Source organism: Juglans microcarpa x Juglans regia, chromosome 4D (genome assembly GCF_004785595.1).
Source record: "Juglans microcarpa x Juglans regia isolate MS1-56 chromosome 4D, Jm3101_v1.0, whole genome shotgun sequence".
In the NCBI taxonomy this organism is placed as follows: domain Eukaryota; kingdom Viridiplantae; phylum Streptophyta; class Magnoliopsida; order Fagales; family Juglandaceae; genus Juglans; species Juglans microcarpa x Juglans regia.
In genome coordinates this window covers 23,616,594-23,682,647 of record NC_054600.1, presented here as the reverse complement: position 1 = coordinate 23,682,647, position 66,054 = coordinate 23,616,594, and the positions used below count along the sequence as shown (strand labels likewise).

The 66,054-nt window shown below is 35.1% G+C and overlaps 9 protein-coding genes across 14 annotated transcripts in view; 5 read left to right on the top strand and 4 right to left on the bottom strand.

Moving 5' to 3' along the window:
• The window catches only part of LOC121260428 (ATP-dependent RNA helicase DEAH13), a 7,486-nt gene extending 4,770 nt beyond the window's left edge, over nucleotides 1–2,716 (top strand). Inside the window, exons 11-12 of one of the 2 annotated variants that reach the window (XM_041162292.1) lie at nucleotides 1–400; nucleotides 791–2,716. The exon at nucleotides 1–400 is cut by the window's left edge and continues 60 nt beyond it. In XM_041162292.1, coding sequence (XP_041018226.1) covers nucleotides 1–400; nucleotides 791–2,269 — 1,879 coding nt within the window. In that variant the 3' untranslated portion in view covers nucleotides 2,270–2,716. The remainder of the gene's footprint in view (nucleotides 401–790) is intronic. The other variant, XM_041162293.1, reaches the window with a different exon arrangement.
• A 3,168-nt stretch (nucleotides 2,717–5,884) lies between these two features.
• Nucleotides 5,885–10,743, top strand: LOC121260426 (probable ethylene response sensor 1). Of its 4 annotated transcripts, none has more exons than XM_041162290.1 (7): nucleotides 5,889–6,076; nucleotides 7,181–7,311; nucleotides 7,692–8,621; nucleotides 8,768–9,136; nucleotides 9,246–9,512; nucleotides 9,838–9,965; nucleotides 10,267–10,743. In XM_041162290.1, exons 3-7 carry the CDS (start codon nucleotides 7,716–7,718, stop codon nucleotides 10,505–10,507), a joined length of 1,911 nt encoding a protein of 636 aa, XP_041018224.1. In that variant the 5' UTR covers nucleotides 5,889–6,076; nucleotides 7,181–7,311; nucleotides 7,692–7,715; the 3' UTR covers nucleotides 10,508–10,743. The 4 variants fall into 4 exon arrangements, 3 of the variants coding, with proteins under 3 accessions (XP_041018224.1, XP_041018223.1, XP_041018225.1); XM_041162289.1 differs by having other exon boundaries at nucleotides 5,889–6,104; XR_005939716.1 differs by lacking the exon at nucleotides 10,267–10,743 and having other exon boundaries at nucleotides 5,885–6,104; nucleotides 9,246–9,614.
• A 690-nt stretch (nucleotides 10,744–11,433) lies between these two features.
• On the top strand, nucleotides 11,434–14,240 carry LOC121260425 (60S ribosomal protein L19-3). Its single transcript, XM_041162288.1, has 5 exons — nucleotides 11,434–11,636; nucleotides 12,550–12,672; nucleotides 13,268–13,581; nucleotides 13,879–13,946; nucleotides 14,034–14,240. The coding sequence occupies exons 1-5, from the start codon at nucleotides 11,525–11,527 to the stop codon at nucleotides 14,056–14,058; spliced, it is 642 nt and encodes a 213-aa protein (XP_041018222.1). The 5' UTR covers nucleotides 11,434–11,524; the 3' UTR covers nucleotides 14,059–14,240.
• A 7,266-nt stretch (nucleotides 14,241–21,506) lies between these two features.
• LOC121260424 (ethylene-responsive transcription factor 1-like) lies at nucleotides 21,507–23,053 on the bottom strand. Its single transcript, XM_041162287.1, has 2 exons — nucleotides 22,637–23,053; nucleotides 21,507–22,512 (listed from the first exon to the last, which is right to left on the bottom strand). Exons 1-2 carry the CDS (start codon nucleotides 22,806–22,808, stop codon nucleotides 21,722–21,724), a joined length of 963 nt encoding a protein of 320 aa, XP_041018221.1. The 5' UTR covers nucleotides 22,809–23,053; the 3' UTR covers nucleotides 21,507–21,721.
• An 11,247-nt stretch (nucleotides 23,054–34,300) lies between these two features.
• LOC121260225 (protein SEED AND ROOT HAIR PROTECTIVE PROTEIN-like) lies at nucleotides 34,301–35,103 on the top strand. Its single transcript, XM_041162061.1, has 2 exons — nucleotides 34,301–34,523; nucleotides 34,769–35,103. Exons 1-2 carry the CDS (start codon nucleotides 34,301–34,303, stop codon nucleotides 35,101–35,103), a joined length of 558 nt encoding a protein of 185 aa, XP_041017995.1.
• A 1,732-nt stretch (nucleotides 35,104–36,835) lies between these two features.
• LOC121260421 (glutamic acid-rich protein-like) lies at nucleotides 36,836–38,758 on the top strand. Its single transcript, XM_041162284.1, has 3 exons — nucleotides 36,836–37,387; nucleotides 37,475–37,559; nucleotides 37,741–38,758. The coding sequence occupies exons 1-3, from the start codon at nucleotides 37,110–37,112 to the stop codon at nucleotides 38,590–38,592; spliced, it is 1,215 nt and encodes a 404-aa protein (XP_041018218.1). The 5' UTR covers nucleotides 36,836–37,109; the 3' UTR covers nucleotides 38,593–38,758.
• A 536-nt stretch (nucleotides 38,759–39,294) lies between these two features.
• LOC121260420 (putative GTP diphosphokinase RSH1, chloroplastic) lies at nucleotides 39,295–48,313 on the bottom strand. Of its 2 annotated transcripts, none has more exons than XM_041162283.1 (24): nucleotides 47,966–48,313; nucleotides 47,517–47,716; nucleotides 46,651–46,830; nucleotides 46,460–46,525; nucleotides 46,267–46,359; nucleotides 46,015–46,146; nucleotides 45,788–45,889; nucleotides 45,624–45,701; nucleotides 45,476–45,547; nucleotides 43,943–44,050; nucleotides 43,668–43,765; nucleotides 43,140–43,200; nucleotides 42,973–43,035; nucleotides 42,833–42,889; nucleotides 42,624–42,725; nucleotides 42,282–42,440; nucleotides 42,021–42,152; nucleotides 41,800–41,886; nucleotides 41,613–41,684; nucleotides 40,918–41,004; nucleotides 40,404–40,827; nucleotides 40,022–40,083; nucleotides 39,856–39,924; nucleotides 39,295–39,739 (listed from the first exon to the last, which is right to left on the bottom strand). In XM_041162283.1, exons 1-24 carry the CDS (start codon nucleotides 48,018–48,020, stop codon nucleotides 39,635–39,637), a joined length of 2,664 nt encoding a protein of 887 aa, XP_041018217.1. In that variant the 5' UTR covers nucleotides 48,021–48,313; the 3' UTR covers nucleotides 39,295–39,634. The 2 variants fall into 2 exon arrangements, with proteins under 2 accessions (XP_041018217.1, XP_041018216.1); XM_041162282.1 differs by having other exon boundaries at nucleotides 47,517–47,707; nucleotides 47,971–48,313.
• Nucleotides 48,314–52,046: 3,733 nt separating this feature from the next.
• LOC121260423 (probable serine/threonine-protein kinase PBL1) lies at nucleotides 52,047–52,632 on the bottom strand. The gene is made up of 3 exons (XM_041162286.1): nucleotides 52,499–52,632; nucleotides 52,236–52,382; nucleotides 52,047–52,138 (listed from the first exon to the last, which is right to left on the bottom strand). The coding sequence occupies exons 1-3, from the start codon at nucleotides 52,598–52,600 to the stop codon at nucleotides 52,088–52,090; spliced, it is 300 nt and encodes a 99-aa protein (XP_041018220.1). The 5' UTR covers nucleotides 52,601–52,632; the 3' UTR covers nucleotides 52,047–52,087.
• Nucleotides 52,633–52,642: 10 nt separating this feature from the next.
• On the bottom strand, nucleotides 52,643–54,285 carry LOC121260422 (proline-rich receptor-like protein kinase PERK4). The gene is made up of 4 exons (XM_041162285.1): nucleotides 54,179–54,285; nucleotides 53,249–53,987; nucleotides 52,893–53,062; nucleotides 52,643–52,795 (listed from the first exon to the last, which is right to left on the bottom strand). Exons 2-4 carry the CDS (start codon nucleotides 53,940–53,942, stop codon nucleotides 52,721–52,723), a joined length of 939 nt encoding a protein of 312 aa, XP_041018219.1. The 5' UTR covers nucleotides 53,943–53,987; nucleotides 54,179–54,285; the 3' UTR covers nucleotides 52,643–52,720.
• Nucleotides 54,286–66,054: the final 11,769 nt, after the last annotated feature.

The following is a 66,054-nucleotide window of genomic DNA, read 5'->3' as shown; positions in this document are numbered from 1 at the left end:
ATTGCGCGTTCTGCCTCTTTATGCCAAGCTGTCTGCTGCTGACCAGCTTTGTGTTTTTAAAGAAGTAAAGGAAGGAGAGAGACTTGTGGTTGTTGCCACTAATGTGGCTGAAACCTCTATAACTATCCCAGGCATCAAGTATATTGTTGATACCGGGAGAGAAAAGGTGAAGGCCTACAACTCCTCTAATGGCATGGAAACATACCAAGTACAGTGGATAAGTAAGGCATCGGCTGCTCAACGTGCAGGAAGAGCTGGAAGAACTGGGCCTGGCCACTGTTATCGTCTCTACTCTTCTGCAGTTTTTAGTAATATACTTCCTGACTTTTCTCTTGCTGAAATATCTAAAATGCCAGTTGATGGCGTTGTCCTCCTCATGAAATCCATGCGTATCGATAAGGTTGGTTAAATGTGTTTGTCGGTTCTTAATCTACCTTTTATTTAAAGTTTGGGTGGTGTGACTTTCTATGTTGTGAGTTTTGTGCTGGACAAAGTATTTCCCGGACTGATTTGTAGTATTCGATTATATTTTGGTCTTTGAATTTCTTGAGTTGTGAATTTAGGTTTCTGACACCCTATATTGTTTGTGGTTTCAGGCTACTGTTAATTGGTCAATAGGTAGCCCTTGCTTGTTTTATTCATAAATCAGCGTATTTAGTTGATATTGTTGCCAAATATTTAACTGGTGGAAGTTTTTGGCTGTTCAAAACCTAAGGGACTGCCTGTTCTGGCTCTTACTTTTACTCTTCTAAATTTGATGATTCTTTTGATTCTCTTTGTTCTATGCTAGGTTCAAAACTTTCCATTTCCAACTCCTCCCAAGATCACTGCATTGGTTGAAGCAGAGCAGTGCTTGAAGGCTCTAGAAGCTCTTCATAGCAATGGCAAATTGACACCCTTAGGGAAAGCCATGGCTCGTTTTCCCATGAGTCCACGCCACTCCCGGATGCTCCTTACCGTTATTCAGACTATGAGGATGGTGAATTGTTATGCCCGTGCAAATCTAGTTTTGGGATATGCGGTTGCAGCAGCTGCAGCTTTGAGTTTGTCAAATCCTGTTGTCTTGCAGTTTGAAGGAAGTGATGTGAATAAAGATGACCTAGAGCAGGATGAGAAATCTGGTGCTCAAGTTGATGGGGAAGTCATTGGCAAGCAAGAAAAATTGAGGAGAAAGAAACAGAAAGAAACTGCAAAAATGTTCCGTGCAAAGTTTTCGAACCCTAACAGCGATACTCTGACCATAGCATATGCACTGCAGTGTTTTGAACTCTCCGGCAGCCCAGTGGAATTCTGCAATGACAATGCATTGCACCTGAAAACCATGGAGGAAATGTCCAATCTACGAAGACAGCTACTTCAACTGATCTTTGAAAAAGGCCTTTGTGGCACTGAGCAGGATTTCTCTTGGATTCATGGAACTCAAGACGAAGTAGAACGTGCTTGGAGAGTTTCCTCCAATAATCCCCCTCTTTTGCTTAATGAAGAAGAGCTCTTGGGCCAAGCTATCTGTGCTGGATGGGCAGATAGGGTTGCCAAACGCATTAGAGGAGCTTCAAGACTGTCAGAAGGAGACACAAAAACACATGCAGTACGGTATCAAGCTTGTATGGTAAAAGAAACTGTGTTCCTCCATCGTTGGTCATCTGTTTCTAGTTCGGCCCCTGAGTTCTTGGTTTACAATGAATTGCTACAGACAAAACGACCATACATGTATGGTGTGACAAGTGTGAAACCAGATTGGCTTGTTAAATATGCCAGCTCTTTGTGTACCTTCTCCTCAGTCCTTACATATCCCAAACCTTATTATGAGCCTCAATCTGACCAAGTATTCTGTTATGTCATTCCTACTTTTGGGCCTCATTTATGGGAACTTCCCCTGCATAGTTTGCCAATCACAAATGATATGCAACGAGTGACAGTTTTCGCTTATGCTTTGCTTGAAGGAAAAGTGTTACCATGCTTAGGGTCTGTTCGTAAGTTTATGTCAGCCCCTCCTAGTAGCATTTTGAGGCCAGAGGCATCAAGTCAAAAAAGGGTCGGAAATCTTTTGAACAAGTTAAAGACCAAATTAATAGATAGCTGCTCTATGTTAAGAGAGGTCTGGATGGAGAACCCTAACGAGTTGCATTCAGAAATTCTGGGCTGGTTTCAGGAGAGTTTCCACAAGCACTTTCAAGTTCTTTGGTCAAAAATGCATGGTCAAATTCTTTTAGAACCTCAAGAACGCTTCCCCAAAAGAGGAAGAGTTAAAAGCAAAAGCAAGAAGTGATCTTCTTGTGTAAAAGCTGGACTGCAAGTACTATAATTATTTAATCTTGTCGCTCTTCGTATATCTGAAAGAGCTGGAGCAAGGTCTGAAATGAGAAAAGGATAGAAGATCAGTACATTAATGACCTGTTGACTGAAACTTCATTGCAGTGGGTGATTTTAGTGAACTCACACAGGTAACCACATAAACCCATTTTGTCTTCCTTTTAGTTCAAAGAATTAGGAAAAAGGTAAAAAAAGGGTTTCTACACTTGTTTAATTGTTGAACTTGTTGCAGCTTTCATTGGATTTCTTAGAATGGATGGACATTAACATAATAGACATCAACTGCTTGTGAAACCAAGATTATCTTCAAGTTTTATACTTTGTTATTTATGCTTTATTGCTGCAATGCTGAGGCTACTGTGATGAGCTCATGGATTTTCAGTTATTTAAGCTAGTTTAGTTTAATTCAAATCTTTTTTTTTTATCTTCACTTAAGCAACCCAGCACAAATGGTGGGTGGTAAAGAATGCCGTTTAGAAAAAGTTTCTTTTGATGAGTTTCATCCTTTTTGTTCTTGGTTAGACTGCTTGAATGAACCCTTTTTTATCTGGATTTTGTTTTTTGGTCTGTATATATGAGTTGAGGTAATTGCAAACTTGATCAGAATCTTGATATGCTACATGTGATATATATATATATATATATATAAATGTCCTATATATTGGTACTGAGCTCCAATTCCTTCACGGGGCCCTTTAAAAAAAAAAAAAGTTAAAGTTTTATAGGGATAACTACCTTTTACAGCTTCAAACTATTACTATTTTTTCTTTTGGTACCCAAAACTATTAAAACTGACACGTTGCACCCCTAAATTATACAAATTTGAAATTTGTACCCTCTTTTAAGACCGTTCAGATTGTATCACGTCACCATTGTTCTTTCATTTTAATGGTCAAAATTGGATGGAGGTGCAAAATGAAAAAATAGTAATAGTTTAGGGTGTGAAGTACAAAAACGTTGATAGTTTCAGGATGGAAAGTGCACTTTCTTCCTATTTTATATTGTATTGACTACTTTGTTTGCTTAAGCTCACAAATCATAGTGGGTTCATCACGGTCATACCAGTGCCTTGGTTGGTTCATTTTGTTTGTTTCTAATTTGTTTTTTACATTTACCACTTTGTTTGATGTGGGGCTCTTTATGTTATGATATCATCCTCTTCGCATTGCTTCCATTGTTTGAATTGCAATAACCATCTGATGTTTGACACATCTGTAGGGTTTGTATGGACAACTAGGCATGCCCCCCATGTATAGTTTCTCCACGTGTTTGAAACTTTTCAAGCCGCAAAGACTGAGCATCCTCGAGTGTCCTGTTTCTCTCTAGATTCACTGAAAAGTGAGAAAGTCGGCAGTAGTTATATGTTTAGTTGGGAGAGTAACGTAATTTTGTATATGCTACTTTATTCTGATTCTTTTCATGTCCTTTATGCGCTTTACAGCCGGTTGAACATTTCATGATGCTAAAGCTCGCACCAAAAATGCCAGTCTTCTCGTCCAACTGCTGGTAAAAGAGCACCCAGTGGCATCTAGCAATGTTCCAAGCCGGCTTGCTATATTACCTTCTCATAATTTTTATTTTTGTTGTGCATATGAGTAATATGATTTTTCTTTTCTAAAATTTAGTGGTTTCTATGTTATTTGTTTCTCTAAAGGTTTCGAATTTTAAAAAAATTCGTACAAAACTCCTATAGAGAACTTTCTTCTATGTACCGATAAAAAATAAAAATAAAAAGTTAAATTTGTCTCCTAATGTTTCTAAAATAGGTTTCATATATATATATATATATATATTTAAATATAGAAGTTATGAAAGATTATATATAACCGTTGAAAATAGATAATTTTAAAGAATTGATTATTTCTATATATTAATTAAAACTTAGAGAAAATAATAAAGAGTACGTGAAGGAAATATTCTCCGTGAAATGATAATTATTTTAAAATTCTAATATGATTTATAAATAAAGAAATAAAATAGTAGTCTGTATATTTATATTGAATAATGTTAGGGTGTATATTAAAGTGCAAATATGCGCACAATTACATATAGGTTTTTTCTTTTTTATTGTTTTCTTTTAAGCATGTTTTAAATATTCTTAACTATTAAAAAAATAAATCTACTAATAGTTATTTTTTTAATTATTAAAAAAATTAAAATATGTGAATGGGTTAATGCTAGTATTTTCCATTTTTATTTTTATTTGAGTCAATTTCTCTTTTGGGATTCGACGATACGTCGCATCTGAAGTTCTTTCATTACCTCTAATTTCGGTGAGGTGATTTGATGTTTCATTGTTGCAGTAGATGTCAGTCAGCAGTGCTGCCACCATACTTCTAAGTGCAATGTACATGCCCACTTTTCCCATTTTAGAGAGAAGAGATATGGATACGAATTTCGAATATCCTGTCAAATGGCTATTATTTATTTTGGACAATGGTTTATTATTTCTTACTAATTATTTATTATTTATTTATTTTTTACTTAATAATTAAGAAAATAATTATTAGTCTTGTATATATTTTTTTAATTTTTTCTTAATAATTAAGGATGTTAAAAAAAGTAATAAAAAAATAAAAATTTAATTACACTAGAATAATAAAAGGATGGTAAAAGAGAGTAATAAATCTATTATTATCCATTTAGATTTTTTACTCTTTATATATTGGCCCTGGGGATTTATTTAGTTTTTGTATTTTTATCTCTTGGATTTTTGCAACTTTCAATTAGTGTCAAATTTAAGTACTTACAATCATTAAATATCATAATCTAAAGGCATTATCTTTGATTCATATTAAAACGGGTACAAAATAAAAATAAAATAAAAAGAGAGATGGGAGAAGAGAGAAGGAGAGAGAGAATTAGAGGTTTAGATCTTTGCTATTTTTATTTGTAATTGAATACATAATATATATTCTTATTTATAAGTGAATGAAGATATACAAAGAATAAAATTACAAGAAATCAATAATATTAATTAATTTATATAATAAATTAAATATAATAAAAGATAAGTCATATTATCGTTTCTATATATATGTGTATATATATCTCGACTAAAATATTATGAATATATTTTTATTATAATATGAATATTTTATTATGAATATATTCGATAGTTTTTTTTTTAAATAATATATTTGGTAGTTGCTGCAACAACGAAGCAAGCACCCATATTTTATTTGATAGTTGATACACAATATATTTTTACAACATATTTTATAATAATATTGTAAGATAAAGATATTTTTATAGAATAATATTACTTTTATAAAATAAAAATTTATAAAATTACTTCTTATTTAACACGTTATCGTAAAATATGTCGTGAAAAATGTTATCTATAAATCATTTTCGATTTTATTTTATCATTTTCTGTGGAAGGCTGCAAGCACCCATATTTTTAAGCTTTTTATTGTTTGGCAGAACAAATATTTCAAGCATTAACTGTGGAGCTAAGATCCTCCAATTCTGTCACTACACGTGTGAGAAATAATATATTTTAAGATTATTTGGGGGATCCAAGGCACCAAAAAAACCGTCTCCGACTACAAAGCCAGTCACGCACGTGCGATACTCCCTTTGTGTCTCCTTGTCCGTGATGCTTTTAGTTTTAGCTCCCTCCGTTCTCTTTACCCTTTTTTGTTTCAATATACGTACTTCCACTACTTCTCTCCATGGAGCAGTTCTACTCGGTTAATGGATACCCTTCACATTAATGAAAGTCTCAGCTCACACGCTCAAAGCTCTGCAACTGATCTCTGTCCGTCCTCTTTTTCTTCCTGAGCTTGGTAACAGCGATATTCTCCTTGTGTTTTTTTTTTTTTTTTTTGATTTTTGATATTTTTGTTCTTCTGCAAATGATTACAGCCCATCTTTAGATATATGTTCGATTTCTATTTCATTTATATTTGAAGTTTTTGGACAACTATATTAGATGAAAAAGGAAAAGAAAAGCTGCTGAGCTTTGGTATTTTGTTTAGAACAGAAAAAACATTGTGGGTTTCTCGGGCTCATTTGGACGTTTAGAATATCTTAAAATATATATGAATAATAGTAAAATTATTTGAGTTATGATATTTTATTGGGTATTGAAAAATGAGAGGAAAAAAAATTAAATAAAAAAATTATAAATTTAAAATCTTGTTATAATTTTTTAATATTATTTTTGTTTTGAAATTGAAAAAAATTATATTGTTTTTTATGTTTTGTTTGAAAGTTTTGAGAAAAGTTGTATTGAGTTTTGTGTTTGGATAATGTTAAGATAATGATTTGAAAAAGTTGAATATTTGAAATTGAAAAGTATTTTATATTTGTGTGATGTTTAAGAAGAGAATATATGAGAATACCTTGTTATATAAACAAGGCCTAAGGCTCATTTGTTGAGCATCATTATTAAGCTACTTGTATCTTTGGTTTTGGAAATTTGGTTTAATTATATCTTTAAAGGAAAAGTGGTGAGTCGCTTTTTTGTTATTTAGGCTCTGTTTGGTTTGATGGATAATGTTACTACAAAAAAAAATCTTCATTATTATTTAAAATTTGCGTAAAATTAAATATTTAATCTGAGCGTAAACGAGGTGTCATGATAAAAATTGCCCAGAACTGTTATGATTATTTTTCGGGAATAATTTGTTCTCTGTATCACTTTCGTTAAACTGTCTCCTGTCGAAACAAATGAAGTCCTCTGAGTGGTTCAAATTATCAGATGTTTAATAGAGTGATTACGCATCATCACCTTTTGAACACTAGTGCTGTACAATATATTGGTAGATAGAACGTTTGATCATCTGCATTCGTTATTGGAGATGATATGGAGAATAAGAAAATTGTGAGCTGCTTCATTGAATCTTTCTGCTGGCAATAGGTTCTCCACAAAGAACGAAAGGATGTGTTAATTGTTTAGTAAAGGTGCCTTTGGAAATACCATGGCAATTGAATGGTCAATTCTGTGACAACACAGGATTTGAAGGCTTGAGTTTGTTGTTCAACTTGGAAGCAGTCATCACCACATATAATGTAAATGGATCACTTTGTTGAGACATTTTGTGCAGTTTTACCGGTGCAGTTTTCTACTAATAAGATGGTGGCTTTCAAGTTATTTTGCGGCCTGTTAATGATGTTGAATTTGCTCATACAATCTTGAAGAAAGAAAATCTTGTGATTGAATTTCTATCTGTTACAAAAAGCCATCAATATGTAGTACCTTGTTTGGTGGATTTTTTTTTCATACGTATAGGTGGAATTATTGTTGTTAGCTGTTATTATAAAAACATTTCATTTTATTCAAAAAAAAAAAAAAACAGCTGTCATTTATTTTATTTGAACTCATATTGTTTAATGGTTTAACATTACGATATGATTATTTTTATTCTCAGATTTGTTAAGAGAGTTATTGGGTAATGGATTCCTGTGATTGCATCGACTCACAATGGCCCCATGATGAGCTTCTAGTGAAATATCAGTATATCTCAGATGTATTAATTGCCCTTGCGTATTTCTCCATACCTTTGGAGCTTATATATTTTGTTCAAAAATCTGCGTTCTTCCCATATAGATGGGTGCTCATGCAGTTTGGTGCTTTTATTGTTCTTTGTGGAGCTACCCACTTTATAAACTTGTGGACGTTCTCTGTGCACTCTAAAGTTGTTGCTGTTGTCATGACGGTTGCAAAGGTTGCTTGTGCTATTGTATCATGTGCAACTGCATTAATGCTTGTTCACATCATACCTGATCTGTTAAGTGTCAAAACTCGGGAACTATTTCTAAAGAACAAGGCTGAAGAGCTTGACAGGGAGATGGGGCTTATTCTTACACAAGAAGAAACTGGAAGGCATGTTAGGATGTTGACTCACGAAATTAGAAACACACTTGACAGAGATACTATATTGAAAACCACACTTGTTGAGTTGGGTAGGACTTTAGGCCTTGAGGAATGTGCGCTATGGAGGCCATCACGAAGTGGTATGAATCTGCAACTTTCGGACACCCTAAATTACCAAACACAAGTTGGGTCTACTGTGCCACTAAACAATACTATAGTCAATGAAGTTTTCAATAGTCCTCGAGCAATGCGCATACCATACACATGCCCACTGGCCAGGATCAGACCTCTTGTGGGAAGACATGTTCCACCTGAGGTTGTTGCTGTGCGTGTTCCTCTTTTACATCTCTCAAATTTCCAGATTAATGATTGGCCTGATCTCTCCACAAAAAGCTACGCAATCATGGTTTTGATTCTACCTACAGATGGTGTCAGGAAATGGCGAGACCATGAATTGGAACTTGTTGATGTTGTTGCAGACCAGGTTTTTTTCATTACTATGTTCTATTTGACTTATTTGCTATCTCTCATTTCTGTGCCACACGTAATATGTATCATAATTGTTTTCTTCTATATTTCCTACCTCTTTAGTTTTTTTGATTCTGAGTTTATCCTTTGACACTCCTACAGGTAGCTGTTGCTCTTTCACATGCTGCAATTCTGGAAGAGTCTTTGCGTGCCCGTGATCAGCTCATGGAGCAGAATGTTGCTCTGGATTTAGCTCGACGTGAGGCAGAGATGGCTATCCATGCTCGCCTTGATTTCCTTGCTGTCATGAACCATGAAATGAGGACACCAATGCATGCAATGATTGCATTATCTTCACTTCTTTTAGAGACTGAGCTAACTCCAGAACGAAGGGTTATGATAGAGACAGTACTAAAGAGTAGTAACCTTTTGGCAACCCTTATTAATGATGTTCTAGATCTTTCTAGACTTGAAGATGGAAGCCTAGAATTAGAAACTGGGAAATTCAACCTTCATGGGGTTTTCAGAGAGGTGAGTATCCCAGCAGTTCAATATTTGTTAATGGAATTGAAAATAATCTTGATTTGCTACAGCTTAACATACAGGCATCTTGGTAATGTTATCTGTCCCAAATTTGCAGGTCATGAATTTGATAAAACCTATTGCATGCGTGAAGAAGTTATCCACGACTTTGCTTCTGGCACCGGATCTACCTGTATGTGCTGTTGGTGACGAGAAACGGCTTATGCAAACTATTTTAAATGTTGCGAGTAACGCTGTGAAGTTCACAAAGGAGGGATACATTTCAATTATAGCATCTGTTGCAAAACCAGAGTCTCTAAGAGATTGGCGACCCTCTGAGTTTCATCCAGCGTCAAGTGATGGTTGCTTCTACCTAGTAGTACAGGTTGATAAATAGTGGATTTTACTTTCATTCGGTTTATTTTTCTTCACAGGTCTTGCAATTTTTCTTTTGAGGCTTAAGGCAATTCTTGTTATGTTATGACATGTAAGTTTTGGTGGTGATTACTGGGTATCCTTGCATTTATTATCTCTTGTGATCTGGTGCTTTACTTTAATGATCGTCATATAAGATGTCTCATCTCAGCATCTATGGCTAGATGCCTGGATATAAGCTAAATGAATTATCTGGCCTTTATTTTTCTTGTATGGTTACTGCATGCCATCTCAATTCTCACTTGTTTTCAACTGTAACATCCCTGTTTCTGCAGGTCAAGGATTCTGGCTGTGGCATTCTTCCACAGGACATTCCACATATTTTTACCAAATTTGCTCAGTCACAAAGTGGATCCAGTCGAAAGAATGGTGTTGCAGGACTTGGACTCGCCATTTGTAAACGGTAAGAGTCCACGATCTTAGACCTTACATGTGAATACTTGCACGGATAACTGGTTTTTCCACCTGATAATATTTTTGACCGTTCATGCGAGTATGCAAAGTGTTTTAGAGATAGTTCCTTCCCAATATCATCTTGTGGAAGGTTTTGACTTTTGACTAACTAGCAATTGCCCCAGCGTGGGAACAATCAAATAGGATTGCAATCCAGTGGCTGTCTTGTCCCTAGTTTATTCATTGTTTGCTTTTAACTTTCCCTTTCCAAATTCTGATCAAATGCCTTGCTTTTCAAACAATTGAATCAGGTTCGTAAATCTCATGGGAGGACTGATTTGGTTAGAGAGCGAGGGCCTTGATAAAGGGAGCACTGCTGCATTCATTGTAAAACTTGGGATTTGTGACAACCCAAGTGATTCAACCATGCACCCGGTTGCACCCAGGGGTCGAGCTCGTAAGGGCAGTGGAGATCTTCCTGGACATAAAGCTGTGTTTAGAGATATTGATGATGTTGCTTCTTCAAGTTGCCGGTACCAAAGAAGTCTATAAATGCTAATGCATGCAGATTTTGTTGCATCAAATGACTTGCTAAATATGCCTAGCCACCCCCCCCCTCCTTCCCCGGCCCGCCCTTTCTCCCTCCTCTCAACTCCTCCCAAGTAGGCTGTGTAATGCGAGGCTAACATTGATCGAGGCCCAGAATAATGGTGCTGATGGAAACCGCATGGAATGGCGTAGATGTAAGTTTGCCAAAAGATTATTCCAATGGCGGTATATTTTTGAGCCATGATGTGCGATATATAACACCATAACCTGCTTATAATTCATGTCCAACATAAAAAACAAGACGGTACATTGATTTTGATTCATGAACCTCGACGATGGTGAAACAATGATAGGAGGTGACGAAAGCGTGATATACGCAATTGTAACTCGGAAACTTTCACTCATAATATGTACAACGCTTTTGACATGGCATGAGCAACGTTATGTCGGATGTCAATGTCTGCCATATCAGTGGTGGTGGTCTTAACTGGGTTTCATGTAGTCTATAACTCATCATAAACTAAGGAAATTAAAATATATATATATATTAACAAAAAATGTTGGAAAAATCAATACATTGGGGAACAAAGTAACGAATCTAATGAAAGGGATACAATTATTTTTGTAATTCTATAATAAATGGATGGTATTTTCAATAAAAATAGAGCTATAAAAATGTTATAAAAAAGTGTTCATCTTTATCCTTTTCCCAGTAGCAAAGTATCAGTAAGTATTTCTTTTTAATTAAAAACCCAAATGAAAACGTTTAGGGTGAAGCCCAAATATATTGCAAGAGGCCCATTAATAGAAAAAAATGACACGTGTAAGCATTTGCACCTTTTACGTCGAGCCCAAAACGGCCCAAAATGCCGAACCCCTCCCCAAACCCTAAGGGAGAAATGAATCGCATTTCTGTGGCCATATATAAACCTCAGCTTTCACGAACTCTAATCCTCTCTGCTATAGCAGCTACCATAGAAAGCGAGAAAGAGAGTGAGACAGCGAGCGAGTGATTGAGAGATGGTTTCGCTGAAGCTCCAGAAACGTCTCGCAGCGAGTGTTCTCAAGTGCGGTCGAGGCAAGGTCTGGATCGACCCAAATGAAGTCAATGAAATCTCCATGGCCAACTCTCGTACGCTCTTGTTCTCCCTCTATTTGCCCCTCTCTCTGTCTCTCTCCAGTTTTTAATTTTTTGTTTTTTATTAGGGGGTTAAGATATGTTTTTGTTGTGCGATACGTCATCGGGTTTGATGATGTTTACCTCCTCAAACTTTCTTTGGTGGGAAAAGGAAATAGATGGAAGGTTTTCTGGGCGTGTTTCCACCTATGGCTTTGCTAGTCGCTAATGTAAATTTTATCTTTTTTTTCGTTCTTTCTCAGCAGCCAAACGGGCGTTGGATCTTTGTTTGTGGGGGTCGGGGGGTTTTAATTCTACACTGTTAGGGTTTTGTATGATTTGGCCCATTTGGGATTATTTAGTCGATATTGGAGCTGGAAAATGCGTTGTCTGATTGGATTAATTGGTTTCAAGTTATATTAATTTCGCGGTCCACCGTTCTGCCACGCTTTTATGTTTTAAGTTGTCACTCGAGGTATCTTTTTGGCATCACTGTGTGCTGGTTAATCGGAACTATTCTTTCGTTTGTACAGAAAATGAGTGAAAATTTTCAAATTCTGACCGAAGCCGCTTTGTTATACTCACACAAATTGTTATGTTTGCTTGACTGTACGTTTTCTCCTTTATTGTCCTTATCAAAAAAAAAAAAAAAGGTTTTCTCCTTTATTGGGTTTAGTAGAATCTTTTTATTTACATGATATGCGTTGTTGGTAATTAGTGCCTCCTAATGTTTTAACCCAATGGAATTTGTGAATAATTTTAGTATTGTATACGGGATTATTTTTGTATGTGCTAGCTAGACTATTATTTATGAAGACCTTGAAGTGCTTGAATAATATTGTTGAACATTATCGATACATAATCTATGTAAAAAATTTTATGGGCTTTTTTTGTGTTTCATTATTTTTGTTTGTGGATTCCGGTGCAGGCCAAAATATAAGAAAGCTGGTAAAGGATGGTTTCATCATCAGAAAGCCAACCAAGATTCACTCACGTTCTCGGGCTCGCCGCATGAAGGTGGCTAAGAGGAAGGGACGCCATTCTGGATATGGTAATCTTCAACCCATGAGAAATGTAGAAATTTGGATTCAAACTAAATGAATTCTGAATTTGGGATTTATATCTCGTGTCGAGTGTTGTGAATAAGGTCTCGTTTGTTTTCGTAGATGAGATGAGTTGAGTTGAGTTGAGATTAAAGTTAAAAAGTTGAATAAAATATTGTTAGAATATATTTTTTTAATAATATTTTTGTTTTGGGATTTGAAAAAGTTGAATTGTTTATTTTATTTTGTATGGAAATTTGAAAAAGTTGTAATAATTAGATGAGTTGAGAACTTTCTTGAAAACAAACGAGGCCTAAGTATACTCTTGTTATGTGTTGAAGACATTGACACTTGTTATTTGCACGACCTCACTGAACATGCACATCTATGAACACAGTTAGCCAATAAGTCATCTATGTGCCAATCATTTGTGGAGGTCCATCAGTGAAAGATCTTCATTGCTGTATTGGCCTAACCAAAACTCTAGAAGTGATGTGGGGGGAACACCATGATCAGAAAATAGTTTGGTGTTTAGTTGCAGTTGTAAGAGCTGAAGCTAGTGGAAATTTTGTAATACTGAGTTTTAGTTTAAATTTCTTTCAGGTAAGCGTAAGGGTACGAGGGAGGCAAGGTTGCCCACCAAAGTGCTATGGATGAGGAGAATGCGTGTGCTCAGGCGCTTACTCCGAAAGTACAGGGAATCGAAGAAGATTGACAAGCACATGTACCATGACATGTACATGAAGGTGAAGGGTAATGTTTTCAAGAACAAGCGTGTCCTGATGGAGAGCATTCACAAGTCCAAGGCTGAGAAGGCGAGAGAGAAGACTTTGTCTGATCAATTTGAGGCAAAGCGGGCAAAGAACAAGGCCAGCAGGGAGAGAAAATTTGCTAGAAGGGAGGAGCGATTGGCCCAGGTTAGGCTTTCAGTATTATATTGTATATTACAGTGCAAATGCTTATTTGGATGCATGAATTTTAGATTGTGTTACATACAATTTATGCACTGGTTTGCATTAAGCCTTGTGTCATGTGCAAACTTGATCACCTGGCTCTTGTTAAAAGAATGATGGTCACTGGTGCTATTTTTTTTAACTTGAAAAAGATCTTCAGTTGTAAATTGGTGGAATTCAGTCAGTTTGTGTTTAACCGATATTTGGTAGCTATTTTACATTTGGTTTTGACCTTTTGCGTTTTATTGGCCAAATTTGTAGGGACCGGGAGAAAAACCTGCTGCGGCTCCACCAGCTTCTACGCCTGTCACTGCTTCTCAACCTACTCAGTAAGTGATAAATTTCTGTTACACGCCCATTTGAATTTAGCACGTCTGTTATTTTCAACTAAATAAGTAAATTTATTTCACACGCAGGACAACTAAGAAATCCAAGAAGTGAGACCGAAATGAAGAGCACCGAAGGATGTATGACACTCGATGGCCCATGTGTCCTCGCTTACCGGTCTAGAGTAGTTTTGACGAGTCTGTTTGCTATTTGTTTGTTTTGGAACTTAGTTTATATCCTAGATACAAGGAGACTTGATGCTTTGGTACTTAGTTTAATTAATGCTTACTTTATTATGCCGATTGGTTCTTACGGTTTGAATTTGAGTTAGTTTGAGAGGCCTCCATGTTGTTTTCTTAGTACACGGACAAATGTCCAACAAATTTGCATTTCCTTAATTAGGTGTGGGTTTCAATTTCGGGCTCCTATTGGAGTTGGTGCATTTTTAGACTCAATATTTAGTTTTCGCTAGTTCGGTTTCATTTCGGAATTGAAGTGGAATCGAACTTCATCATCTGAATCCAAGAAGATAGCACACCCATGCACCACAAAATGGTCAGATTTCATTCACATGGTTGTTGCACATATTTTGTAATTAGATCCATGTATGCATTGCTAATGATCAGAATTTTCGTTTTTAGCCTACAAATTGCAGCAATATGGAAAATGGTTTGTGCCGTGAAGAAAATGAGTAATATAAGCATGATATGCTCAAGAAGGTCGTCTTCACTAGCCTTATGGATTTCACTTGATAGATACACGTCTTTACCGTGCATATTCTGTGTACTTGGACTGCGACTTATTTTGGGGGTAGCAAATCGTATCTTCGGTGGTGTTTGTATCGTGTCAAGTCATAAATATTTATTATATGGATTAATCTGAATTTAATCTGTTAAATTAAACGTGTCAAATTTTCAGATCTTAATTCAATTCATTGAGATAATGGATCGGGTCGTGTCACTTGTTTTAATTTATATAATAATTAATTAGAAATATGTTAACGCAACACGAATTTAAATTCGTTTGTTTCATGTAAATAGGTTGAATTAAAACACATAATTTATTTTACTTTATTAACATAATTTCACATAAAAGTTAAAATCTATAATTATTAATAACCGCAATATTTTTAAAAAATATATATCAATATTTTTTAAATTTTAACATATAATAAAATTAATATTACAAACCATACAATAACAAATATGAGCATAGATTTAAAATTACAATCTCAATAATAAAAATATAAGCATACTGAAAAATATCAATATTACATTTTAACAATAATAAAATTTTAATTTTGAAATAAATTAACAGGTCAAAATGAGTTGATTTTGTGTTAAGCAGGTTGACCTGTTTATAAATCGTGTCTTAACGGATCAACCTATTTTGACATAAACATGTTAATATCAAACTCAAATTCAATAATTTCGTGTCGTGCTCGTGATAAATTCATGAGTTATATGATATATTGCCACCCCTACATTATGCTATGCACTACGAAATGAGATTCTTGTTAATTATAAGAAAGTGTTAATATTGCTTGAGTGTTCTGCGAGACGAATCTTGATCGTTGGTTTCTTCATCCTCTTCTCACTCTAACCTTAAGGGATTGAACCAAACTAAGGGAGTCAACCAATTATATTATAAGACCTGATAGAGTCTCACAGGCTCCACGCGGACACCCCTCTCTCACATGAATAATGCAACATAGTATTTTTGTTATATCATATAAATAGAATTAGGGTTAGGATACAATACTGATGTATGATAGATATATTCAGTTGGAGTTGAAAATAATGCAGTTTTTTTTTTTTTAAATGAAAAATAATAACAACTATTTTAAAATTTATTTAAAATAATGTAGTGTAAAATTGAGATTATTTTAAATGAAATGATACAATAACATTAATTGATTGTAACATCCTCTTCTTACTCTAACCTTAATTGATTGTAAAATGAGTTGTAAAAAAATGATAGGTATATCAATAGAAAATGTCAACTCCTACTTCATCAACTCCATTAGTCTTCTCATGAAAAAAGTTGACGTGTCAATTATATAATCAATATGACATAGAAAAGCGGATGGAAAAAGATGACATTTGTCATAATATGTAATTTAGCATTTAAGAGTTTTTGAAAATACACAATCAGCATGCCACATCATCATAAATAATATTAAATATTAAAAAAAAATATTAAATACAGTCCTAGTATATGTAAGTTTCATACATTCTATTTAAAAAAAATAGATCCACTATTAAAAAAATTAAAATTTTCACGTAGATTTCATATTTATCTATTTTTTCAAAATGAATGTACAAGACTTACACAACGTAAAATTGTAAATATTATTTCTCTTTAAAAAATTAAAATATGCGCTTTTATTTTTATTATGTTGGTAGTTTTATAACTTTATTTAATTTTTTATTTTTAAATTCCCCCCTTACAATGCGAGGGATTTGTTTTAAAGTTTGTAAAGCTAATTGTTCCAACTTCCAGTCCTCTCATAGGTGTATGTTATTTTTTCGAAATATTATATACGTGATATTTTCATCTCACTTTTATTCAATATTACCAATAGAAGTTGAGTTTTTCTTTAAAAGAAGTTAAAATGATTATGAAATTACCACCTATTATACAATGAGATAATAGTGTAGAATGTATTTGTAGAGGGGAAAAATATACTAGCCCATAAATTGGTCCAACCTATCAAGATCTTAATATGGATAAAAGAGGGGGATAAAAGAGATATAAAGACTGAAAATGTCAGGAGGGATCAAGGAGAACAAGTCAGACACATCAATGAGAGAAGTCATATCATGACATGGAGTTTCAGAGCATGCCAGAAAGAAAGCAGGCCAAAGAAGGAAGTTGACACACGCAACAGATGGGTACATATATAAAGCACACGGCCAGATTAAAATAAATAGACTAATGAACAACTTTTACTTCGGGGAGGGACCGAGCTCTCTTTTAATAAGATCTTCTTCTTCAAGCAACTCTTCAAGGACGACATTGCCCTCAACAAGAAGAGTTTCAACCTTCTTTATACAGTGAGATATGAGAATCTATGAGTGATTATAAACTGATATATTATATTAGAGATTTTCTTCCTTAAACTTCGTGGACGTAGGCATATTGCCGAACCACGTAAATCTTAGTGTTATCTATTTTTACTTTCATAACATTTATTTTCTATTCCATGTCATCGACATACAAAACGTCACTGTACAGCCGCATCGGAATACTGCCAGAAGCTACAAATAATTCACATCGCGACACTGAAAGTGTGGATTTATCCAGTCCCACAAAACACGACGTTAACAATATTACTATTCTATATTTTTATATCTCCTCGTATAGAGAAATTGGCTGTTTTGTACGTAAAGCTAGAATTCAAAATTTTTGAATTATTTATAAATAAATAAATAACGGCATTAGGATGAGGAAAGAATTTTTTCTCGTATAAAAGTATTGATAATGACTTATACATCTTCATATTTATCTTTATATTTGCATAATATTTTTTTAAATTGGTCTACATTAAATTATGCATCTTTAAAATTTTGCATAGTTATGAATAATATTTTTTCAAATTTGAAGAAATACTATTCACTCTCCAAATATTATTTTATTATTTTTTCTCTCTCCTATCCAATAAAATCAACTTTGTGAAATTTGTATTAAGATAATTTTGATATATGAAATTTGTATTAAGTTAATGATATAAAATGTTTTTTTAGTATATATTAATATTTATTGATAAAATTAGTCATTTTGATATATGAAATTTGTAAATATTTAGATATATATATAAAATTGGTATTTTTAGTCCATATTGCTAATTGTAAAATATAAATAAAAAATATATATTTTATTATTATTTGGTTCAAAGATGTATAATATAATGTGAGAGTTTTTTTTTATATGTAAAATTAATCTTTAAAAAATATAATTTTAAAAATGTATATAAAAAAACTAATGCCAGTGCTCAACAGACTACCATTGTTAAGCTACCTTTCTATGAAGAGAAAAAAACTCAACCCAAGGCTTCAGAATATATAAAGCAATAAATTGTATCGAGTTAAAGTTTTATGTATATATAAAAATACTGTGTTATAATATCTGAAAAGAAAAACCTTTTTTTGTCCTAATCTTTTTTTTATAGTACTATGGATAGGCCTTTTGTTATTTAGCAGAAGACTGGTGCATATTTGACCCTAAAAAGATTAAGGATGCGTTTGGTTACCAAACTCACCTCAACTTATCTCAACTCATCATTATAACTTTTTCAAATTTCAATATAAAATATAATAAATAATTCAACTTTTTTAAATTTCAAAATAATAATAATATTAAAAAATAATATTCTAACAATATTTTATCATCACAACTCAACTCAACTCAACTCACTTCAACATCCACACACACCCTAAGGCTTTGTTTCGAAGTTAAATTTTTCTCAATTCATTTCAACTCATCATTATAATTTTTTTAAATTTTAACATAAAATATAATAAATAATTTAACTTTTTCAAATCTTAAAATAATAATAATATTAAAAAATAATATTTTATCATCTAAATTCAACTCAACTCAACTCAGTTCAACATTCAAATTGAGTAGTATGAAGCGAGCCAGCCAAGCTTCCCATGTACTAGAGTGTTGGGTGGAGCATCATTCAAAGGCGAGTACTGTTATGGTCATAAAATATTATATAAAAGTAATTATACAAAATAATTTTATAATTTGACGAATCATATAAAATCACTTCAGTTTATAAAATTATTTTTATATTATATATTTGTGACTAAAAATTGCAAGAAAGAGAGAGGAAGCTCTTGCCTGCTCAAACAACTAAGAGATCTTTTATATATAGTCGTTAGATATAATCGGCGTGCAGTCGTCCATACCACGTCAGATTTAAAATGAATTGTTTACTCTTTTTCTAAACGAACACTTTCGCCCTCATCAATGCTCTCTCTCATCAACTCTCTCTATCTCTCACTTCTCGGGCCGTCTCTCTCTTCTATCAGTTCTCTCTCATCAATTCGATCTTTCACTCTTATCAGTTTCATCAAGTCAATCTCGTTTTCTTCAGTTTAATCTTTCTCTCATCAAGTATTTCACGTCAATCCCGTTTTGATGCGGTGCAATAAACGTTTTTCAACAACTAATTCAAGGCTTTGACTAATTAAAGTCTTCTTGAACTGACACGGTATCATATATTCTATATATTTTAGTTCTTCTTTCGTCGTACTGTATTATGTACCATTGTTTATCGAGAATTAGATAATTATTTAAAAAAAAGTATATATAAATTCAAGAGTTGATAAATAATACACTTCAATATAGATAATATATATATATATATATATATATATTGTATAGCGTGTGATTAATATTATTTTTTATTCTAAATTTTTCATCCTCAATCGTATAGTTGATATAATACAATCTGAATGACTTTCTTCTTATCAACTATTTAAATATAATCATCTTCTTAAAAAAAAAACTATTAAAATATAAATTATTTAAATTATGTCGGGAGTGGCTAAAGATTAAATTAAGAATGAAGAGTGGTATTTTCGGTTTTAGTTTAGATAATTGGATATGAGAAACTTTCTATTTATAAGTTAGTGTAGATAATACACTTAATAAAAATATTTACATAATATAATTTAATTTAGAAGATAAATTTTAAAATTTAAATTATATAAATTAAATTTTACCATTTAAGTGACGTAAATAATATACTTTATCAGTCAACTTAACAATATAATAAGAATAGTTATAAACTTACAACTCTTTTATAATTATTTTATAATTTATTTTCAAATAATTAATAAAATCAAGCGGATCCATTAAAAATAAATTTTAATATTAGTTGTAAGGTTTTAGAGAATAACTCGTAAAATAATTAGAATTCGAAAAGTCTCAAATTATAAAAAAAGGAAAAGAAAGAATCGGTCCACGTACATCCACTGCGAATTCAATTTTGCGGCTAAGCATCGGTGGTAGTACATCGTACAATGAATACGACAAGGCAACCCCCAAGAACAACAAAACGCTAAGAATCGTACAAGTTTATAGAGACTTTAGAATCCGCAGGCGCCCACCGAGGAAAATGAGATTCTGAAACCGGCAGCGCTTACCGCTGAAAGGAATTCAATTCTTCCAACTCCACCAACCACTTTGAGACACAACTTCCAAGTCGAACCTGGTTTTTTCTTTTTGCTTGATACCCACACCCATGTTGAATTGTAAAGCCAACTAAAACTCTGGGGCCCTCCCACTTTGGTATCCAAATCAAAGTTTCCAAAGGATTCAGATTGCTTGTGTTGTGGTTTCCTGTTTGGATGGATAGATAGAGATACGTGTGTTTCATTCTAATTAACGTTGTGATCCACACCCAGCATTTGATACCCATAAAATTCGACGTAATTATAAAATATATTTATTGTGTGAATTTGACAGAATCCATAACTCTCCCTCTCTCTCTTGTACATAGGGAGGAGCTATGAACGGGATGAGTGAGAATTTTTGTTTTACACCCACTAATAGACACATGACGCGTAGAGATTCTAGCAAAATGAGTAATAGAATTGTATGTAAGCTATTTCTCACAAAATCAACTTCTTCCCAGATCCCTTTTCTGCCCTCTCTCTCCCTCTCTCTCTCTCCTACCAACCACTCTCTCTCTCTCTCCCCTTTGAAGGTGGGTATCTCAACACCCCGCTCTCTCTCTCAAGCCCAAAAGAAAATAAAGTACAAATTCTAGTTCTCTGTTAAGCACAAAAATTGAAGAAACATTTTTTTGAAAAAACATGAAAATGTTTCTGGGCATTAATATATTACTGTAACAATTGAAGAAATATTTTTTTGCGTATTATTCCATGTCCAAATTCGAAGCACGACATCCTACTACTTACTTTTTCCTTTCTCTTCTCAAATATAAAAATATAAATTTTATATCTGAAAGGGAGAGAAGAGTGAGAGGGAGAAAAGAGAAAAAAGGAAGAGGGAAATGGGAGAGAAGAGGGGAGAGCTCGGGGGAGACAGAGAAAACTGAAATAGAAAGAAAGACAACCTCAACTCACACCCACCATAACACATATAAATCTCCTTGTCTAAATTTTGTTGGAGAGTGTAAAATCTCAAACGACACCTAATCCAGTTTGAAGCTTTTTTCCCTTGTACATTATCTGCTTTGTCTACAATCCGGTTGGGAATCACCTGTGGCCTAATGTCAATACTCCTTGAGATAAGCAAGAACAATTGTTCGTGTTTTGAAATATGAAGCAAAAAAAGGGCAAAAACAGACTAATATATGTGAACTTAGTTCTAAATATATGAACTATGTGTTGTTTATAAACCCATTTGCAGGAAGCACGTTTATCGTTTGAATATTATTTTGTTTCTTTTTGGGTCTTTTCTAATTTCTTGTAGCACCTGGCTGCCTCTTTTCATTTTGCAGAAAAATGGTGGAAAGTGCGATCTCCACCTGATTCAAAGGAGTAAGGTGCATCATCGTACAGAATCAATCCATGAATGCAATCTTAAAATTAAAGCACAATTTTTATTAGACAAGTAGAAAAGACAATTTCACGACAAGATCGAGTTCTCAGTATCCTATTTGACTGCAAAACTTAGAAACTGATACTAAGGAACCAATGAACAAAACCAACAAATTCCAACATATTTACAGTACGTTAAAAAATATTTGGAAAAGCAAAGGTATCATCATTCATCACTTCAATTGCAAATGACGCTGTTACAGAGCCAAAGAAGTCTCAGAGGCAGAGAGGATCTCCTCGTCATCGAAGCTCCAGAGATCAGCCACGACGCTTTCCTGAGCAGTATTGGGCGCTGGTGGTACCGACTGACCGTCATAGTACTGTATCTGATAGAACTTCATGAAGTTCTCGTACGCCATTAGCTCCTCTGACAGCTTCTGCACCTCGTTCTCTTCCTCCTCCGGTTTTTCAACCACTTTCTCTTCCTCTTTAGCCTTCACCTCCAGATCGTTAGCGCAAAGCAACGCGGTTGATGTATAAGCCTCCTCTGACCCTGACCCCGACCCAAAGCTCTCATCCCCGGAACCAACGATTGGGTCAGCGTTCGCTTCTCCAATAGCCTCAAATCCATCATAACCCAATCCTTCAATCTGGTTCAGATCATAATCGAACACAAAGTCCGAACCTTTTGAATAGCTATTGTTCAGATCAGTGTTATTCTGGGGCTGTTGACGAGGAAAACTGGGGATGCTCTGCAGAAAGGGCGGGTTGTGGTGATTTTGGGAAGCGGTGGTGAAGTAGCAGCCATCGACTTTGTCTTCGTTGGGGAAATTGACTTTGGCTTTCTTTCCACGTATCTTCCGGGCCTCTCGGTCGTAGGCTCGGGCCGCTTCTTCGGCGGTGTTGAAGGTGCCGAGCCAGACACGAACCCCTTTCCTGGGATCGCGGATCTCGGCTGCCCATTTACCCCAGGGGCGTTGGCGAATCCCTCTGTAGAGGTTCTTCCTCTGCCTCTTCGCCGGTTTCTTCTCTTCTTCATGCACATCACCTGCTTGCATATAGTTCACATTCAGAACCTACCATTTTCTTCTTCTTCATCTTTCTTTTTTTTTTTTTTTTTTTTAAAGGAATAAAATGAACAATCCTCCCTCTGTAAAGTAAAGGGTATGTACCTGAAGGGACCTGGCGTCGTTTGAGAGGGGCTGAGTCATCATGGACGAATAGGCTCAGCTTCGACTCGAAGGTGTTGAGCTTCACATTGGGCCACAGATCAGAAGCCATGTTGTTGTGTTGGCCATGTCGGCGAGGAGGGATGAGATTAGCGAGAATAGCACCGCCACACATTCTTAACGCCTAACTACTTTGTTTCTAGCGTGCTGAGTGAGATTGTTGTAGGGGTTTTATGAGGTTGATGTATGGTTTTGGAGACAACAAAGATAGGATTGTTGTAGACGAAGATGATGTCAAAAAGAGTTGGAAGAGTCTCGATAAGAAAAGGTTGAGAAGAAACGAAGACAGTAGAAGGGGTTTTGTAGTGCTGGTTGGGTCATCGTGCACAGCACTGTTTGTTTTAGTAGGCAAAATTTAGGAACCTTCCTCGGATGGTCAGTTTTACTGCCTTCCTTTTACGCTATCTCGGTCTTTCTTGCGTGGCTGGCCTGACCTGGCAAGCATATCAAGATGCACATTTTTATTTTTCTGTCTCTCTTTTTTAATTTATTCTTTTTTTCAAAAATAAAAAGTAACATTGTTCTAGTAAAAAAAATGTTGAAATAAAATTTATCAAACAAATTACACTTCCCCCTCCTCATATATAGGAAAATGATAGTGCGCCCCAAGGTTTGCCCCTAATTCATTTTATCTATTTATTTATTATAAATGTTACTATTAGTGAATTTGTATATTTTTTTAAATATTTAAAAAAATTAAAAAAAAAACAAAATGAACAAGCGGTCAACTCCAATGATAAGAATTGGGCGGCATAGTAGCATAATCCTTAAATATATTATAACTTGTAGTTTACAAATTATATGATATGTTAAATCTATTTTATATTAAAAATAATTTTTTAATTTGATGATATATATCACGATAAGTCATATCAATTTATAGCTTTAATTTAATAAAATTCTTTCATAAACCAAATATTTCTTTTTAATAAGGATTTAGAGGATGTTTGGATAGTTAGTTGAGATGAAATGAAAGTTGAATAAAATATTATTAGAATATTATTATTATTTTTGAGATTTAAAAAAGTTAAATGTTGATTATATTTTATATGAAAATTTATAATAATTACATGAGATGAATTAAGATATGTTGAGACGACTTTTGTATCCAAACCAGGCCTTATCATCGCATCAAAGGTTGTTAGTCTTAAAGTTTCTTATTAATTTAATTTCAAATTTGATTGCATTTTCTTTCCGCATCTCGTGGCAGTTAAGTTTAAGAATAATAAGTCATATATTCTCCTCCGCCCCTTTTAATTCGATTGGCTTGGCAATATATTGGCAAGTCTAGTAAAGAGCATTTGTATGCGGTGAGAAGATTTAGGGACATCATCTAATATATGGGCTGATGGGGGGGGGATTCATAAATTGTACCCAACAAAAAAATTTGGATCCCTAATATATATCTATTTTTTAATCAAATTTCAAAGTTCAGATTGGACGAGAGACATGGCATACATGATATGAGTAATGCCATGCATCATATTACTATTATACTTTTATCACAGTAAGTAGTATGTAATATATTTATCACTATTAGATAATAAAAAAGTATGAAATAAATAATCATTTAATAGTATAAATATGTCACATCTTACTTAATGAGATGGAAGTGAGATAATAGTATGGTGTATAAAATTTTCTATATAATATAACTGTTTGAATGAATTATCAGAACATGAAAAGCCAGAATTAATTGACGAATGCAAATGGATTTGTGTCATTTATTAATAAATATATATATATATATATTTATATATTAGCTACTTAGATTAGCGATCATTATAAGAAAGTGGTAAGCAGCAATTAGCTCATCGAATGTCCAACTCGTGGGCATTATGGATCCATTTTAATTGACTTTCTAGAGAGGAAGTCAGACGGCACTTGACCCACTCACACCTACAGCTAAAGCAACGTATATCATTATATATAATCTTTTGGTCGTCTATTTTACTTTGTAATTGGTGGAAGCGTGCGAAGGACATGAGAAACACGACAATTCCCAACATTAATTGCATGTTGCAAGAATTTGTAAGTTTTGCTGATCTCACCAATGACGACAATATGTCTCCGAGTAACGATGATCTTCTAGATCTGAGTTCGGATCACGTACGCAGTGGTAGTCTCATCTTCTCGTTCAGATCATGAATGGTAAAACCGGCGCAACATGTAATATTGTGCAAAGCGTCCTGAAAAAAATTGAAATTTATTATTGAAAAATTAATTTTTTATTATCTAAATATTATATTTATTTATTTTATTAAAAAATTATATGATATTTACGCATTTCACAACAGTAAATATATTTATTTATATTTAATAATTGTTTCAATTATTTAAGTAATTCTGTTTTAAACAAAAATATTTTTATAAAATAATCTTTAAAAGTAATATAGTTTTATAAAAATATATTTAATTTAAAACATAATTATATATAATGCTACATACAGTTGTGGAGTACATAAGTATCATGTAGTCACTTTGAAAAAAAGTGAGATTCATTATTAAAAAATTAATTTTTTTTATATGAATCTCGTATTTAGTTATTTTTTTTAAAATGATTGTACAGTACTTGTGTATTCACGATTATAATTATCATTTCTCTAAAAAAAATTTATTTTAATTGTATTATTAGTGAGTTCAGAATTTGATGTTTGCGGCTGACTTTTCCTAATAGAAAAAAAAAACTGAACGCACAAAAGTCAGAACGTGTAATCACTATTTACATAAACATTGATTACACTGTTTAAAGGTGTGCCCGTGCGTCTAGCTAGCTTTACTCCATAAATTTGATGTAGGGGTGGGCAGCAGATTACCCCGTCCGCCGCTGCGGGTGCGGGGGGACCCCACCCCGTATATACCCCACCCCACTCAATTTATAATATATATTAATTATATATTATATGTAATACGTATTATATAAAAAGAAATACCTAGACACAAAACGATATGGGTATTTTTTTTTAATACTCGTGTCCATAATTATGGGTTAATACCCAGTCGAAGAGCCCCCCAGCCCTTGTTTTTCTTCTTCCTCACAATTCATCTTCTCTCTCTCTCTCTCTCTCTCTCTCTCTCTCTCTCTCTCCGTAATTCTCGAGTCGCTGTTTGCCTCATCAATCACCATCGTCATCTCAAGTCGCCATCGCTGTCGCAGATTTCCATCGCCGTCTTAACCTCAGCGCCAGGCGAATGTAAGTAGGGCTCAATGGCTCACTCCCGAATCTCTTCGTGAATCGCCCCATATATTTTTATTATTATTATTAGAGGATGGAGATTGGAGGATGGAGGTTGGAGGAGAATGAAATTGTGAGTCGTAGAGGATTTGATTATGCATGTGGTTTTGTGAATTGCTTGATTGTGCTCAATAAATATGCTGTGAAATTGTTAATCACTGAATTTTTCATTGTTGTGGATATTGGAGGGCGGGGGGTGGACAGTTGGAGGTCCACCCCCGCACCTCGTCAACGGATGGGGTACTCTACCCCTGCATGGACGGGGGTGGAGCCCGAGGGAAAAATCCCAACCCCCACCCATGCAGGGGTGGGATACGGGTGGCCCTGTCCTGTAGGGGGCCGGTAGCACCCCTAATTCGATGTCATTATCTCCTGTGCTCGACGTGTTTGAGATAATAATTATAAGATAATGATATGTTCCTACATGCTATTATTTATTTATTATTATTTTTATTTGATTTTTTTCAATTTTTTATTTTATTTAATGATTAAAGAAGCGAGTATTAATAAAATTATATATATTTTTAATTTTTTCATAATGATTAAGGATGTTAAAAAAATACTTAAAATAAAATTATAAAAAAATAAAAAAAACTTTAAATGCACTATAAGTAGCAAATGAGTAATAAGAGGATAGTAACTCTATCACTACCCATAATTATATAAACAAGGAAGCTGCACCTTCTATTTATACTTTTTAGAGCATTAGCATTGGATTATGCATATACAAATATAAAATTTGCATAATATAACATGATTTTATATTTGACTATCTATTTATTAGTAAAAATAATAATAAAATATTATAAATCTAATAATTCTTTTTTCAATTTTTTTTTGTTCTATTAATTTTTTTTTCTAAATTAAGAGCAACATGGAAATATTAATGTTATACAATATGAGACTTGGATAAAGATGTGGATGAGTCATGGAGTGCAGCAAATACATTCTAAATATTTAATACAACACTATTAAAGAAACACCTATCTATTACATTTTTTAGCTAAAAAAACACCATTGAGAAAAACATAAATCATCACTAAGATTGAACACATTTCAGCCCATTACAAAAATATACACACTTCCAAAAGTTAGCTCATCACTAATGTTATTGCCCATCACAAAAAATAAATACAATGACCAATCACAAAGTTGCTGCCCAATTACATGTATTTCCATTACATGTGACTGGACGACCACTAAAATCGGATACTTTTAAAATCAGATAAAGTATCCGTTAAACATATACTAGTACTGTTAATTACAACATTGAAATAGGTTAGACAAATTCTTACACACCTCCTAAAGGTGTGGATGGGTCATCATATGGTGATGTGATTGCAAACTTATTTGTTAAAGTTTCAAAAATTTCATCTTGAAAATGTTGGAAATAAACTTGATACTTTGCTTTCATCTATCAAGATTTAATTTCATTATTTTAGCTTCAAACTTCTTCTTCTCAAGTACAATATGTTCATCACTATCCCACTTCGCCTTGCTATAAAATTCTCTCCACCATGAATGTATTTCTGTCAGCACTCATGCTAGCTAAGGCATGTTTAAATTCAGTATTTACATCACCTCTAGACTTCCTCTTTCTTTCCTTTTCTTTCTCAACCTTCTTGCCTGGAGGTCTCTCAAGGATGACTTTCACATTGTCACCCAAAATATCTTCTCCATCTGGAGTTAAGCTAGCACTGGCTGGACGTTTTCTCTGTGGTGTCCTCCTCGTTGACAATGTTGACTGATGTTATTGCCATTTTGGTTGTATCTCGATAGACACCAACAATGCTCTATGGTAAAAGTTGTCTTCTCAGTTTCTTTGTACATTATTTTTACTTTCTCAATCTTAAATGAACAAATTAATAAGCCCAAACATATAAAAAAATAAACAAATTAAATGAACATATTGCTTTCTCAATCTTAAATAAGCCCAAACATACAAAAAAACTAAAGGAAAAATAAAATTAATACCTTATTGACCTCTGTGGTACCACTCGGATGTATAGACTTTACTTATGCTACAGCAGCACAAAACTTGTTTGTGCATTTTTGGATCTATTGCTATCGATTGGTTAATGACGCAATCGAACGTTCAGGAGCGTTTGGTTTTTTATACTCATGATAGTATTCATAAACTCTTTTCCACATTTGTGTGGATTTTTGGTCAATCCCTCAAATAATATCAAAGCTAATGTTTAGTCAAATTGAAACAAAGAGATTATCCTCATCTGTGGTGAAAGACACACATTGAGATTTTTTAGTAGGTGGTTTTCGTTCACTTTCAACTTGTGATGGTTAGACAACCACATTATCATGTATGTTATTGAAGGGGGTGCTGCCTTCCCCTTATCCACTACTTCGCAAGAGAGGTGAAGAAGGGATCCGCATCAAATGAAAGCTGCATTCTTGAATAATTTGAAGTTTATCATAAAACTTTCATATGAATTTTAAACAACACTAAAATAATTAAGAGACAATTAAATGAGTGTTCAACAAGTCATTAAATGAGGCAGCAATAATTGAAACACTGCTCTAAGTTGGGAATTGGGACCCAAAATGCAAAAGAAAAAAAGGAAATAAAAAGAAAAGGAGATTGTGTCTTTTCTAAAATGTGTAGGCATGATGCAGAGGGATATAATGCACATGATATGGGACTGGGTCTCCCTATATAGTGGCCCTAAAACTGGTCCCTCAAAGATTTATAACGTATAAAAAAAGGTGGTTCAAAATCTTGAAAGGTTTCTTAAATTTCTACCTATTTTTCTTTTCAGTTTTGATTTCCCTTCCTTATCACTTTGACTTGGGTAGACAGACAATCTTTTCGTGAGAACTCATGAATTGTCAAAAAGAAGAAGAAATTGTTGTTGTAGAAACCCATCACAAATAATGTCTATGATTAGGTAAAGTGATTTCTCAATATTTCTCAAATGTTAGCAATATCTTCACACAAGTGAATGGTTCAGATATTCGATTCTAGGTCACAGTCATAATCCCTTGAATCTTTCATTCAATCTGGCCCCATCTATGTTGTGCAGACCCTTTCAAAAATCAATAGCAGCACTCCAAAAATACAAACCACAAATCACGACCCAACCCAAAATGAGAGAGTTAGCAACCGTGCAATAGACATCCAAAATCACCCAAAACCACAAATCATGGTATGCACGAACCACAAACCACAAATCACAACCCAAAAATCAACAACAGCACTCCAAACTAAAGCCCTAGCATTTTGGGTTGAAATATGCAAGACATGGAGGAACTCTAGGGTAAGAAACCACTCACCTGGCTGCCAAGATGTGGATTTGGATTGTTGATGTCGATTCTGAAGTAGGGAAGATGAGAGCGTTAGCAATCATGCAACATGTATTTCTCAAAATCAATCTCAAATGCCAAAAACAGAAATGAAGCAAAGAAAATTAGGGAGAAACGCACACATGCACCTGAGACGATGACCAAATACTGGAAGGATTTTGTGAAATACTTCTTGGGGTTTTTGGACACTAGATGGAACGAAGATGATGAAGATGATAGGGAGAGTAGGAACATAAATGGTGAAGAGTAGAGAAGAAGGAAGCTCGGTTTGGGTCCTTGGGAAACAGAATTTCAAGGGAGAGGTTTATTGAATAAAAATAAGATTTGGTCTTTGTACAGTAGTTTTGTATATATGACTGCCGAGTATGATACACTGTAGCTAAAAGTAATATATTTTTGCATTTGGATAATCCAATGCATATAATTTTATGTCAAATGAGTCAAATTTTACATTTTACTGGCATTTAGATAATCCAATGCCAGAGCTCTTAGGTGGGCTCCAACCATTGTTACTCAAAATGCTTTATTTGGACCAACGTCATGGAACACCTATTGGAGAGAGAGATTGCCATAACCCTTATTTTTGAAGGCCAATTCACTTGGGGTTTAGATAGTGAGATGATATGATAAAAGTTGAGATGAAAGTTGAATAAAATATTGTTAGAATATTATTTTTTTAATATTATTATTGTTTTGGTATTTGAAAAAGTTGAATTGTTTATTATATTTTATGTGAAAATTTAAAAAAATTATAATAATGAAATGAGATGAGATGAAGTGATTCTCGAATTCAAACCGGGCCTAAGGTTTAGTGAATGATTTTGAAATGATATTAACGGATCAATATTTTTGAAGTCCAATAATTTGATTTAAAGCCTTTTTAATATTTAAGGGCCCATTTCCAGTACCATTCTCCACTGGAAACTTGCAAAGTTCCGATTGATGTAAACCACGGCATGAGTGGTGCTCCTCTTTCGTCTTACCGCGTTCTGGAAGACGAGAACATGAATTTATACTCTGTGGGGCCCTTCTTCTACACCAACGACCCTCAGACATCACTCCCTAATGGTTATTAGAGTTACATTAATTGTACGTCGATTTCGTTTGGCTTTCTCTTTCTGTCAATTAAGTTGAGCTTTGAAGGTGCGAGAATATTCAATTCTGTTGTTTATTGATGTTGATTTTGTTGGTGGTAGACCAGGATACAGTTAACCTCTGCCATCTGAGACGATTGTAATTCATAAGCTTTCACAATTAATAATTTGAGCCCATGGTTCTCTATACCTTCTTGTTTTAAACACATACAGATTTCCTGGTATTTCAGTTAATATAATCGAGATATATCGATGCACATTGACGTTGATGTTAGAAATGAGCACGACGAAATAAGCCAGTCTGTACACCAATCATTTATAGAACCTAGCTAGGTACTCTTCCAAAAGAAAGACTGAAAAGGTCTAGTATTTATAACATAGGTTAGAAAGAAAATTAAATTATACAAGAAAAGGGTTAGCATTCAATCATGCACACGTTTGGCCTTACGGTCTGATAGCTTTTGTCTTTCTCATGAGGAATGTCTAGGGATTGAGTCTCCACAACCCAACCTACTCGCGAAGAAAAAAAAAATTGAGTTATGTAATAATGTTTGACAGGAGCCACATATATAGATGAAGATCATGTTGATACCTTTTCTAGGCTTCTTAATCAAAATTTGCTCGTATGACCCTCAATATAAATTTAATATTGATTGTTGAATATTAGATTTTATATTAATATCTGAAAATGTTTTTTTTTTTTCGTTTTATATCTGTTTTTTTTTTTCCTGTTATCATTTTTTTTGTTGGATATTTGGTTTTTTGTTTTTTTGCACGAATCCTTACAGATACGAACCTCTTTTCTACAAATCTGAAAATGTTCTTATTTTCTTATTTCTGGTTTTATATATATTTTTCTCTTCCTTTGATTCGATATGCATTTTCTTCTATGATTTTAGCATATTTTTTTCCACCTCAGAGATCTGAGAGTTTATTTGTAACATCTGGAAGATTTTTATTTTATTTTTGCAGATTTGAAACTTTTTTATTATCATTTATGTTTGAATATTATAGACAATCGGTTATGTGAAGAATGCAACAAAATTAAGGGCAAATATGTAAATATACAAACAGGGGCAAAATTAGAAAAAAATGTTAGATGAAAATACCGTTCATCCAACATTCACGTTTATATATATATGGTAGATATAAGAAAAAGGGCAGAAAAAAATAGAGACACGAATTAAGATTTAGGCCTCGTTTGTTTTCAGGAAACATCTCATCTCACCTCATCAGTACAACTTTCTCAAATCTCCACATAAAATAAAATAAACAATTCAATTTTTTTAAATTTCAAAACAAAAATAATATTAAAAATATATTCTAATAATATTTTATTTAACTTTTTAACTTTAATCTCAACTCATCTCATTTCATCTCTAAAAACAAACAAGCCCTTAACGTTATTCAAAACGGTGACCTTTGTTTATTGGGCTTTGTAATTTTCAGCCTCTACTGGATAATGTACATTTGGTTCATTTTTAGATTTTATTCTTATCTTTTTCCTCCATTTTTCTTCAATTTCCCTGAAAGCTCAAAATCTAGGTTTACAGTGGTACTCTGCCACCCTACAACGGTCATTCGCCCTTCCTTTGGTCTTTTCGCTCACCTTTTCATCATCCTTTACTAGGGGTATTGCTACCCACACCCCCGGGGTGTGAGTGCCCCCACTTCCAGCCAGTTTGCCCCCCGGAATCTGGCCTTGTACCTCGTGGGCAGGGCCTTCCATCCGGGTGCAAGGGACAAATTTGGAACCGACCCATAACCTATTTATGGGCCATTTTAGGCCTAGATACCATTCTAAATTGCCTAAATTAAAACAAAAATTAAAAAAATATTATATATATTACATAAAATGAAACAAAACTTGTTAAAGCATAAAATTCTAAGTTCTAACTATTAAGTTAGTAACTTCTAAGTTGTAACTAATAATCCTAAGTTATTACAATAATACAAATTAATCTAAACTTATTACAAATTAATCTAAAAATATTACAAATTGAAAAATAATTTAAATGAATAATAATGTTTCAATGAAATAAAAAATTGTAGCAAGATGACTTATGAGATCATTTGACATTGACTTTGAGTATTGAGATTGAAATTTGGGGATGGTGGGCAAGTGAGATTGTGAGATTATAAAATCTAAAACATTAATAGGAAAATAAATTAGAATTACAAACAGTATATACACATGTAACAAAGTTAAAAACTTAAAACTACAATTGGGATGTACCATGTCTTCTATAGTGACATCTATATACTTTACCACAATACAGTTTGGGGTTTCAATATCAAATCATATTAGGATAGAGGTTCAATCAGAAGCCCTAACATAAATTTAGGGTTTCAGATTGAAACCCTAAAGTTACATACACAAATTACAATCACAAATTCACAATCCAATACACACAAATCACAATCCAATCTCCACAACACACAAAATACAATCTCATCCTTCAAATCCATTGATCATTCCCATCCTCCATAGTCCAATCTATTGAAAAACTGTAAAAAAAAAAAAAAATGCTTGGGGATAGTAAGATACTTATAGAAAGTAAGAGAACTTGGGAGAGATGCTTAGAGACGGAGAAAGCTGCATGCGGTGACTGCGACAACAACGGCAACCATGTGAGGGTGTGAGAGTGAGAGAGAGGGTAGAGAGATTCAAGAGACTAAAAGAGTGAGAGAGGGTGCCGAGTGGGTCTTGACTTGAAGGGGGAGTTTTAGGGAATTTGGTCAAAATCAAAATTAGAATCATTCCAAACTTGAAACCAAATATATTTTACTAACAAAACAAGAATGATCATAAATATATGATTTGAAGGAAAATAACTAATTATATTACCCTTAGTCCAAAGAAGATTTTAAGTTTTTATTTATTTTTTTCTATATTTGTACATATTTATCTTCTTAAGGTAGTACTTCAATGTAATCAATATAGAATCTGGACCTAGATACTTCATATCAATTTGGGTTTGCATTACTTAAAAGGAGTGAAATTATAGTACAACTCAAACAAGCTGGAAGAAACATCCGAGTTAAAAGGGAAAACGTCCGAGAAACAAAAAAAGAAAAATGCTAATTTGCCCGAGGACTGGGACCGATATCTCTTACCGACTGGAGAGGGAGTACCTCATGCATTCTTAACGTGGCATGCGTCTTTAGCTCTTTTTTTTAATAAAATAATAAATAGTCAATCGGTAAATCCCGTCGGTCCAATATATCGGTCACCGTAGCAGCTTCCAACAAAAAATTATGACAGCACCCGTACGTGATCTATTCAGCCCAAAAACTCAGTTAAAATAGGCTAAATTAACCTTCTTTCTCGATCTTAAGAACCTTCTAATTAACCTGATCTATCGAATTGTTAAACTTAGTCCTATATCATGTCATGTTTAATTATATATGGAAAATGAATTAATTTCTTCATGTAAACGGTACTAATAATTAAGATGATGATCATAGAATGAATTAGTTTGAAACTTTTTCTATACATGCATGAGTAGTAGTGCTACACACAACTAAAATGATGCATGATTTATCTAATCTTCAAAATAAGGACTAAAATGATGCATTGTTTATCTAAGGTTTGCGTGTTAATTGGCCTAATTAATTTGCACGTTGCTTAATTAATAATTTGTCGAATGCAAATGTTTTGAACATTCCAATTATTCGATATATATATATATATATATATATATATATATATAGGGCTATATATCGTGCGATCAAGTAAGTTCCTACTAAGTTTATTTTATTCCATAATTAAAATAATTAATTATTATAAAGATGCATATATGCACCCAAGAAGATATATAATAAAATTATTATAAGACATATTCCCCGCCCTATAAAACGGACATCATGCTATTAATATTCTTCGCCCACATGCATGCAGGACTAGTAGTACTACTTCACCATTTGACCGGCGCGCTTATCTTTGCCTGTGTCTGATAATGGCTGATCTAAACCTGGTCTTGTTTCCAGCCTCTCTGCTTCTGGTGATGATCTCCTCCCTGGTACTGGTGATTAATGCATCTGCAAGCGGTGAAGGATACAGCCCAAAATACGACGTTGAGAAAACAAATGTAGGAAAAGATGGCCTGCTTTCCACCATTATAGCCATCCAAGGGCTTGTTTACTGCAAATCCGACTCTAATAATCTCATCCCACTTGAAGGTCATTCCTACAACTAATAGTATTCTTCACATTACTGCAGACGAGTAGTACTGATCTATATGCATGCATGTATTCGTCGAGAAAACTATATTCATCGTCCTTAATTTTAGCTATCATCATCCTTTCATCATTAAATCATGATTAGATAGCTATTTATTTGTTTTACTTGTCTATGAATGAGTTAAATTGGTTATATTTGAGTCTTTCTAAGTCACTAGTTGTTCTCTTCATTCTACATATTGTAGGAGCTGTGACAAGGATAACATGTCTAGCTGTGGATGAGCGAGGGTTCGAGACTGCGCCTTTTACCTTCTTAAGTAATGCTTGTAATCCAAAGGGTTACTTCTTTGCAACATTGTCTCCTGCAGAGGTCCAAGATGGTAGGAAGCTTAAGGAGTGCAGGGCTTTCCTTGAGCTCTCTCCTTCGGATGCTTGTAACTTCCCCACAGACGTAAACAAAGGGATCGCTGGTGCTCTTCTTGGATCTTTTCGTCTGCTTGAAGACAAGAAGATGAAACTGTACACTGTTGGGCCTTTCTTTTTCACTCCAGAACCAAATTCTAATTCAGATGGTTTCTAATATTACACATCTCAAGAAACATTAATAACCAAATATATATATATATATATATTCATGTTTAGTTTCTTAATTTGTGAATTTTTACTCTTAATTGGCTCCTCTGGAGATATGTTTTAATGTAGAGAACTTTGTTTCACTGATGAAGGCATGCCTGCCCCTGAGATCAGTAGATGAGGCCCAATGAAGCGTATAAGTTCCTATCTTTGGTTAATTACTTTGTCCAAGACATATTAACATTTAGGACTTGAAGCTTCTACCAAATGCTAACACAACAAAATAAATGGAGGTCAGGACGCACGTAGATTTAATAAATTTATTTTAATACTCTGGGTCAAACATGTGATCAGATATTTAATTAATTGAAACAGAGTATAAATTCAAAATTTGAATTTAGAATTTCTACTTTGATATCACGTGAAATTATTTTTTATTTCAAAAATTTAAATTGATATCATGAAGTAGATTTAATAATTTATATTATTTATTTTAAAATGGAGGGAGAACCAAGGCCAAGATACCAATTAGCCCATATCATCAGTGGGCTAATGCCATCAATATCAATGAAAGGGCTTAGCGGCAAGTGATAAAGACTAAGGCCTCGTTTGTTTTCAGAAAATATCCCATCTCATCTAATAATTATAATTTTTTTAATTTTTAATATAAAATAAAATAAAAAATTCAACTTTTTTAAATCTCAAAATAAAAATAATATTAAAAAATATATTCTAATAATACTTTATTAAACTTTTAAATCTTAATCTCAACTCATCTCATCTCCGAAAACAAACGAGTCAGTGAAGTTGTGCGTAGATAAAAAAATATTTTTTGAGTTGGAGATCAAATTTATGGAATTAATTTTGGGATTTCCTATCGGTTCAAGAAATAAATAATTAAATTGGGGGCTTTACATGATATTAAGTAAGAATTATTCTATACTCAAGTTGAATAGTGTAGAACATATCATTCATATTATTTAAATAGTAATAAATCATTTAAGGACGGGTGAGACCATCATCTTTGTTCAGCAAAACTCAAAGAACCAACAACCAAAAACCTAATAATATTCCTACTCAACTGATGATCTTACCCAACCTAGCTAACATCTACCGCCCTACTCAAAACTCTCGACCTAACATAATTCCCCTGATCTGAAACGGCCTTCATCCAAGCCATGCATGGCCTGGTGATCAGGACATTAATTAATCTGATTATTGGGTACAATCATAGATTTTGGGTCGTTCGTTTGATATGATTTTAATAAGTTTATTTGAAAAGGCACGGCAAAGTAGTAATTCGATACATTAAGAGACGTACATTAAGTGGTTACATAATTTAACAAAATTTATGAGCACATGATCATTTAGTGATTTATCAAAATTTAACAGATTAAGAGATATAAAATTGACAGTTTAATCGGGAACTCACCACGCTTTTAATTTTCAAGATAAAAAACCATATCTTTTATTTTAAACTTGAAAATAATATAAATTGACGTACCATATCAAGTCACATCAGTTGTGAGTTTATTTTTACGTAATTCTTTTATATCTAAAGTATTTTCTTGATAGTGACATGCACATTGCACATGAAGCAAAAGAACCACCAATTGAATGTGCAACCTAACCAAACTTTTTACTCGCCGCCATTGTTGATGACAAGTACTGTAGTACCGAGAGTACATCCCATAGTTAGAATTGTAGCACATAATTATAGCCCTAATCTTCGAGGTGGTCCATGTAACCTGACAAGGAGGGTGAGGATCGCATAGTTTTCGTTGGTGAACTACGTGGCAAGGCAAGGAGATGCCACGTGACCCATCCTTCCAAAGCCACGCCCGGTTCAACCTCCAATATTGATGCTTCGCTGCTTCTCCAAGTCAGTCATATTCTCTCCCCCCCCTAAACCCTCTTTCTTCTCTCTTCCCTTTTAATGCTCAAAACCCAAACGAAAGAATAAAGAAATTGCAAGGCAAGACAGACCCAGAAAGGGGAAGAGAAATAATTCATATGGAGGAGCAAAAGAGCAGGAGCAAGCAAGATATGAAGAGGAACCGGATAAACCTTCGTGGTGGAGATGGCATTGGAGGGGTGGTGGTGTTTGGAGGAGCCTTGGCTATTGCAGGTTTGATTGCAGTTTTCGCATTCAAAAATAGAAGAATGAAGGACGCCGATAATAACCCAAGAAATCCCAGCGATGTATCCAAAGAATCAAAGAACAACAAAAGAGAAGATGAAGGAAGTGAAGGGCTGCGCTTCATTTCTCAAACCTCGTATTATGCTTCATGGTCAGCCAGTTGTCATTAATTTTTGTTGCATGATTGTGTGTTTATCTCTGTTTTTGCTTATCTTTTTAGGATATGATCGATCTGCAGTTTGACAAGCCATGGAACGCCACAGACGAGCGTTACCCAGATTGATCCCTGCGAGACTTTGGTGTCTGCCAAAAGTTTAATCATGGTACGTATAATTCACACCTCCACCCCTTTTGAAAATCCTCTCAAAGGGATTCAGCAGTAGCGTATGATGGGAAAATCTCACTGTTTATGCAAGTGATTTTGGTCGCATTCTGTCAGAATCCTTCGTAATTATTATGTGCTTCTGCATGGAAAACGTCAATGTCATGATTAATTTGTTGTAGGAAGAGAAACCTAGGAATGAAATCAGCGAAGAAAACGAGGACCCCTTGAGCGGTCATCAAGAAATCGTTATTTGTGATTATTCAACACTAGAAAGCAGTGATTCCTGCGATGATTGCGGTGTCATGGGAAAATGTTCGTTGCCAGTGCCGGAGAGTCCTATTTTGATTGAAGAAACAATGGTGAAGAATGATTCCGACATGGAGGAGAACAACTCGATATCAATCAAAACCATTGAAGACGAAAAGGCCAATGAACCTTCTTTGATTGTCCATGCAGAAGATAAGGCTGAACATGAAAAATCAACAACTCAATCAGATGAAGAAGATAGTGATGAAGAATCTCTGCTTTATAAAGAAGATGAGGCAGAACACGAAAAATCAGCAACTCAATCAGATGAAGAAGAAGAAGAAGAGAGAGATGATGAGGAAGGAGGCATTGTGGAGGAAGGCGAGGAAAGCTCAGAAGGTACAACAGGGGACTCTTCCATGGAATCGAATACCGAAGCAATTTGGCCGGCAGAGTTGATATTGGATTCATCACAAGAAATGGGGCAAACAGACTTCATTTTTCAAAACGCTGTTGAGAAAACAGAGAAAGAAGAAGATGAAACAGCAAAATTGGTCAAGCGTGATTACTTTAACAGCACAGAGAATGGCTATGCCTTAAAGTATGAAGCTGCTGAAAAACCCCCTATGATTTGGAAGGAAACGCACAAGCCAGTGAAGGTAAATAATCAACCAACACGCTCATCGAAGTTAGGAATGTGGGTTTTCTCAATAATAATGCTGCTGCTGCTGTTGTTACTTGCTTTCAACGATCAGAAGGCTGTACCGACACCTGCCATGTCATAAATCTTTCATTGCCCGGGAATCTTAGAAAGGCACTAGGAAGTGTATTTAATTACTTTAGGTCAAATAAGAACATCAAAGTTCTTGACAAAAAGCACCATTCTCTAGTTTTGACACTTGCATCTTTGTGTTCATAATGTTCCACGCGAATTTAACCGTGTATGATCAAGATGACTTGCAAAAACCAAGCAACTGGGGATCATAAACAAGTAGAAACCGTCCCAAGAAGACTGATTTCATGGAAGATTCAACATCAATATAAAAGGTATCGAATATTTGGAGAAATTTATTAGCCAAAGGCCATGCGGCCCATGCCTAACAAGATCGATTAGGTACACGCAACGTTAAAAGTTTCTAATGACAGGAACTTTTACGGTAAGGAGGCAAGACAGATTACAGAGCACTGACGCGAGAGCACCGCAGTCTTAACAACCTATTAGCTATGAAAATTGTCGACATAGGTGCTGCTCTTGTATATGTCCAGTGAAAATTTCTTCTTTACTGATAAAAAAGACCAAGAAAACTGTCATAAAGTCATTGCACACCCTAAAACTTCCATCAATATTGAAACCAGGCAATCATTACGCTTCCATTACCCGGGCATCGTTGAGATGATGTGTGCCCTTGATGGGTATCCATACGAGAAGCTTATCATGCATGCTCAATGGGACTCAATGGGGTAGAGGATAATCAATCGACTCATAGTTGATCGAGGAAAAAGAATTTATAAAGCAAGAATTCCTTACGATCCTTACTATAATTGTTTTGCTATCCTGTCCTCTCAATTATCTTTACAAAGCGTATACTACTTACCCTATCACTCTTGTTTCTATATACAGTGCCCTCAATCCACAGACTAAGCTCTTTGGCTGCAGCTTGGTTTATTTGGTAACGAGTGTCCAAACAATAGATGAGAACTAACTAAAAGTAAATACCCAAAATCTGATAATAACACACCCGAATTAGAATTTTCTGTGGACAAAAACTTCATACCCAGGCTACGCCGCCGGGCGAACTTGTTGTAATCATTGACTCTGCTTATTGTTCAACATTCAAGGAATTGGCGGGTCTCTGTTGAGCTTAGCCAACTGCAACCCATAGACCATCCCAAAACACCAACGATTAGATCTATACTTGAGCTAGCATTAACCTGAGAGAGAAACAATTTACATCAAGACTTCAGGGATTCAACACAACATAAATAGACATCAGGCAGGAAAACGTGTAATGATAATATCAAATTTGGAGATGGATCTGATGCACTACCAAACATTCCAGGTTTCCTTCAACATGAAATAACATGACAGCCATTCCCCTCCCTCCATCAATCTCAGCCTGGTCAATATAAGTCAAAGTGTTACATAATGACATATTACTAACATACCAACAGACATTCATTCAGCCGAGTTTTAAATCAATATCAATCACTCACCACGCAAGAACATATAGCAATTCCTGCAGCAGCCAATGCAGTTGTGACCTTAGCCATCATGCCTGAAATTAGTGTTGGACAAGAATAATTCAGAAAAGTGACGTACTCATCCAGGAAATATCAGAGTAGTGTTGTGAGAAATCATTTCTCGACTCTAGGTGGACGACTTACCACAAAAATGTATGACTGAAAACTACAGAAGATTTTTACTTAATAGCATGAACGAGCATCTCCTTCAAATTTATATAGGTGGCTTAAAAATAGGTAAGAGTCAAGGAGGAGCCATGCATGCGACATGCATCACATCCCCACTTATGCTCCAAACCTACTTTTGACGCAAGAGGGAAATAAAGCATGGTTTTGTGGAGTGAATAAAACTTACCTCTTCGATCTATGCACACCACACAAAACCATTGGATGGAGTGCCCTTCAAGATTGTGCCAAGATGCAATCTTGCTGGCTTGCCAACTTTCCAAACTGGGCAAGACTTCTTTGTACATTGGAATGTTAGCTTGTATCATTTTGGCAACACCATTTCCTTGTGATAAGAATTCCCCTTCAGCCTTCAAACTTACATGTTGCACATGCTTACTATGCTTTCCATTGATCTTGGGGACCTGAATACGTCCATTTTCTGGGGACAACATTTTCCCAACATTCATAAGGATCTTCTCCCACTTAGGTCTTCTCTTGGAAGGATCTGGAAGCTCTTCTGCTTCAATCTCCTCTTCAGAATCAGTAATGAAATCCGTTACTGTATCTGCTGTTATTTCAGCAGCAGATAGCGTGGCTTGCTCTCTTAGAAACTACACAAAAGATAAAATGATAAGTATTTGAACAAAGGCTACTAGAAATATGAGCAATGTGGCATCCATATTCAACATAACAATGCCTACTTTGATGATTTTGTGTCTGGCACTTCGTGTTTTAGCATGTTGCAACCATTGCTTATGCCTCTGGAAAGCTGATTTGCTTGAGAGAGCCTGGTAAATTAAGAAATTGTGAAACTTGAAGAAGTTAATGCAATTAAGTATCTCTCCCAAAGAGTACAAAAAGATTCGAATGCTGCTTCTTGTTTTGTGTTTGGAATCATCTGCTGGACAACTTAGCTTTGATTGAATAATACACAAAATACTGGAAAAATATTACCAAGCACAATATTTTGAAGAAGAAAATAATCATGTCATCATGATGAAAACATATGCTCATACATAGAAAACACTGAGGTACCACTTTGTTTACATCCTGAAACAAATATGCAATTTTTAATGGAGATGCAACTTATACTTTTCCCTTGTTGATAATTTTCGATTCACCAGTAGTGGTGCTCAAAACAAGTTCAAATCTTTAGAGTAAATCTTTTTGCTTAAGAAGTACTGATTCTCATAGGTTCTCTTAAGGCTCCAGAAAAAGCCACGTGTCACCGACTTAGCATGCCTAGACATGCAATGCACAAAGTCCCCCCACTTGGATGACATAATCTTGATATGTCCATATGTGATTGTCAAATTTAAGTGAAACATCATGAAATTTTCACATGTTCTCTTATGCAAAGCTAAGATACCATTTAACCAACTTGATTAATACTAACATTGTAGGTGATTATCTCCACAACTTCTGCATTTGCAAGAACATGCATAGGAGAAACAAGATTCCCGTTAACCTGCATAAAAGAAAGTCACGCACCACACCTCAGATTTCCTGAATTTTTGTTTTTCGATTGGTTTTTCCCCCCAAACAAAAAACAAAAATCATACGAGTTCAGATTCAGAAAATACCTTTGCAGCAACCATCTTGTTACCAATTTCAGTGTGTATCATATAAGCATAGTCAATAACGGTTGCCCCCTTAGGCAGGTTCTTTATCTGTTCATAATGACAATGGTCAAGAAATTTCAGTATGTTCGTTATATGTAGAAACTCTGTCTTTCCTCATCAATATTCAAAAGATAAAACATAAGAGAAAAAAAATGGATACCTAAGAAACCCCACTGTCTTACCTCTCCCCTTGGTGTAAACACAAAGACGCGGCTACCCAACAGATCTCTAGTAATAGTGTCTACAAATTCCCTAGAGCTCATGTTGCCAACAAACTCCTCTTGCCATTCTCTGATTGCATTGAGCCAACCAATCTGGAAGAAACAAAGGACTTGAATATGAAGTTAGCATTCAAGTTAGGGGCTTGAAGGAGTTCACCACAAAGACCCTTCAAGAAGGAATTGCAAATAATCACAGTTTGTCAAGGGAAAAAGGTTAAGTACCCGGAGAGCAATGTTTGCATTGCTGAGACAGACAGTATTTCCTCTTGAACTTCTACCATTTGGCATCGTATCTCCAGCTAAACCAGTTGCAAATAGTCTCCCACTATAATGAGCAGCAATGCCTCTGTCAGCTATAAGGTCCATCTCTTCAGTTCTTATCTGCCAAAGAGTAGATAACCCAAAGATGAACAAACACCTCAGAAGTAATTATATAATAACTAGAATAAAAGAAATTAGAACCAAGCCTTAGAGGCACTCAAAGAATAGAAATCAACAGAACAAAAGCCTTCTTTCCAATTATGCAGGAAAAGGGAATTGCTCAATAATGATCATCCAAACTACCTGAACTTCTAGCCTAAACATGCTCTCATACAGAAATGGAATCACCATTGTGTGGAGACTTTGATAGCCATTAGGCTTTGGGGTTGCTATATAGTCTTTGACCTGTTAAAAAAGTAAAACTGATAAATTGATATACATCAATCTTTTCTCCCTCTTTTTTCATTCTATACCAATTACTCTTCAAAGAGAAAAAGCAGCAGCATACTCACAGCTCGAGGAATAGGGGTCCAGATTCCATGAACCAGACCAAGAACATGGTAGCAAATCTGTGAGAAATACAATAATCGGAAAAAGGATTAGTAAAAGTATAGATAACAGTAAAGACACCCAAATCAGGGCCAGGATTTACCTGCTCTGGACTGCATAAAGGCCCAACTCCAACACATTGCTTTGGTTTTACAATAATACGAAGCTGTTTATGACAACCAGGAAGAAGTATCAATAAGCAGATATAAAAACATCACGTATTCTGCCTCATAAGATTTTAATTCAGTTAAAGGAGACACGACAACAAACCTGAGCAATTTGGTTAAGCTCATTTATACAGCCTTTAGATTTGAGGAAAGCCCTATAGATACTGCAAGTAAACAACAAAATATCACTTTCAAGGCCTGTAGAAAGCCCTACATAATAACAACACTTACAACAAGCCATCAGAAAAGAAACCTAAAGGTTGTTTCAGAGAGGAAAACAAAATCCCTTGAATGTAAGGCACACTTAGCATGACAGAAAATGATGCCTCCCTAAAACATCTACACAAATCACAGCCCACAGCTCTTCTCCCAAGACTTCTTGAGATCCTAACAGAGCTCTTTTGTAAACACGCCCATACATATAACCAATATTACAACTGGGTAAGACACTACTGCAAAGTATGTGGTTGATTTTCATGTTGCAATTCTCCACATGGTATAATGCACGACCTAATCAGCTACTTAATCACAGATGCATATAATGAGATCAGACGTAACAAGGATCATGGGTTGAAGCACAAGCAGATAAATAACTGAATTAATTGCAAGTAAGATAGATTCATGGTCTGACCTGTACGGCTCTTTACATACAGCTCGAACTTCAGTTTTCAGAGTCATAAGGTCTAAGAACTGATCATCCTCAATCTTCTTCATCAAAATTTTGTTTGCCTGATTCAAAGAGACAAAGTCCTCATAAGTAAATCCCATCAAGACAACATCGCCTGGAAAGCTCCTGAACTTAGATTGCCAAGGAGGTAAATTCAAACATCGCATGCCATAAAAGGTGCCACGCGATTGATAAATACTGTTAGAGCTCTATTCAGTTTCGACAGAGAACGGCATTACCTCCACAAGTTCTTTCTCATGTTCTTTATAGAAGTCTGCAACTCTTCTCTTAACTTTAGCATAATCTTCAGCATTTGTGTACATGAAGGATAGATTTTCAAGCTCTGACTGTAACATAGGGACCCATATGTTAATGGAATACAATGTAATGGGACTTCCCCAAAAATGTTAATATCAAAAATATTTTGTTGGCATATTCAACATTGAAACTTAAGTCCAACTAAGTTATAAAAAAATTGGGTAGGGTCTATTTTGAAATTGGAACAAAAAATGTAAAAATCTGAGAGTTCGCTAGACTATTGTAATACCCCCTGGCCGGCATACTGAAAATTCTAGAAAGTTCATGAGAACTATGCTCCACCAAAAATTGCAAAAGTGAGTTCGCTAGATGCATGTAAGACCTTCAATTGAGCAAACTTGTTAGAATTACGTATTTAAAAAGGATTCTTAGTCCTATTTTGAGCCATACCTATATAAGCACCCTTATACACAATTTTTTTGTTGATGGGCATTATCTTCAGATCTCCTTAAGAACTTTGTGAGAGAGAGAAAATTGTATGTAAGATTGATGTGTTCAAGCAAAATTTATTTCTCCTTATACACAAACCAGCACCCTTATGTTTCTTTGACTATCCTTAGATCAGAGTTACAGTTTTGAGAACAAGTTTGTTCGTGATGCCAAGGAGAGGTCAAAATTTTAAAGCTATTGTAGGGCAGAGATCGAGTGGTTGTAAAAACTTCTTCTGTAGTGGAATTTTCTATTGAAGAGTTCTTTGAAAGTTTTCCAGATCGCCAATAAAGTCTTTGTGTTGATTTATTTATTGCTTTTGATATGTTGATTTCATTGATATTTAGTTGCTAAAATATCTTGATCTATAGAAGTTTTAAAATTTTTGAATTTGTCATAAAGAGCAATGCTACGAACAGTCCCCATTTGGGGACTGCATGTGCAAGCCTAGTCAATTTTGTCTTTAAAATTTTTTAAAATTACAATAATATCGTTCTCAAAATGGTACTTTTTTCTATTTAATGAAGGGTTTGCACAAGCAGTCCCCCAAATAGAATTTCTCTTGTCATAAAACACCTATTCATTTCCTTCTAGGTGTAATTTTGGCCCTGCCCTAGATTTACAAATATTGGGTCTATCCTAAGTTTAAAATATATATTATATATGTATAAGATACAATATGAAAATGCAGCTTAAATTAAGAGCAATGGTTGCAACACTTGGTCAGCATGTGTAAATCAGCACAAAAACCCCCAAGGAAACCTAAACTTAAACGTATAACTTTATCATGTTTAACATTCTAAACTTTGACAACATGCAAAAACAATAAATTATGAATTTCATTGAAAAAGAAAACAATGGTTGCTTTTCATTTTTTGATAAGTAATTAGAGTATTCAGTTACAAAAAATCATTACTGTCAGCATGGTTGCTGACAGCATTATAATGTGATTACAGAATGTGAATGAGACATTGTGTGGAACTCAGAAGCATTAACAAAGTATGTATGAGCTCATAAAGAACTACCTTAATTTGGTACATGCCCAGCAACTTTGCTAGAGGAGCAAAGACCTGCAACGTCTCCATTGCTATGCTAGACTGTACAAAAAATAACAATGTCAATAATCAAGAAATGAGTCAATTGCTAGCTAATATGAAAGCAATAAGACACCACCTGCTTATGTGGGGGCATGTAAGAAAGAGTTCGCATGTTATGCAATCTGTCAGCTAGTTTGACAATGATAACCCGAACCTGAAACAGCAGCCCTTTCAGTTTCAAAAATGGTTTTCATCAGAACCAGGACAGAGCATTGACAAATATCATAAAAAATAGGTTACCTCCTCTGTCATGGCAAGAAACATCTGACGCAGGTCATCAGCTTTTACATCTTGTACTGAATCAGTTTTATTCTTACAGTTTAGTTTTCCCAATTTAGATACCTACTCAGCAAAGAGGAATATTAAACCAATGGTCAGCCAATTTAATATGGTGTTATCCCAAAACGACACAAGCTACCAATGAGCAAAGATAAACGATAGTTAGCATCTATAATTATACAAAGTACCTTAGTCTCTCCTTCTACAATACGGCGCACAGTAGCACCGAACTCCTCCTCTATTCTTTCAAAAGTAACGACATTTGTATCCTCAACAGTGTCATGCAGTAATCCGGCAGCAATGGACTCCCAATCCAATTCCTAGAAGGATAAATTGGATTCAAATTTGACCACAGATTGTGCTTATAAAAAAAAGATGGCAGATTGCAAGACAAATATTATTATAAAGGACAGCATATATTTTAATTTTGTAAGACTCACAAGTTGGCCTAGTATACGAGCAACTTCAACTGGATGAATGATGAAGGGCTCTCCACTTCGTCTTCTTTGGCCATCATGAGCCTCAAAAGCCAGCTATACCACAGGAAAGCTACATTTAGATATGACCAACACTTCAAAAGATTGGTTTACAAGAATGATAATACTAGGATTTCATGCCAAGCACATAGCTAACCTTAAGAGCTTTAAGGACCAACTCTAGTCCTTTAGGTGGAAGGTATGAAATAGTGGGCTTAAGATCCTGAGGATCAGAGGATCAATTTTAGCATATAACATGAACAAGAGGGAAAAGATAAATCCATGTTAAATACCATTATTGTTATAATCACAAAGAGTTGTCATGGTTGAACAACAACTGGACTATACCTCCCATAACCTTTCAGGAGAAACCTCATCGAATGCACCCATAGAGAAGGATGAAGAACAGCACATTTGCCATCTTTTACAAGCAACATGAGGCAAGCTTGGTTTGAAGTGTCTTCCAAAAAGATCAACGTCGGAACCTTCACTAGAATACCAACCTCTTTCATCGAAGGCTTCGCATCTCTGAAATAGGATAACATTGGACAGGTTTTCCAGTTAAATTAACTATGCAAGCCAGTTTCTATAATCAGCATACCAGTAATTCCAAATACATACAACAGTTCTTGTGCAAGTGCCATTTTTGTGACAAAAGCAATGTAACTTTGGAGTGATGAACTTTTATAAGAGACAAGCATCACTTCACAAACAAAAATAAACAAAAATCATTTCAAGATTTGAGTTTCATGAGAGAAATATCTTTCACAAACAAGAGGTTTTTTATAACATAATTTGGTCTGGCAAAAAGGGGGGCAAGTGAACGTGAAATCTAATACAAAATAAACAGCACTTCTCATTCTCAGAAATTATAAAGATTCTAAAAACGTGCCAAGTTTATATTAATCCTATATTAAGATACTGCAAGAACTTCAACTAATTGCGACTCGCAAGAGACACTTTGATGCTTCCTATGCATTAAATCAGCATCCCAACTTTAGCTTAAATTCTGACCTCAGTTAAAAGTTTCAAATTTATGGATAGAAGCAATCCTCTTGCACAAAAATCCTTTTTTTTTTTTTTGATAAGTAAAAAAAAAAAAAATCGAAAGTTTTGGACATGATAAACATAAAATAGATTTTGGAAACTCATTTGAACTGGCAGGAACCAAAATTCAGATACTACATCTCCTAAGGCAGTTCAAGAAACATTACAGAATTACTCCGGCATCTTCTTCCATTTCGTCCGTAAGACGGCGAGGAACACTGAGGTGGGTGAGCTGTGCTCGCAAGGAACCCGGTCAAGATCCTGGGCGCTTTCCACGCGCACGATAGAACGTTACAATCATATCTTCCATTCCCATGCCAATTTGGTGATTTACACGCGTTAACGCATTCTAACGAAACTACAAGATTTACATAACCACAATTTTCAGTATTTCAGAACCCCATGGCCATAAGACAAAAATTCAAGATACCGTATTTACATAGAGACAATTCTTAACGGTAGCTGAGAAAACATTACAACTTCACTGGGTGTTGGTTTTTTTTTTTTTTTTATTCCTTCTCGTGCTTCAAAGTTACAAAGATTGGAAACCAATACTTGTAATTTCAATTTCCTGAATTTTCCCACATTTTCTCAGCAACCAAACAGAGTAGACATACATACCTGACATGGAGGAAGCAGAGGCCATTTGCAAGTGAACAGAGAAATCTCATTGAATCAAGCTCAGCATTAAACAACCCACAAGACGCACACAAGAAAACCTCACCAAGAATTCACAAAAATGAAAGCGGGAGCCAATCAAAGGCTCATTGCTCAGAGCTTCATGGGCCAAATTAGCGAGGGATTACAGGAGCGTTCCGTGTGCAAGCGAAACTTTTTGTTTTCGGACAAATAAGCGAGGGATTGAAACGAAGAAGGAGGCGAAAAGATAATTTGGAGAGAGATACTGAGCGATAGATATGGAGCTGAGCCGAGGCCACACAAATGCCGTTTGATAAAGATATTTTTCCTCCGTGGGTTTAATATATTTAAAGGCGAAGATTTTGGAATTTATATTATTTTGTGAGGTCCATATTTTAAAAAATTATACAAATTAATCTAAAACGCAATCTTGTAAAAACTCCTAGTGAACTAATTTTTTTTTTTCGTTTTTTTTCATGTTTTTTAAAATAATAATGATAAAGGTAATTTTATTTTCAGATTTTTCAAAAAAAATTAAAAAAAAAACTTCAATGGTCTCTTGAGTAGGTATATTCCTAATATTTATCTCTTCTAACAGTATATAAACATCTAACTCTTAAATCATTAAAACTTATTTCAACTCAAAATTTTTTTCACATAGAACCCACAATCTTTTTGAATTTCTCATAAATACATCTAAACTTATCTTAACATCTAAACACATATAAACTCATCTTAAATAGATCCCACAAAATTCATTCCATAATTTCAACTCATAACTATTCATAAAAAACTCAACTCAACTCAACATTCAAACGCAGAGGATCTTGCTTTTGGATCCCCTTATTGTCTTTAAAAAGTACTTAATCCTCAATCAACAACATGATCAACTAGAAATATAGATATTTATATAGATATTATAAGGTGATGTTGTTTTCTTAATGTTTATACCGTCCGTGGCTGTCACGAAGCTAACCTAGATATGCTGTGCTGCCAACCTAAAAAAACCAAATCTGAAATAAGACATTGAATTGAGCTAACTTCTCCATAAGTTAGACACTCTAAAATACCTCGAGATCATTACCAACATGATTTAAATTGTGCTCTTAGCTAGGTATATGTATGCTTCGCTCTAATATATCATTGAAATCATTGGTTCCACGAAGATATAAAAAAATATATAATATTTAACTTTTTGTAATTATAATGGATCAGAATAAAGCAACGATATACGTACAACTCTTTTATAAGTACTATTTTATTATTTATTTTCAAACAACCAATAAAATCATGCAATTCTATTAAAAATAAATTTTAATATTACAAAGCTATAATCCATTTTATATAGAGTTGTAAAATAATTATAAGATTATCGTTTTCCTTTTGAATATATTTGAAAACAATATGCAAAGTGCAGGTTGGCCTAATGGCCATATGTAATGATCAACAAAACACACCATCATGTGAAGCTGTATGCACAATGGTGTGAAAGCACCGACTTGTTTTGTTGGGAAATTATCACGTCAGTGCTTTGGTAAGAGAGGGCTTAATGCAGAGTTCCAAAGGATTTGAATCGCGATACGGCCGGGGCCAGGCTAAACCCACTTTAAAAGGGTCACTAATAATGCTTTAATCAAGCAATTATGTACTTTTAACCACCATTTTGAGGCCTTTTCTTCTAAAATCGAAATCCTTTTTTTTTCAAGACCATAAAACTGCTTTAATATTTTGTTTACCCAAATCAAAGAGCTAATTTTTAGGTGCTAAAAAGCACTTTTTAAGCTGATGACCACACATAATCAAAAGGCCTAAAGTTTCGTTTGGATTAAGAAATTATTTCAATTTATCTCATATCATATCATCTTATGATTATAATTTTCTTAAATTCACGCATAAAATACAATAAACAATTCAATTTCAAATCTCGATTCAACTTTTTTGAATCTTAAAATAATAATAATATTAAAAAATAATATACTAATAATATTTTATTCAACTCATTTAAAACCATTTCATCTTACCTCACTATCCAAAAAATCCTTAAAAATGTCCCACTTTCCTACTAAGAAAAATTCAAAGAAAAAACCCAATGGTCCAAGCTGAAGAGCATATTCATGATTTATATAAGCATTGACATAATTTATATAATTTAGTCCCCCTAATGATTGTCCCAGTAATATCAACGCAAGAGAAAAGCGTAGAGCACAGTTGCAGCCAATTAACCTTTTCATTTTAAGGGTATGAAAATCAGGATTGTAATTATTAAAGCGTCGAAATAATGAGTATCTTTCAGATAGTGCTTGTATCAAGGGAAAACAAAAGTGCAGTAAAAGTTAATGCTGCACTTTTTTATGTATTCTGTCGACGTAGCTGGTGAGATTGGGCACCCATATATGATTCTATGTCCACGATCGAAGAGAAAATAAAATAAAATAACTATAAAATATTCCAACGAAAGAAAATTAAAGGAACGAGGTTGCTAATACAGTACTGAGAATATACCTCATGTCTGTCAAGAAAAGCATCTATCTGTTTTATGGTCTTTGTCTGTCTGTCTGCCGGAAATGGAATGTCAATTCTTATAGATAGCAGATGGGAATGTTCTTTTTTATCCATTTGAGAAAAAAATGCATGGTTTATCATCTACGTGTGGTTGTTGGGGACCGGAATGAGTCGTCACGGCACCAAAGACTATATACAGGTAAAGACTTGGGTTTTAAGTCGGGAATGAAAAGGATAAGCTTAAGCGAGGAGAAATTTTACAGTTTTGGACGTGCTGAACAAAGATGTTTGGTGAGAATTAATCTGGCTGAAACTACGACGTTAATCTGATCTTAGTACTCCTAGACAATGTTTCTAAAGGATCACGACTCTATATATATACTTCTGCGTTTGCTCCGATAAAATATAAGAGATTTTTGTACTTTGGTTTTAAAGATTCATTGTTTTAGAACAATTAGAACGTGCTATTAATAACTTTGCAAAAAGTCGTGTGCAGTCAGTCTGGGGAAGGTTCCATGCATGCATGTTACAAGCATTTTGATCAGTTCTATAAGTGGGATATTAATAAGCTAGCTAGCTCGAATCATGCAACCCATGAATTAACCTGGATGTATACATGACGTACGTACAGGAGATAACATGATTTTCATATATATATATATATATATATATATATATAATTGCAGTATTTGAAATGTACAATTATAGGCTAGGGGCCGGGTAGAAGATGCCATTATATTTATCTTGCCGAAGTGATTACAAAATATGTTGTGGAGGAAAGTTATACGTAGAAGCACTAAAGAAAATGGCATGGTCGTCTAATGGCTTAAGTTAGAAATGAAAAAATTAGAGTATTTTTTACTTTGCATTATTAACGTGTGATGATTATTTCCAGAGAACTCTTCATATTTCTATTTTTGTTTTAACATATTAAGCTTTCCTATTGTTAGTCTGAGTTGGAAGTTGTATTTCTGTTTTAAATGAATTTTGTGGGTCTCTATGTAAGCTTATAAAAGCATGATCAACGGAAGATGAATGGTAGAACCATAGTATCAATCCGTGAACTAAAAGGGTTGAAGTTTCTCAAGTAACTTCTCTGTTTTCTCTGTTTTGCTTCCTTGTTTAAAACCAACATGCATATATGCCAAAATATTAGTGCTAATATATATGTATATTTCATTCTTCAACTATCATTCAATTCAGGTCGAAGGGTAATTCGAAGATAGGTAAAAACAAGTGATCCATGTATAAACATAATTTTAACCGTCGGATATATCTTGAAAGATAATGCATATTGTAACTTTTTTGGTAGCATGCAGATCACATCACGGACTAATTAAATTTCAACGTTGTGCTTTTAATTTGTAGAAATTGATATAGAGATCAGTAGGAAGAGTAGTCGACATGATTTTGAATAATGAAAACGTATAACGTTGCACAAAGTAGAATTTCTTATCTGAAATCTGTACGTTATTGATCATCATCCTTTTATCATTCATCCCCTAAAACGACATCAAAAGGGGATCGAGTAGGTAATTGAAAAATAGCAAAATAGTTTTAGGCCCCAATGAACTCTGCGAGTGTGAGACTCCTCATTTTATGGAATTGCATATTCGCAGAATCTTTCTTGTTTGAGAATTGAGATCACCTGAAAAAAAAATTAAAGAAACATTAATTGTGGCTTACTGTCTTGTCTATTTCAAAAGTAAGAAGATTGAGAATGGGTTAGGCAGGTTTTGAAGTACGTCACTCATGCATGGACGTGAATCTGGCCTACTACTTGTGCACTTTGCAGCCGCACAAAACACTGTATAAACTCCATATGGGTCATAATCCTTGGAGTCATCATCCAGTAACTCAGGGAATGCTCCTTCCAACACCAATGGTCGAGCCTGCCATTTACAGAGAAAAATGCATGCTTAGATAGAAGTTGGGCTTCTTGACGTGAACTTTGAGGATAGAGAGATCATGTCACATTCAAGATCATGATTTTAGTAGCCTTACTAACCCACTGAATCAAGCTTTCATCATCTTCTGGTGCAGATCTTCTGCAAAACAACCTCAAGAGTAGAACTCCGAAAGCTTGGACATCGGATTTTACTAGAGACATTGTTTCATGGTCCAAGAAATCCTTAAGGCGGCACCTGTAATTAATCAGGCAAAAAGAGTACTAATGTTAGTGCTTCAAACAGGCTATAATAGACTTCCAAAACTTGGCCTGGAGTTTAGCTCATGTAAACCTGTTGGGGGTTATCTGCAATCCTAGCTTTAGATGAAGCCACTTTGCTTTTCCAAATCCAGATATCTGTTGCATTCAATCACAATCAATTACGAAAGAGAAAAGTAATTGGAGCACTAACATTGAAACCTCGAAATAAGCACTTATGATATGGGATTTTCACCAGTGGCCGGAAGTTCAATGTCAGAAATATGTTGAATGGTTGTAAGTCACCATGAACTACTGGGCCTCCGGGACATTCTTCATGCAAGTATCGAATACCTTCAGCAATTTTTATAGCCATGTTTAGCTTATCTTCAAATGTCAGTTTCAACTGATCAGTCTCCCCTGAGCCTGTGTTTGTAGTGCATAAACAGCAGATAATATATCCCATCATTAGCTACAAATCAACAGATTATTAAGGGAAAAAAAAGGGAATGTGAAAACGGAGAAGAGAACTGAATGAATACACCAACACAAGCTATTTCCACTACCTAATGAAGTTTTAAGGTTTTGAAATCTGTGGGTTCAAGAACTTACCAGTAAGATATTCATCCAGGTTCCCCCAGCATTCTGCAAACGGATAGACCAGAACAGCACAATCTTCACGTGACTCGCAGTATCCTATCAACTCCATTATATACTTATGTTGCATAGACACAGCTGATGTTTTTTCTGCTTCAAGGATGCCACTACAATTTCCCATGAATACTTTTATCAAAACTCTGGACTGACAAGCGGGCAGGTATCCATCATATAAGGAAATGTTCTGATTCTTGTCATTGTTTGTGAAATTCCTTTTAGGCCCACATCTCGCCGCTTCGAGTTCTTGCGCGGTTAGCTTCCTTGGTAATCTTGGCAAGAGATTGGCCAGAGAAGGTTTTTTTGAGGATATTTTAGAATGTCGAGATGTCTCCTTTGAAGGTGAAGGGAGCTCCATTTCTTTCAGATTTTCACTTTCTTCATGTAGCCCAGACATCGTTTTATCATCTCCTTCTCTGCCTGAACTTGCAACAAGTGATGCTGGATCAGGAGGTTGAGACTCTGACAAAGGATGACAAACAGGGATTTCCACTACGGATATTGTTGAGGTATAAGTTGGATTTGGTTTTATTTCTGTGATAAGTGAAATCTTCGATTGACCGTTAACAAGCAAGTGATGATCGACACGGGCTTCTTCATCATCACTTTCGAAAGATACCTTGCAATCTGTTCCACTCCCTCCAATGTTCATGTTTTCAGCAAAGCTCCTCCAAGGTTCATGTTTTCCACATAGCTCCTGCAAAATATAGGTTGTATAACGTACTCAAAAGAAAGATGGAATGAATTAAAAGAGGTAAGGTCCCACTTGCTGACAAAAGTTACAATCTGTGGGAACAGAGATCTTCCGCCATGATATGAGACAATTAACCTGCGAAGAGGGAGATAATTTAACAGCTCTTCAACATGCTAATTTACCGGGGCGTGTACCTTCTCTCTTCAGTCTTCACCTTGATGAGTAGCTGAAATTATGCTCCCCTAAGAAACAATCATGGAGAAACCAAGATTTTTCAATCCCAAAGTCTTCCAAAGTTGCCCGATATTTATCTTACTTCTGCTTAGTGGCCGACGTCAAAACTGATGGTCGATTTATACTATGATCATAGGTCAATCACCATGAGTACTCTTTCCTCATTTTCCTGATCAAGATCGGTTGTTTTTTAGTTTATGCATTTCTTGATTCATTGGCTGTTTCGCGAGCGGTCATTTCTGTACTAATACCATGTTTCGGTCTCGAAAAAGGTGTCTCCATCTCTGCATGTTTACTCTTGTTTTCACCATAGAGACGAGCATCCAACTTTGATTGGACCGGACAGGAAATCTTCCATTGTTTTTTTACTAAGATTTGCCACTTCGCAACTTCTTTCTATTTTCCAAAAGGCATTCTGCTTCAATTATATAATAATATAAATCAAATAGCACGTGAAGGAACTTAATTTCTACCGAAGGCTGAGAAATATATGCAAATTTGAGATCACGACCATTGCTCCCACCCTCCTTTCTCGACTGAATTCAATCGAGGCTTTACTGCAGTACTACTACTGCCACCTTCTTCAGAGAATCATGAGTACAATTCAATGAAACAAATCCAAAAGTAGTTACATATAATTTAAACTTTACAATTTTTTCATTATTTTCAAGAACAGGTTACACATATGATGATACACAAAATGATTAGGCTCTCTGCGTGCATTTCATTCTTTTTCTAACTTTTTCCTATCTTTCTTTCCCTTCTTCGTTGTTTTTGAGGAAGAGCATCAAATATTATTCTGTTCATTCATCTAAATATTGAAGCATCTGGCTTTGTTTTGTAATCTAAAGGGTTGATTTGTATTGTAATGGTAAGCTTAAAGGGAAAAAAATAAGGTTTTGTTGCTCGCAAGTAGTACTACAATAAACTAATTTACTGGCCTAGGATACATTTATAGTGAAAATAGTACAAACAAAGGCGCATCAATGTCTTGGAATCATCTCGGCCGTAGTTGTTATAGTCGTCGTCCTTTGGCTCCATAGGTTGTAACATCAAAATACCGTTCTAGCTGTTTCTGTAACGCTACGACTGGCACCAGGACCATAAGGACAGCATGCATTACGGCAGCAAAGGGACCAATGGAAATCCTGAAACAAAGAAACAGTCTTGACAAGCTCGAATCTTCTTTTATTTTTATTTTTTATTTGTTAGTCATAAACATTAAATATCATCCAAGTATGATATCAAGGAGCAGACCACCTCGTACGATGCTACACAAATGCCAAAACTGGCGAAAGGAACATCCAACAAGGAAACATAACCCAAAATGGTAGCTAATTTAATTCATTGTAGAAAACTGTACATTAGAAAATTTTAAAATTTAATGCGTATTAGATGTTAACTACTGTAAAAACATGAATAAGAAAAAACCCTAGCGCCTCCCCCCCTCCCACCCAAAAGAACCAAGGGCTCTGCCGCTCCATATCTGATTTTCGCCAAAGGAGAAGGAGGTCGACTTTGGCTTCCTCCTCCCTCTCATTCCCTCATTCATCCATTCACCCACATTATCTATCAAGATTTCTTTTGCTTAGTCTTATTTTATTTTATTCAAGATCGAAAATGATAGATCTATAGTTTTTCGACAACCTACAAGAGAGACGCATGGCAGAAGCAAATTCACAGGTCGAAAATCATTTGGAGGAAAGCAATGGTTTTGTGAAAAAACACCATGTGTGGTTCTCACGCATTGCCTACATCTGTGCGTGGTCCTCACGTGCCACCCCTTCAGTAACTCTTCTCGACACACGCATTAGATCACCGAACTTGCCACCACCAGACCTTTTAGATATGACCTTTGTGAATAAAAAAGACAAATGTGTTGCCTTCACGGGCCGTCACAAATTATGAAGTCTACTGGAGTTGGTCTAAACTGTAATCTGTCTTTTTCACATCTATCTTACTGTTTTCTTTTTGGTTTCTTTATTGTTAATTAAAATAAAAAGAGTTTGTCTATCGGACGTTTGTTTGTAGAGGTTGAGTCTTCTTTTTCTATGAAGGGTGAGGTCGAGCCTCTGTTTAGATAGAGAGCATTGTCTCTTAGACATTTATCTGTAGAGAGTATCAGTAATAGTGAAGACCAGACCAATCACAAAAGAAAATAGTGTATTTGTAGATCTCCAAATGTATTATTTTGGTTTATAATGTCATGTTTGATTTGGAGACATTTTAAAATATATCCGGTCATGAATGTAAGTTTATTTGATGAATGAATAATGATAATTTCCCTTCAAAATAAAAGGGTGGCCTATTTATAGTGAAATAAAGCGTGTGTAATAAAGAAAACATAATCAATATCTAAATACAACATATTATGACCTAGGATATTTACATAATATGACCATAATATTATTAGAATCTTAGACGTTATACTAATCTAATTAAGGTAAGTAAATATATACTAACAACCCCTCAAATTCAAGATGGTGGAGCCAACTGGAGTTTGGAAACAAGAGTACCTAGCCATCCAAATGGATGAGATTTTATAAAAATATTAGCAAGATTTGAAGATGCAAAGTATCTTGCTGAAGGTGATGACAAACACAATGACAATCTATCTCGATATGTTTGGTACATTCATGAAAGACATCATTATGAGCAATCTGTATGGCACTGAGGTTATCATAGTGAATGGAAGAACTAGTCTTTTGTTGAACGCCCATGTCGCTAAGAGTCATCAAAGCCATAACAATTTAGAAGTGGTGTTGGCCAATACGCGATACTTAGCATCAGTACTAGATCAAGATACAACTGTCTGTTTCTTACTATGCCAAGATATCATAGATTTCTCAAGAAAACCAATAGCCAATGGTGGAGCGACGATCAGTGGGATCGTCAACATAATGATTGGAGCACGGTGTGCTCATAAATTGACTGACCAGATGAACAACATAAGAAATATATGGCCGTGTAACAATGAGGTAAATGAGACTACCAACCGTCTGTAGGCTGTGGGATTTGAAAGAGGCGTACCATTAGTGGCAATAAGCTTAGCTTTGTATTCAAGATGACTTCCGGTTGTCTTATTATCAGTCAACTCAAGCTTAAAGAGTAAATTAGAAGCATATTTGGCTTGAGAAAGATAATAACCATTTGTGCGCAATGTAACCTCAAGTCCAAGAAAGTAGCTTAAGTTTCACAAATCTTTCATTTCAAAATTATAACTGAGAAAACCCTGAAGGTCTCTCATGCCAGTGATGTTATCTCTAGTAATAATCATATCATCAACATAGCAAATGATAAGATTAGTAATATGGCAAGCATCAGCAGAGTCATAGCCAGGTGGAGGGTGCATATATAATTCTTCTACAAGATCACCATTGAGAAATGCATTTTTGACATTCATTTGAAATAATTTCTATTTGTGAACAACTGCTACCACAATTAATTATCTACAACATTGCATTCCATAGCATTGTTTGAATGAAAAACTTTGATGGTACGAGAAAATTGAGTTTGTACCATTTGTTAAAGATTTGATAAATACAAGTAAGTTTGGAACGATGTTGTAAGAGATATATCCAAGTAAGGAATAATCATCAACAAAATAACGAGATCCGCCCTCTGTATGAGTGGGAGCAGGACTCCAAATATTAGAATGAATCAAATCAAAATGTGCAAAGGAAAATGAGTTATTGTTATTGAATGAAAAATCTATTTGTTTTTCAAGTTGACATGAAACACAATTAAAAGACTCAAAATCTGTAGACCTTAAATGACCTTGAGAGGCTAAAAATTGAATACGAGGAAAAGATGTGTGACCCAACCAAGAATTCTATAAATGGGAGAGAGTGGTGAGAGCACAACGGGTATAGATGCATGGCAGGGTGTAACGTCTCGTACCCGGAGGGTCAAGGAGTTACTTCCCGTTACCTAGAATAAACGTCTCAAAATAAACATCAACTTTCCAAAATACCAAATCAACATAACAAAATAACTTTTCTGAATACAATTTTCCAATAATTAAAGTACTCTTTTTGTACTTAATCAACTACGCTCACATAGCGTTACTCATGCTTCCTATTATTGATCATCAACTGAAATATCTAAAACATCTGAAAATATTATAGAGATAAGGGATAGGTTATCAACAACTTAGTAGGCAGATGACATATACTAGTATATAAACATGAGTCATTTATAAAGTACAGAATGCAGAACAAAATATTTTTTAGTTTCAAAATGTAGAACAAAAAATCTTATCAAAATATTAAAGCGATAGTTTCAGAAGTATTCATATACAAAAGTCCTTCGGCATATCATAATTGAATATAATCATATCATATTAGAGTATCATATCAAAACAAAGGTCATGTTTAACCCTTGTGGTAGGATTATGCGTGTCTGCGGTTAACCATGCATAACATTTCGTTATGTTGTCACCAATGTAAGACACTCAAAACAAAGACCACTATTATATCTCATGGCGTTGCCGGAGACCATTATTATATCCTGTGGCAGAGCCATAATTAGAGTAGAACAGAAATGTTGGTACCAACACATTAATAGAATCAAAAGTATTGGAATAAGAATCAGAAACGGAATCAAAGTTTCATGCCAAAGGTTTTCAGATGCCACATCATATCAAAACAGAGTATTAAACAGATTCATATCATTTTCACATAATCGAAACAGATTTAAAACATCTTCACATAATCATGCACAAATTTTGAACTTTCATATTAGCTCTTTTTATACAACTAAAAACTGAATGTCAAAAATTTTACTTATGTCTACACCTGTCATAATAGAAAATAGTTTTCTCTTTTATACAGATTTCATGAGTAATACAAAATAAATAACTGAGGTTGTTTCAAATTTCTTTTCATAATAAAACATGTATTTTTTTCATAAATCAATCTCAGTCCATTTCTTTTTATGCAAAGTCTAGTATAGGACCCCGATTTACCTGACTCTTCAACTTCTCTAAAAAAAATTCTCACAACAATGTCAAGCAAATTATTCGTCACCTGGACATGATTAATAAATACTATACATTAATACAAATAAACTGGCACATTCAAAATAAACGTAACAACTAAATGACTCTACAAAAACAATCCCATGTTTCCAAATTTTTCTAACTATAAATCAGTATACTTAATTCGTAATAATGCCTCGGCTTCTAACCATAGCACAAGTATAACCTCCAAGCTCCTACACTAATACTTTAGCCCAAACTCTTTAATCCCGCTTTACTAAACACAACGACAAGTCAAACAAACAACATCCACTTAATCCCACCACGTCAAGCAATTAAACAACCCATACTCCCGACAAGTCTACAACCAAACAACCCACAAGACAACAAATCAAACACCATAAACAGTACCCAAAATATCCGTTTTAAACAAAACCATTGCCACATATTTTATCTCAACACTAGGTCACAACAACCACATCACAACTACACATTGTATCCCAACAATTCACATAATTATGTTGATCACAACCACAACGCCCAAGTCATAACTTCTCAAATTCTTATCACTTCACACAACACATAATCAACATCACAACTAAACAATTTCCCAACACTTCATACAGCTCACAGTTCACAATTTCAACATGAAGTCCATAAATTTCACAAACTCTAACACATCAATTTAATATATTTCAAGACAGGGAGATAGAAGGTATACCACAGTTTGAGAGGCCTTAGTGTAATGGTTCTCGGTGTCGTAAGCAGGGTGGCAGAAAGTTGTATGGGCTGGCTCAAAGCTTTTCAAGGGAGAAGCAACAAACCCCCCCCCCAATTGGAATAGAGAACGGGAGAGAGATCGGCAATGAAACAGAGGAGGTGTTGACAGTAGGGGTGTACAGGAACCAAGTAAACCGGACGGAAACTGATTAGACTGGCCGCAGGAACACAAAATCAGCCGAAACCCACAGTGAACCAGTTGTCTGCTGGTTAAAGATAAGCAGAATCGATGTTGGCCGGTTCGGTCTCGGTTTGACCTAGTGAAAAACTGCTGAACCGGCCGACCAGTTCTACCATATTTTTTTCATTTTATACCTATATAAAAACGACTCCATTTCACTTAAATGAATTAAACAACGTCGTTTTGGGCCCCCTCAGTTGAAAAAAAAAAAAAAGCAAACGGCACCATTTGGTCTTAACCAAACGACGTCGTTTTTTTATTAGGTTAAGATCGTCCCCCCTCTCTCATTCTCTACGCCACTCTCTCTCTCTCTCTCTCTCTCTCTCTCTCCAATGCCATCGATCCATTGTCGGTTTCATTGGGTTCTTCTTCTGTTGCCTTGCCTCTCTCCCTCCATCCATTTGCATCGTTCATCCATTTACGCTGTTTCAATCTCTCATCTCCGATTTGTTTGAGGTTTGTTGATGGGGATTAGGGTTCTTTTAATTTTTCTAGAAAGGGTACCAATCCATTTTGTTGATTTTGTTATGATTAATATTGTGATATTTGTTGTAAGATTTTCTAGAGAGGCGATCTATTTTCTAGTTTTTTGTTATGGCTTAGTTTTGTGAAAGTGTGATATTTGTTATAAATCTTTTGATATTTTTTGTGAATCTTGTAACTTTGTGAATATGTGATGATGGCGTTCGAGTGTTTGTAACTTTGTTTACGTTCCAGTGTTTGTGTGATGATGGCGTTCGAGACTCGAGTGAATTTGTGAAATGTGAATCTTTGCTTTAGTGTTTCTCATTCCTCTCTCTCTCTCTCTCTCTCGCTCGCACCACCGACAACGCCAGTGAACCAATCGAAAGAAAACTAAGACCAACATCGACGGTTTTCGTCCCCTTCACAGGCCGGTTTTGGACGAGATAAACATATTTTCAGCTTATCGGTGCAGTTTCTATTTTGGACCGAAATTGCACCAAGACCTTCGGTTTTCACCCCTAGTTGATAGTGGTGGATCTGAGTGAAAGACATGAATTTTCTTAGCTTTCGGTTAGTTAAGCTAGGCTTCCAGGGCTTGGAGGTGTTCGGCAACACAGAGGCACCCCATCGTGATGGGGGAAATAGAAACCAACATTAAAGCCTTGGCCAGCGATAGTGCATGATGACTGAAGCCGAATGGAGATAGGCGAAAAATTGCGGGATGTGCTATGATACAACAAAACGATAAAATGGGGAAAATTGAGATCGGGGCAAAATTAGAGTGAAAAGAAAATCCAAAGGATGAGAGATCAACTTACCTGCTCCAAGGGAAACCCAACGGCGGTGCACGATGACTGAAGTTGAACAGAGATGAGGGAAACCAAAGGACGTGCTACTCGATCTTGGGGCCAATCTAAGGTGGTGTCGTTTCCATAATGGTGCCTAACGTCTTGTTACAGAGAAGATTGAGAGAGAGAGAGAGAGGGAGAGAGAGAGATGGAAAGAGAGTCTGTTGAGAGGGCAGCATGAGGAAGAATGCTAAAGACAATTGGAAAACATTCGAATGAAATGGGAAAAGTAGTGACGGAAAGAAAGTAAATTGAAATGGGGGAATGAATGGGTGAGAAAGCATCGGGGAGGTGAGAAAATGGTCGAGAAATTGTTGGGGAAAAAGAAAATGTAGGGGGTGGTAGGGAAAGAAGAAAAAAAAAATTACCATGGGCCTAGGCCTAGGCCTGGGCTTGGGCCTGAGTGTTACATTTTCCATCCTCCTTTATAAAAATTTTATTCTCAAAATTTGCTAGTATCTCAAGCAAAACCTAAACACTTATCCATCACGTCTATTCCATGCCTATTTCAATATCCGTTTGACTTGGTGCCTCACATATCACCCTTTAGACAGGCACGTTTGCACATTGTACTGATTATCATACTCTCTAGGTCCAGATGAAGTCTAGAAATGTAAACCTCAACAATAGAATTAAAAGCCTAATAATATTTCCACCTAAATTCTAGCTTGACTTTATATAAAAATTGCAAATAGAATTCTCCACATAGTATAAAAATCTCAAATAAATATTATCGTAAAACTTTTCCATGTTTGAGGTTGTTAATCTTACACTTATTTCACGCAAAAAGAAAATCCCACTCTTACCTTTATGGTATAACCAACTTAATCTCATACCCTATTTCACTGCGACTTCGTCAATGCCACCTACCCATGTCATCTATTGAATGTCTACAATTAGGATCCATAAATACTTCAACGAGGAGAATAGACAGATTGCATGAAAATCCATGCACACTCACTTATATTTAACATCAAAATGACTCTTACCACCCTTTGATAACAAATTGGCTTCTTGTCTACGAAATCCATGCACACTTATATTTTAAGATACTCTATTTCATTCATAGCTGAAATCAATAACCCTTTAAGTTCACATTTATAGCTGATGGCCACATACTACTACCCATGCATCCCAAAACGTACCAACTTTCATAAAACAAATATCATTGTATCAATAGGGTAAAAGTTTATGCCAAAAAAAAAAAAGGTGATCTAAAAGAGTACCCACAACATCCTTACCATCATTTTACTTTGGAATGATCTGAGAACTCAAAAACCCGTAAACTAAGTTAAGCTCAACGACCATTAAGGTCCACCAAATTCATAATCGAAACCAACTTGAATAAAGGCTAATCTACCTAGTCCGATAGTCCACATAGCTTGAGCACATGTCCAACAACCTATCAAAATAATTACATAATTTCCAATAGTTTGCTGGAACTATATATATCCTGAGCACCCACAAAAATCATTTCCTGGACTTTGTTCAATCTATAACTTTCAATCTGAGAATAATTATTTCTTAAAACCTGCTGAACCTATAACCTCAAATTCGATAATAATCAATATCCCCAAAAATCGGTAGAGCCTATAACCTTAAATCTGAAAAATAATTATTGCTTAAATTCTGGAAAATCTAAAACCTTAAATTTCATCCAACTCATTATTAATCTCAGTCCATTTCTTTTTTCATAAATCAATCTCAGTCCATTTCTTTTTATGCAAAGTCTAGTATAGGAACTCGATTTACCTGACTCTTCAACTTCTCTAAAAAAAATCCTCACAACAATGTCAAGCAAATTAATCGTCACCTGGACATGATTAATAAATACTATACATTAATACAAATAAACTGGCACATTCAAAATAAACGTAACAACTAAATGACTCTACAACAACAATCCCATGTTTCCAAATCTTCTAACTATAAATCAGTATACTTAATTCGTAATAATGCCTCGGCTTCTAACCATGGCACAAGTATAACCTCCAAGCTCTTACACTAATGCTTTAGCCCAAACTCTTTAATTCCGCTTTACTAAACACAACGACAAGTCAAACAAACAACATCCACTTAATCCCACCACGTCAAGCAATTAAACAACCCATACTCCCGACAAGTCTACAACCAAACAACCCACAAGACAACAAATTAAACACCATAAACAGTACCCAAAATATCCGTTTTAAACAAAACCATTGCCACATATTTTATCTCAACACTAGGGCACAACAACCACATCACAACTACACATTGTATCCAAACAATTCACATAATTATGTTGATCACAACCACAGCGCCCAAGTCATAACTTCTCAAATTCTCATCACTTCACACAACACACAACCAACATCACAACTAAACAATTTCCCAACACTTCATACAGCTCACAGTTCACAATTTCAACATGAAGTCCATAAATTTCACAAACTCTAACACATCAATTTAATATATTTCAAGACAGGGAGATAGAAGGTATACCACAGTTTGAGAGGCCTTAGTGTAATGGTTCTCAGTGTCATAAGCAGGGTGGCAGAAAGTTGTATGGGCTGGCTCAAAGCTTTTCAAGGGAGGAGCAACAAACCCCCCCCCCCCCCAATTGGAACAGAGAACGGGAGAGAGATCGGCAATGAAACAGAGGAGGTGTTGACAGTAGGGGTGTACAGGAACCAAGTAAACCGGACGGAAACTAATTAGACTTGCCTCCGGAACACAAAATCGACCGAAACCTCCAGTGAACCGGTTGTCTGCCGGTTAAAAATAAGCAGAACCGACGTTGGCCGGTTCGGTCTCGGTTTGACCCAGTGAAAAACTGCTGAACCAGCCGACCAGTTCTACCATATTTTTTTTCATTTTATACCTTTATAAAAACGATGTCATTTCACTTAAATGAATTAAACAACGTCGTTTTGGGCCCCCTCAGTTGAAAAAAAAAAAAAACAAACGACACCATTTGGTCTTAACCAAACGACGTCGTTTTTTTATTAGGTTAAGTTCGTCCCCCCTCTCTCATTCTCTATGCCACACTCTCTCTCTCTCTCTCTCTCCCCGATGCCATCGATCCATTGTCAGTTTCATTGGGTTCTTCTTTTGTTGCCTTGCCTCTCTCCCTCCATCCATTTGTGTCGTTCATCCATTTACGCTGTTTCAATCTCTCATCTCCGATTTTTTTGAGGTTTGTTGATGGGGATCGGGGTTCTTTTAACTTTTCTAGAAAGGGTACCAATCCATTTTGTTGATTTTGTTGTGAATTAATATTGTGATATTTGTTGTAAGATTTTCTAGAGAGGCGATCTATTTTCTAGTTTTTTGTTATGGCTTAGTTTTGTGAAAGTGTGATATTTGTTATGAATCTTTTGATATTTTTTGTGAATCTTGTAACTTTGTGAATATGTGATGATGGCGTTCGAGTGTTTGTAACTTTGTTTGTGTTCCAGTGTTTGTGTGATGATGGCGTTCGAGACTCGAGTGAATTTGTGAAATGTGAATCTTTGCTTTAGTGTTTCTCATTCCTCTCTCTCTCTCTCTCTCTCTCTCGCTCGCACCACCGACAACGCCAGTGAACCAATCGGAAGAAAACTGAGACAGACATCGACGGTTTTCTTCCCCTTCACCGGCCGGTTTTGGTCGAGATAAACATATTTTCAGCTTATCGGTGCAGTTTCTATTTTGGACAGAAACTACACCAAGACCTTCGGTTTTCACCCCTAGTTGATAGTGGTGGATCTGAGTGAAAGACATGAATTTTCTTAGCTTTCGATTAGTTAAGCTAGGCTTCCAGGGCTTGGAGGTGTTCGGCAACACAGAGGCACCCCATCGTGATGGGGGAAATAGCAACCGACATTAAAGCCTTGGCCAGCGATAGTGCATGATGACTGAAGCTGAATGGAGATAGGCGAAAAATTGCGGGATGTGCTATGATACAACAAAACGATAAAAGGGGGAAAATTGAGATCGGGACAAAATTAGAGTGAAAAGAAAATCCAAAGGATGAGAGATCAACTTACCTGCTCCAAAGGAAACCCAGCGGCGGTGCACGATGACTGAAGTTGAATAGAGATGAGGGAAACCAAAGGACGTGCTACTCGATCTTGGGGCCAATCTAAGGTGGTGTCGTTTCCATAATGGTGCCTAACGTCTTGTTATAGAGAAGATTGAGAGAGAGAGAGAGAGAGAGATGGAAAGAGTCTGTTGAGAGGGCAGCATGAGGAAGAATGCTAAAGACAATTGGAAAACATTCGAATGAAATGGGAAAAGTAGTGACGGAAAGAAAGTAAATTGAAATGGGGGAATAAATGGGTGAGAAAGCATCAGGGAGGTGAGAAAATGGTGGAGAAATTGTTAGGGAAAAAGAAAATGTAAGGGGGTGGTAGGGAAAGAAGGAAAAAAAATTACCGTGGGCCTAGACCTAGGCCTGGGCTTGGGCCCGAGTGTTACATTTTCCATCCTCCTTTATAAAAATTTTATTCTCAAAATTTGCTAGTATCTCAAGCAAAACCTAAACACTTATCCATCACGTCTATTCCATGCCTATTTTAATATCCGTTTGACTTGGTGCCTCACATATCACCCTTTAGACAG

Excerpts from the sequence above, each read along its gene's own strand:
- LOC121260420 (XM_041162283.1), bottom strand. The coding sequence starts at position 48,020 with ATGAGATTTCTCTGTTCACTTGCAAATGGCCTCTGCTTCCTCCATGTC. Across the intron at positions 46,360-46,459 it reads TGGTCCTTAAAGCTCTTAAG|CTGGCTTTTGAGGCTCATGA; the intron begins GTTAGCTATGTG and ends CCTGTGGTATAG. Across the intron at positions 41,887-42,020 it reads TGTTTACACCAAGGGGAGAG|ATAAAGAACCTGCCTAAGGG; the intron begins GTAAGACAGTGG and ends CATTATGAACAG.
- LOC121260423 (XM_041162286.1), bottom strand. The coding sequence starts at position 52,600 with ATGTCTCTAGTAAAATCCGATGTCCAAGCTTTCGGAGTTCTACTCTTG. Across the intron at positions 52,383-52,498 it reads ATGAAAGCTTGATTCAGTGG|GCTCGACCATTGGTGTTGGA; the intron begins GTTAGTAAGGCT and ends TGTAAATGGCAG. Across the intron at positions 52,139-52,235 it reads CACGTCCATGCATGAGTGAC|GTGATCTCAATTCTCAAACA; the intron begins GTACTTCAAAAC and ends TTTTTTTTTCAG.
- LOC121260225 (XM_041162061.1), top strand. The coding sequence starts at position 34,301 with ATGGCTGATCTAAACCTGGTCTTGTTTCCAGCCTCTCTGCTTCTGGTG. Across the intron at positions 34,524-34,768 it reads TAATCTCATCCCACTTGAAG|GAGCTGTGACAAGGATAACA; the intron begins GTCATTCCTACA and ends TACATATTGTAG.
- LOC121260421 (XM_041162284.1), top strand. The coding sequence starts at position 37,110 with ATGGAGGAGCAAAAGAGCAGGAGCAAGCAAGATATGAAGAGGAACCGG. Across the intron at positions 37,388-37,474 it reads ACCTCGTATTATGCTTCATG|TTTGACAAGCCATGGAACGC; the intron begins GTCAGCCAGTTG and ends ATCGATCTGCAG. Across the intron at positions 37,560-37,740 it reads CTGCCAAAAGTTTAATCATG|GAAGAGAAACCTAGGAATGA; the intron begins GTACGTATAATT and ends AATTTGTTGTAG.
- LOC121260422 (XM_041162285.1), bottom strand. The coding sequence starts at position 53,942 with ATGAACATTGGAGGGAGTGGAACAGATTGCAAGGTATCTTTCGAAAGT. Across the intron at positions 53,063-53,248 it reads CCTGGATGAATATCTTACTG|GCTCAGGGGAGACTGATCAG; the intron begins GTAAGTTCTTGA and ends CTACAAACACAG. Across the intron at positions 52,796-52,892 it reads CATTGAACTTCCGGCCACTG|ATATCTGGATTTGGAAAAGC; the intron begins GTGAAAATCCCA and ends TGAATGCAACAG.
- LOC121260424 (XM_041162287.1), bottom strand. The coding sequence starts at position 22,808 with ATGTGTGGCGGTGCTATTCTCGCTAATCTCATCCCTCCTCGCCGACAT. Across the intron at positions 22,513-22,636 it reads ACGACGCCAGGTCCCTTCAG|GTGATGTGCATGAAGAAGAG; the intron begins GTACATACCCTT and ends ATATGCAAGCAG.
- LOC121260425 (XM_041162288.1), top strand. The coding sequence starts at position 11,525 with ATGGTTTCGCTGAAGCTCCAGAAACGTCTCGCAGCGAGTGTTCTCAAG. Across the intron at positions 11,637-12,549 it reads AATCTCCATGGCCAACTCTC|GCCAAAATATAAGAAAGCTG; the intron begins GTACGCTCTTGT and ends ATTCCGGTGCAG. Across the intron at positions 13,947-14,033 it reads ACTGCTTCTCAACCTACTCA|GACAACTAAGAAATCCAAGA; the intron begins GTAAGTGATAAA and ends TTTCACACGCAG.
- LOC121260426 (XM_041162290.1), top strand. The coding sequence starts at position 7,716 with ATGGATTCCTGTGATTGCATCGACTCACAATGGCCCCATGATGAGCTT. Across the intron at positions 8,622-8,767 it reads TTGATGTTGTTGCAGACCAG|GTAGCTGTTGCTCTTTCACA; the intron begins GTTTTTTTCATT and ends ACACTCCTACAG. Across the intron at positions 9,137-9,245 it reads TTCATGGGGTTTTCAGAGAG|GTCATGAATTTGATAAAACC; the intron begins GTGAGTATCCCA and ends CCAAATTTGCAG.